General features: G+C 31.9%; 6 protein-coding genes across 9 annotated transcripts; all 6 read left to right on the plus strand.

Annotated features, from left to right (window-relative positions):
- Window positions 1-10,684: 10,684 nt before the first annotated feature.
- LOC115707631 (receptor-like serine/threonine-protein kinase SD1-8) lies at window positions 10,685-17,433 on the plus strand. Its single transcript, XM_030635647.2, has 7 exons — window positions 10,685-12,291; window positions 15,434-15,562; window positions 15,652-15,848; window positions 15,941-16,151; window positions 16,270-16,507; window positions 16,588-16,738; window positions 16,830-17,433. Exons 1-7 carry the CDS (start codon window positions 11,007-11,009, stop codon window positions 17,142-17,144), a joined length of 2,526 nt encoding a protein of 841 aa, XP_030491507.2. The 5' UTR covers window positions 10,685-11,006; the 3' UTR covers window positions 17,145-17,433.
- A 4,093-nt stretch (window positions 17,434-21,526) lies between these two features.
- LOC115707632 (G-type lectin S-receptor-like serine/threonine-protein kinase At4g27290) lies at window positions 21,527-26,068 on the plus strand. Of its 2 annotated transcripts, XM_030635648.2 has the most exons (8): window positions 21,527-21,701; window positions 21,857-23,113; window positions 23,281-23,409; window positions 24,196-24,356; window positions 24,457-24,667; window positions 24,798-25,035; window positions 25,117-25,267; window positions 25,362-26,068. In XM_030635648.2, exons 2-8 carry the CDS (start codon window positions 21,865-21,867, stop codon window positions 25,665-25,667), a joined length of 2,445 nt encoding a protein of 814 aa, XP_030491508.2. In that variant the 5' UTR covers window positions 21,527-21,701; window positions 21,857-21,864; the 3' UTR covers window positions 25,668-26,068. The 2 variants fall into 2 exon arrangements, with proteins under 2 accessions (XP_030491508.2, XP_060970903.1); XM_061114920.1 differs by having other exon boundaries at window positions 21,568-23,113.
- Window positions 26,069-31,330: 5,262 nt separating this feature from the next.
- Window positions 31,331-35,629, plus strand: LOC115707417 (G-type lectin S-receptor-like serine/threonine-protein kinase RKS1). 2 transcript variants are annotated; one of them, XM_061114951.1, is made up of 7 exons: window positions 31,331-32,984; window positions 33,184-33,309; window positions 33,783-33,982; window positions 34,076-34,286; window positions 34,391-34,628; window positions 34,784-34,931; window positions 35,028-35,629. In XM_061114951.1, exons 1-7 carry the CDS (start codon window positions 31,697-31,699, stop codon window positions 35,319-35,321), a joined length of 2,505 nt encoding a protein of 834 aa, XP_060970934.1. In that variant the 5' UTR covers window positions 31,331-31,696; the 3' UTR covers window positions 35,322-35,629. The 2 variants fall into 2 exon arrangements, with proteins under 2 accessions (XP_060970934.1, XP_030491235.1); XM_030635375.2 differs by having other exon boundaries at window positions 31,332-32,984; window positions 33,786-33,982.
- A 1,542-nt stretch (window positions 35,630-37,171) lies between these two features.
- Window positions 37,172-38,014, plus strand: LOC133034579 (uncharacterized). The gene has a single exon (XM_061109691.1). It carries the CDS (start codon window positions 37,172-37,174, stop codon window positions 38,012-38,014), a length of 843 nt encoding a protein of 280 aa, XP_060965674.1.
- A 1,646-nt stretch (window positions 38,015-39,660) lies between these two features.
- LOC115707416 (G-type lectin S-receptor-like serine/threonine-protein kinase At1g11410) lies at window positions 39,661-48,894 on the plus strand. Its single transcript, XM_061115012.1, is given in 16 exon segments — window positions 39,661-40,625; window positions 40,627-41,045; window positions 41,142-41,276; window positions 41,812-42,011; window positions 42,298-42,508; window positions 42,620-42,857; window positions 43,047-43,140; window positions 43,227-43,293; window positions 43,399-43,515; window positions 45,341-46,585; window positions 46,693-46,824; window positions 47,161-47,345; window positions 47,485-47,695; window positions 47,785-48,022; window positions 48,135-48,285; window positions 48,371-48,894. Coding segments are annotated over 16 exon segments (4,803 nt in total). The 5' UTR covers window positions 39,661-39,771; the 3' UTR covers window positions 48,677-48,894.
- A 2,640-nt stretch (window positions 48,895-51,534) lies between these two features.
- LOC115707420 (U-box domain-containing protein 8) lies at window positions 51,535-56,644 on the plus strand. Of its 2 annotated transcripts, none has more exons than XM_061115017.1 (2): window positions 51,535-52,937; window positions 55,774-56,644. In XM_061115017.1, the coding sequence occupies exon 1, from the start codon at window positions 51,735-51,737 to the stop codon at window positions 52,842-52,844; it is 1,110 nt and encodes a 369-aa protein (XP_060971000.1). In that variant the 5' UTR covers window positions 51,535-51,734; the 3' UTR covers window positions 52,845-52,937; window positions 55,774-56,644. The 2 variants fall into 2 exon arrangements, with proteins under 2 accessions (XP_060971000.1, XP_030491239.2); XM_030635379.2 differs by lacking the exon at window positions 55,774-56,644 and adding an exon at window positions 54,263-55,376.
- Window positions 56,645-58,414: the final 1,770 nt, after the last annotated feature.

Consider the following 58,414-nt stretch of genomic DNA (forward strand, 5'->3'; position numbering starts at 1 on the left):
TTTTTTGTATGTTTAACACGCTATCTCCAACTGTTTAAAATTGTTGGGGATACTGTTTAAACTCATTTTTTTTAATTTTAAAATTGTGATTATTTTGCACAGTTTGGGATTCTAAACTGACCGTTTAAAATTGCTGGAAATAGTGGAGTACTACTGACAATTTTAAACAATTTCTTAACTTTATTAGTGACGGTCACCAAAAGAATATGATTTAAAAACTAACAAGAATAAGCATTTTTGTAATAGTGTTAGGTTTTTTTTTTCTTTTTTTTTTTTAAAGAGAAAATCAGTTCATTCAACTCAAAAAAAGAAATTAAGATTGACAGGCGGTAATCCTTCTCCTACACAACAAAAGTCAACAACGTTACATTTTAGCTTAGACAGCTAAATCATTCACTCGAGTAATAAACTCACATTTAACAAAGTAGAAATAGTGTTGGTTGGTGATTTAGCTTCAGCAATTTTAGCGGCTGTAGTTTATTATATTTGGTGTAATTATAATAACAATTTTATTTTTGATAATGTTTGTTACTCGGCTAAAACTATTAGCAATTAGGTTAAGCTTAGTCTTAAAGCTATAATTGTTTGTAATGTTTCTAAATTCAAAGCTAGAGAGAAAGATATAGTTCACATGATAAATAATTTTTGAGTTGTTTGTTAGGGCTGCATTTTTTTTTTAATCTTATTTGGTGGTTATTTGAATAAAATCTTCCTTCTTAAAAAAAAAAAAATGTAATTGTATTCTATCAACACCACCTTTTTCTTTTTTGAAAGACCGCCATCTCAATAGTCAATATATTATAACGTCATATTTTTCCATATAAATGTAAGTGTAATTATTCATTTCTCTCTCACAAATAGGGGTGTTCACAAAGTATCCGATCCAATCCAATCCGCACGATCCAATCCAATCCAATCCGCAAAATGCGGATATCCGCACTTGTGCGGATTGGATTGGATTGAAAAATCTAAAATCCGCACTTGTGCGGATTGGATGTTGTTTGACCTCAAAAAGTAACCGATCCAATCCAATCCGCACTTAATTATATATATTTTTAAAAAATTATAATATGTAATATATATTAATTAAAAAAAGACACAAACTTCTAATTTCTTAATCTTTTTTAGTAATATATTAAGTTGGTGCATTTATTTATTTTGTAATAAAAAACACAAGAAAAATAATTCTTATTCACATAGACACGTACACATAAAGTTTAAATATATATATACTAGCTTATTTATTTTAGTAATTAGATACATATATATTTTAGTGTAAATCTAAAGATAAGTATATATATTGATATATATGTATATTGGTTTAATTTGTATATAAATAGAGATGGAAATAGATTAGTATTGGAGATTAAGAAACAACAGTCTTTTTTTAATTTTTTTTTCTATGAAATATTAAATAATTTATTATTAAAAAAGTAACCGATCCAAAATAACCGATCCAATCCGCACTATTGCGGATTGGATTGGATTGGATTCAAACTCTTATGCGGATCGGATTGGATCCAAAATATGAAATCCGCACTTAGTGCGGATTGGATGTTGTTTGACCAAAAAAGTGCGGATTGGATCGGATGAACACCCCTACTCACAAAAAATAAAAATAGAAAGATAATTATGTGTAAGTCTTAAAAATTAAAAATTTAAAAGGGATCAATTTTAATTACAAAATGGCTCCTTCTCAAAAAAAAAAAAATAAATAAATTACAAAATGGTTATATATATAGTAATTTTAAAATTTGAGTGGCACATGCCTCCACTGTTCTTTACAACTCCCTTGCTCCCTGAATTTGTACACATTAAATTAAGCTAGTTAGATATAATTGTAGATAATTGATCATTTATAAATTAATGAAAAGAGTCATATCAAACCTTTTTAAATTGTTATAGTTGTAATTTGCATGTACAACAAGTCCTGATGGTGGGGAGCTTTCATATATTTAATTCGCCAAAATAAATAAAAAAGAAAAGGTTTAGAAAGCTGGTCAATGACGTTCCCTAAAAAATATTCTTCAGCTAAATAAAAGTATCGAGTATTGACTAATACATAATATAAGGCCATCAAAAATGATCATCTCTCTCCCACTGTTAGTAACTTAGTTATACTTAATGATCGATGCCTTAGACTTACTATAAAAAATTACGAAAAATGAGAAGTTAGACCATTTCAATTCTCCAGTTTTCCTTTTTTTTTTGGATTCAAAAGTGAAGTTGATGCCACTTCTTAATCTTATAATTTTAGTAACTAGTTTATCCCAAAAAAAAAAAAGTGCTGCCATATCCATGAAGTCACTCCACAACTTCTCATAGAAACCCAATTTTAGGATTGCAACAAGCATTGTGCTTTCAAGAATTTGTAAAAAGTTTGTATTTCTAAAAGAATATAGATAATTTATATATAAATAATTGGGAAAAAAACAAAAAAATACAAAAAAGGAAAAAAAATTACAAAAATACTTTGGGCCGGCCCATTAAACATTTATACAGTCCACATACAAATATTTACAAAAATACCACATGCACTAAGCCTTCAGCTGTACAGAGCGAACCATGAAGATGAAAATACGCGCTCGTTTCAAAACCGCAAAACAACCAAAATGAAACCAAAACGAGAAAAATACAACTATTAATTCTGGCAAAATCAACTGGAAAAGAATACCTGCAATGATCTAAACTGAAAATGACGAAAAAAAAAAATCAGAAAAACTGTGAAGAAACTGAAATTACACATTTGTTTTCTATTTTATTCGATCAAAATAACTCCCCCTAATATCGAAATCTATATTCATGAAATGTAGATCTGTAACAAACAGATCTGGAGCTCCCACTAAATCCAAAACAATGTATGATGTGAAAAATTTAAAAAAAAAAACCCCATGAATAATACATCTACGTTATATACAGTTGCATTTTGATTTATTTTTTGTTTTGGTTGTTTTATAGTTGCATTATCGTTTTATGATAGTTTATATATTATGCAAGAATTTAATTTGATGGGGACTAAGAAATAGTAGTTATACATAGTAAGTTTTGTGCAAATAGTTGCATATTAATTTTATAGTGAAATAACATATGCAAGTAGCAAAACTATAACAAAACTACAAAACAACTGTATGCAAGTGCAAATAGTTGCCTTATAGTTGCATTATCGTTTTATGATAGTTTATATATTATGCAAGAATTTAATTTGATGGGGACTAAGAAATAGTAGTTATACATAGTAAGTTTTGTGCAAATAGTTGCATATTAATTTTATAGTGAAATAACATATGCAAGTAGCAAAACTATAATAAAACTACAAAACAATTGTATGCAAGTGCAAATAGTTGCCTTATAGTTGCATTATCGTTTTATGATAGTTTATATATTATGCAAGAATTTAATTTGATGGGGACTAAGAAATAGTAGTTATACATAGTAAGTTTTGTGCAAATAGTTGCATATGAATTTTATAGTGAAATAACATATGCAAGTAGCAAAACTATAATAAAACTACAAAACAACTGTATACAAACTAAAATACAGGAAAAACTCTTTGAACATCAACATCCATGATAAATCTCATTGTTACCCATTGATGATATAAAAATGGGACTGACCAGGTTAATCTAATCTATTAGCTTTGTCACCTTCACTCATAAATCTTAATCATGTTTGTCCTAATACTTTTCTAATATTAATTTTATAACTCTACTCACGTCAATACTACTATAAGCATGAATTAGATCGTTTTCTTTTCAAGTATAGAATATCATCGGTAATTGTTTCTTATTATTTTATTTTGTTATCTAATTATTTCGACGTGGCTTTGAGCTAGTCCAGCGAGAATGAAAATGACATTAAAATTGTACGAATTTATTTGTACATGCTTATATCAGTTGAATGGCCTAGTCAAAGTCTTCTCTTTTGTCATGAAAGTATTTCAGAAGTTGTAAAGTTAAACTAATAAGTTAAAAAGATTTAATTAAAAATTGAAATAAAATTAAAAATAAAAAGGAAAGAAGAAAAAAAGAGAGTGAAATGATGGATTGATTGATAGAAGTCAATCCTAGACCTAAGCAACAATATATAAGAAACTAGCTTTACAATTAAAAATTAAAAATAAAAATAAAAGAAGAATTGTTATGGAAAAAAAAATTAAAAATTAAAAACTGAAAATAAAATTAAAAATAAAAAATTAAAAACTGAAATCAAATTAAAAATAAAAAATTAAAAACTGAAATAAAATTAAAAATAAAAAGAAAAGAAGAAGAAAAGAGAGTGAAATGATGGATTGATTGATAGAAAATGAAAAAAGAGAGGGAAGAGAGTAGGATTTGATTGATGATGGATGTAATGATGACTAAGTGGTATATGTGTAATAAAACAAACTTTGTAAGTAAAAAAGTAGGTATAAGCGTGTATGAGTAATTTTGTAATAAATTGTGTAAAATGGATTTTTCATGTAAAAATTTCTAAATAATTTATAAATTTTAAAAAAATATTTATTAGAATTATTTATCATTCTTATCGTATTATGTAATATTAAGATCAAATTTTATACATAAATATAGATGTAAATATACACATATTATTATAAATATATAAATATAGACTTGAAACTTCAGAGTGGAGATTGGGATGAGGACTTCATTCGACACATTTTCAACCAAGAAGATGCTGAGATTATCCTTCAACTTCCTCTAGCTAATCTTAGTTTGGAGGATAAGATTCTATGGCATTATAGTAACAATGGTCAGTACTCGGTTCGAAGCGGTTATAAAATGGCACTTGAGTTACAAAAAGAGGTTGGGCAAGCGGATGATAGCTATCTTCGAGAATGGTGGAAAATGTTGTGGAAGCTGAAGATTCCTCCAAAAGTTAAACACTTTGTTTGGAAAATGGCTCACTCTTGGCTGCCCACGAATGTAGCATTGGCCTTTAGGGGGACGGCCGTGGACCACTGCTGTAGCAGATGCAGTAGTTGGGAGAGGGAGTCCGAGTTTCATGCTATATGGGGTTGCAAATCCAACAAGGAGGTCTGGAGGTTGAGTGGCTTCAAGAATAAATTACATTGGAGTGGTACAGAGGATGTGATGGCATTTTTGATGAGGTTGGCTAAGGGGTGGACTATGAGTTGTTTCTGGTGCTATGCTGGCAGCTGTGGTTTATTAGAAATAATACGAAACATGGTGGAAGAGAGCCACGAGCGGCTGATGTGGTGGAGTGGTGTGCCAAGTTCCTAAGCGATTATCAAGGCCAAACTCGATGCATACTCAACTGAGGTCAGCTGCTTGCTGGGCTCCTCCGGTGCAAGGTATGATGAAAATTAATGTTGATAGGCGGTAAAAAAGGGTGTGCAATGTATGGGTACTGGCTGTGTGGTGCGTGATGGGGAGGGCCGGGTACTGGTTGCTACTGCAACATCTCGGCAGCAGAAGGTGGCTCCACTTCAGGCTGAGTTGTATGCGATCAAGGAAGGGCTTCTCTTGGGAATTCAAAGGAAATATCGACAATTTTGTATTGAATCTGATTGTCTACATGCTATCCAATTGATCCAAAAAAAGGAGGGTGGGTGTAGGGATGTGGATGGAATATTAGATTGTATTAGGAGCTTAATGTTACATGATGTTGTTATGGGTATTTCCTTTGTTTATAGGGAAGCGAATGGGGTCGCTCATGGTTTAGTCAATTATGTTTTGGTGAACAAAGTTAGTGCTATGTGGATTGGGGTTAATCCCTCTTGTGTAAGTCTTGCTCTTGAGCGAGACATGCATAATCCTATGTAATTTGTTTCTGTGTTCAAAAAAAAAATATAGATGTAAATTTTTTTATACTTCAAAAAGAAGAATAACTTAAACAGTAAAAATATACCTTAATTTATTATTAGTGATGATTTTAATTCATTTTAATGAAGACAATTTTTTAGTGATAATCTTTCAAGAAAACAAAAAGTGCAAGAGTAGCAAGATAATTAAACGACTAAAAAGGATCATACAGCTAAATTTGTTATCAAAAGGTAAATCAATTTTTATTTTGTAGAGTTATTTGCAGCAAAACTTTTACAATTCTCATTTCACTTTCAAATAACCATCCAATCTCAAATTTTTATGGAAAAACTCTCCAAAATATTGTTCTATTTGTATTTTTAAGGTGTTGTCTCCCTATCTCCGTTAAATCCTTATTTTACCTACGTGGCAACGATAAATCATCCAAAAATTATTCTATGTGGTCATATTTCTCAAAACTAAAAATTATAAATAAATAATTAAAATCAAAATAAAAATAAAAAAATTTAAAACATAAATATTTTTTTTCTTCCTGTCTCTCCTCTCTCAATCCTCCTCTCTCTCTCCTTTTCATTCATCAGGCTCTCTCAATTACCAACTCTCATGTTACCACCACCACCTAAACCATTAAAACCTCCGCCATGACCTATATTTCAAATCATTAATAATAATAATTAAAAAAAAAAACACTACTTCTGATCTAAAATAAAAATACAAAACATACAAATTTCTTAAGCAGATTCATAATTCAAATCCATATTTGCGTATATTCCCCTTATAAGTTAAAACTAATTAAGTTACTAATTTGCCTAAAATCTTTCTTCTCCCGACTTAATTGAAATGTTTTTGTATTGTAGGTAAGGTTTGATTTATTAAGTGTTTTCACTTACGTAGTTGCTTCATGTTGTAAGTAAGTTGAAAATGCAAGATGGATCACTGAGGATTGGAGTCTACCTACCAGAATGTAAATGTGACCCAACTATAGAGTTGTTAGAGTATTTTGGAAAAAATTGTGTTTTGTTTAAAGTTCAATAAGTTAGATTTTTTGGTTCACTCTGAATAATTATTTTTGGGATGTGCAAAATTTTAATATTAATATTTTAAGTATAGACATACTTTCAATTTTTTTTTTCTAATTTATATCGATTTTTAGAAACTTTATTTAAAGGAATTTATTTCAAAAAGAGTATAATGTCAGTGGAAGATGATAATAGAGTGTTCTAATTTAGTCACTTAATAAAATAGAAATACTACTTAATAAATACTTAATAATCAACAATTACTAAAATTGGATCAAACTTCATAGCAATATACACTAATACATTTTGATCCAACTACATGGATTATCTAGTAGCATAGTTAGTGATTATTGACGTTGCATCAAATATTTTGATTAGGGGTGTTCACAAAGTATCCGATCCAATCCAATCCGCACGATCCAATCCAATCCAATCCGCAAAATGCGGATATCCGCACTTGTGCGGATTGGATTGGATTGAAAAATCTAAAATCCGCACTTGTGCGGATTGGATGTTGTTTGACCTCAAAAAGTAACCGATCCAATCCAATCCGCACTTAATTATATATATTTTTAAAAAATTATAATATGTAATATATATTAATTAAAAAAAGACACAAACTTCTAATTTCTTAATCTTTTTTAGTAATATATTAAGTTGGTGCATTTATTTATTTTGTAATAAAAAACACAAGAAAAATAATTCTTATTCACATAGACACGTACACATAAAGTTTAAATATATATATACTAGCTTATTTATTTTAGTAATTAGATACATATATATTTTAGTGTAAATCTAAAGATAAGTATATATATTGATATATATGTATATTGGTTTAATTTGTATATAAATAGAGATGGAAATAGATTAGTATTGGAGATTAAGAAACAACAGTCTTTTTTTAATTTTTTTTTCTATGAAATATTAAATAATTTATTATTAAAAAAGTAACCGATCCAAAATAACCGATCCAATCCGCACTATTGCGGATTGGATTGGATTGGATTCAAACTCTTATGCGGATCGGATTGGATCCAAAATATGAAATCCGCACTTAGTGCGGATTGGATGTTGTTTGACCAAAAAAGTGCGGATTGGATCGGATGAACACCCCTAATTTTGATTGGAATGACATTTGTAAATTTTAAAAAAGAATAAAACGGGAAAAATTGCCAATCTTAAAAATTATCATCTGCCTTTTATCTCAAGATACAAGCTATTATTAAGATATAGAAAATTCAATTTCAAAAATCAAAAGTAATTAGTAATATAAGTAGTAGAAAGATTTATACTTTAATGAATATATTAATATATTCTCACTTCTTAATATAAATAAAAATAAGATTTTAAGATAGTGGTTTGATTAAGATTAAAATTTTGGTTATAGGTGTAAATAAGGAGTTTGATCTATTGAGCTCCAGAATGAGTAGAAACTAGAAATTCTTTACAACATATGGACCCTCCAACACCTAAAAAGCTATATAGATCATCATACCAAACTTGAAAATCAATATCCAAAAACAAAAGTATGAGATCATCAAACAAGCCGCATGGATTCAACAACCTTATTGTAACCATTTTTTTCAACTGCACGTGTCGTCTTTTATATACGTGGTCTAAATGTTAAAATTTAGGTGTCGTTTGGTAACACTTTTGTTTTTTAATTTTTTAATCACAAAATGAAAGTAAAATTTTTGTTTTTAAAACTTTTGTTTTTAAAAAACAAAAATACGTTCTGTAACCACTTTATTTTTCAAATTTAAAAACAAAAAAGAAAAGTGTATCTGTAATGTTCATTTTTATTTTTATTTTTTAATTTTATTTACAATCGGGTCTAGATCCAGGGTTAGATTCGGATTCAGTTCAGAGGCTGGATTCAGCGCCAGGGTTGTAGGGGGATTTAGGTCCGGGTCTAATCGAAGTCCAAACTATTGATTAAGAAAAAAAAATTGTTTAAAAAAATATTGAAAATGACTTTTTTTTTTTTTTGTTTTTAAAATTTTGATTCTCAATTAAAATATTGATAGGTAAAAACAGTTTTATAGAACATGTTTTTGAAAAATATTTTCACTTTTTTAATTTTAAAAACAAAAAAGTGATTAAAAGAGTGTAACCAAACGCCACCTTAATTAATTGATATTCTCTACTTCTAATTTTAGCTTTTTAGAAATTCTTTCTCAGTAAACGGTTAAAAGTAAGATTGGGTATCCAAAATAGATCTTAAAATTCAATTCAATTCAAGATTAATTTTTTAAGAAAAAATTTAATTACACACTTAAATTTTAATATATTAACTTAAAAATATGAAGAAAAATACTTAAAAATTAAATATTACTTTCTATTTAAATTTAATACTAGAAAATACAATTAAATGAAATTAAAAGCTTAAAATAACTAAAACAACAACATTGCTAAATAATAAAATAGAACAAAAATTCATGAAAATAAATATACAAAGTAACCATTGCAAATTCAACAAAAAAAGATCTACTAAAAATATAATTAATATATATTTATTTATAATATTTTAATAAATATAAATAATTTTTTAATATATATATAATTAGATTAAATCCGTTTTTAATTGAATTTTAATCAATTTAATTATAATTAGATTGAAGGATGTCTATTGTCTACCTCTAGTTAAAGTATTTTTTTTTTAAATGTATATCAGAATTAAAAGCTGAAAATCATTATAAACACAAATAATAGTTAATTGCTTTAATTTCGAAGCTTCAGCAGCCGAAAATACAACGACATCAATTGTTGTGGTTTTTGACAGATTAATACTTTATTGCAAGAATAAGGATGCATGTTACCATGGGGTACGTCTTGGAGTTTTTGAGGACCAACCTCGTTTTCTATACTAGTAATTAAAGCAATTAAAATAGTATAGAAAACCAGCAGCATCCTGCAGCATCAAATTTTGGTCTCAAAATCAAGTTGTGAAAGTACATATGGTTGGTGGTGTGATACTACTTAGTACTTAGCTGCATTGTATTGTATTTCTAGTAGATTTTTTTTCATAGTTAAATAGAATATAGATTAAAAACTGATAGATAATCAAAGAGTTTATCTAAATTTGTCCAAACATGCCTAAACTAAAACTCTGCATATCAATATTATTTATTATTATGAAAGATTAACTGACATAGTAGTATAAAAATCTTATATAATCATATTACACCTAATTTTGTATTTTAAGATATTCAATGATTTTATATGTATATTCAACAATGACTTTAGTAAATTTATATTCAACAATGACCAGTTCAATAGTTCAATGTCAATTAAGAATCTTATTGTAGATTACCCAACATTTTCTCTAAGATTTATATTTTATATTCCTCAGCAAAAAAAAAAAAAAGATTTATATTTTATCGAAAATTGAACATTAAAAAAAAACGAGCTTATCCAATTTTAGTACCATTTTAAATTTAGTGTCAAACATTGTTCGTAAATGGAGTGTGCCACCTAACTGAGAAGACATTTGATCATTTCATGCGTAAGTGATTTTTCTGAGAAAAAAAAAAGTCTTGTCATTTTGTGGATACGTTTTTTTTTCTAATTTTGTAATTCTAATTTCCAATTGGGATAAAAGAGGAAGTAGTGATTTTATTTATTTATTTTTGAGTAGAGGTAGTAATCTAATCTTAGCTTATCAAACATACTTTATTATGTCCATTTAAAAAAAAACATAATTTATTATGTGGTCGTAGTTATAGACTTATAGTACTGGTATTATATTAGTTTCTCTTTACAAAGAAGCATGTAGCTAACCCGGCTCAAAAAAAAAAAATAAATAAATAAATAGAAAACAACTCTCCAAAATAATTAAATGCGTTAAAAAAAGGAAGACATTGATCACATTTTTTGAGTCAATGTCGTATATATGAATGGATATTTGTTCTATTTTTATTTTCTTTTTTATTTAAATGCGTATTTCGGTGTTTGGCATGACCAATCCATATAGGATATGTTGCTCTCAATATTTAAGTTTATAAATGAAAAAATAAGAACAAAAAAAAAAAGTTGATACTAGAAAGCTATAGTCTTTCTGCTTTCTTTTGTTTGTTTTTTTTCTTCTTTTCTTGGTCTTAGGCTTTCACTGTCAAACACCAACAAATGTCTTAAATACAAGCACACCAAACACCTACTGCATTTTCTCAAAGGAAAGAGCTTTGTAGAGACCAGTGAGTCGATGGAACCTTTACCAAAGCACCGTTGTCCTTTTCTTTTCGCCATTTTTGGCGTTGCTTTCTTAACTCTCTTCCAACATACTACTGCTTTAGATTCTCTATCTTCAACTGATTCTCTCTCAAATGACCAAACCCTTGTCTCAGCCGGCCAGGTCTTTGAACTTGGTTTCTTCAAACCCGGTACTTCAGGATGGTACTTGGGCATTTGCTACAAGAAAATTCAAGTCAAAACCTGGGTTTGGGTCGCAAACAGAGACGCCCCACTTTCCAATTCTTCCGCAACTCTAAAGTTCGGTGATCAAGGAACCCTTACTCTCCTCGACTCAACAGGAAACCTCACATGGTCATCAAATCAAACCAGAGCCGTTAAGCCAGTTCTACAGCTTTTAGATTCAGGTAATCTTGTCGTTAGAGACGAAAACAACAACGACCCAAAACATTTCTTGTGGCAGAGCTTCGATTTTCCCACTGATACTTTGTTACCGGGTATGAAGCTAGGATGGGACTTAAGAACCGGTGTGAATAGATACATAACCTCGTGGAGGAGCTCGACAGACCCTTCCACCGGAGATTACTCTTTCAATTTGGATTACCAAGGATTCCCAGAAATTTTCTTGCGAAACCAACAGAAGATAGTGTATCGCAGTGGGCCTTGGAATGGAGAAAGATTCAGTGGGGTACCGGAGATGAATCCGGCAAACGGTCTTGAATTCGACTTTGTCACGACTCAACAACAGGTGTACTACTCGTTTTTGACCACGGAAGGAAGCTCAATAATCTCTCGTTTGTCTGTGAACTCAACTGGGTATCTCGAGCGATACACGTGGATCGAAAGTAGTCAAAGCTGGAGTCGGTTCTGGTACGCCCCAAAAGATCAATGCGACAGTTACAAAGAGTGTGGTGTTTACGGAATCTGTGACTCGAACGCCTCCCCTGTTTGTCAGTGCCCGAAGGGATTTGGTCCCAGGAATCCACAGGCCTGGAATCTAAGAGATGGGTCCGACGGTTGCTTTAGGAAGACGAATTTAGAATGTGAGAAAGACAAGTTTTTGACTATGAAGATGATGAAGTTGCCGGAGAGTTCGACTGTGTTTGTTGACCGGAGTATGAACATTGTGGAGTGTCGAAAAAAGTGTTTGGCTAACTGTTCTTGCACGGCTTATGCAAACGCCGTCGTTACTAATGGTGGGTCTGGTTGTGTCATGTGGAATAGCGATCTAATTGATTTAAGGGACTACGCTGAAGGTGGACAAGTTCTGTTTTTGAGGTTGGCTGCTTCTGATCTAGGTAACCTTCTTAATCTTACTAATTACATCATTAGTATTTACTATTAATCATTATTAGTTTGTTTAATATATAGGTCTTATCAAATCATTATCTTGTTGGGTTAGAGATTTTACTTGTCCTAGCATTTACTATTTAATATGCCAGTTAAGTTCTTCTGAGCTAGTTCTTCATCATCAAAAACAACCACCATAACTGACCATAAAAATTAAAAATAGACCAGGAACGTTTGGTTAATTATAAAGAAAAAAATTAAAAAACATGTTACATATGTGTAGTGGGCCAGTGGCTATTTAATTTCTAATTCATTATAAGCATGTGCCACGTGTAATAGATAGTAATAGTAATATTACCTAATTTTATTGTTATTATGACTAGAAATAGCTTTAAAGGGGTGGTGTCAGGTCCCGTATGTGATTGAAAAACATCTAGAATAGAAGTTTGGTTAGTTTCATACAAAATCTAATGGTAAAGGCGTCTGCTTCTTTTTGCCAGTAGAGTATATTTATTGGTTGGTTAGTGGTGGGTGACGAGGATGGTTACTATGAAATTGTTATATGAGCCTTGATTGATGAGGTAAAATACAAAAACACTCCCCAAATTCTTAATTGTATTATTACTGGAGTCTGGATCAACAAAAAGTTGGTCTGAATTACCTTTTATAGTACGCCTAAGCGGATCCTGAGTCTGAGTGTAAACCAAAAAACAGATAATATATATAAGACAGCTTGGGCCTGGGGTTGTGGGGTCTACTCTACACTACATCCCAACGTTCTCGGCGGGGCCGTCGTTTTTGACTTGGGTTGGGTTAACTTAACACTTCCTCCGCCACACCCAACTCAACTCAACTCAGGTGTTCATATTATTCTAGACTAGTATGCATAGTCTTTCTGTGCTTAATTAAAATATTATGGTGGGGCAATAATTCTGTGGGCACCACGGATGACTATGTTGATTTACTTTTTGGTTTTGTTGTTTTAATTAATTACAAAACTCTTTTATTAAATTTCATTTTAAACTACATTATTATAAAAAAAGATTAATGTTTTTACTACAAACTTAAAATTAATTTACCTTACCAAATAAAAAAACATTTTGTTTTTGAAAGCAATGTAAATTTAATTTAAAATAAAATCTAATTGGAATTATTAAATTATTAAATATGCTTTGTGGGATCAGACAAAAGAAAGTTATTATGTCTCATTCATCATAAAAAAATAAATTATCTCATGTTTTATAGTTTTTCCTGAAAAGCTCTAATTTTATGTTTGAGACTACAGTATTTCATCTCATTAGAAATAGAAATTTCACCTTGTTTTTTTTACTAAAAGAAAGATTTACTTAAAATTAAGTTTAAATTTGGTAATTTATATATATAAAAATTGGTTACGCTCAAATGTAGTTTTTTCAGATTGTCCATTTATTTATTTCCATAGGTAGATTAAAAATCTAATCAAATTTTTTAGTGACTACACATACTGTACCCAAAAAACAAAAAAAACTACACATATGAGCTAGATATTTTCTAATATATATGATTTAAGGTAAGGTGGATGTGGGACCTCCCCATCCCTATTGAAGAAAAAAGTCGTAAATATTTCCTTCTTTTCCTCTCTACTTTTCTCTCTTTCAATTTTGCTTTTGGTTTCTTTTCTTCTTTATTTTATTTTCAAATAACAAAAATCATAAAAATAAAAATTGAATCTTTTCAACTTAAAGTGGAATTGGAAAGGTGGTTGAGAAAATTTCATGTTTTGGGTGTACTTTGTATTTAAGAATTTTGGATGTATATTTAAGAGAAGATTTTTGCAGAAAAAACTGTTAATAATGGGGTTTGGTTGCTTAGAAAGCTGTATCTGAATTTCTTAATTCTTGACATTTAATGCATATGGCTCCATTTGTATAGTTTAGAGCAGATGTGGAGGGTTTATCTTATATATTTATATTAAAAAAGTAAGCTATCAATTCATTAAAATCATCACAACTTAGCTGGTCACCTACAAACTACAATAAATATAAATTGGATTAATTGGATTCATTCCATGTCAAAAGAATATGATAGGTGGACCCTTTGTCGATAAGTTAGGTGTACATCTATTGTTCCTTAAGGAGTTTCAATTGTCATGAAATCACGGGATCAATTTCATTATTTCCTTCATATTCTTACCTTAAATACGGACTAGGATTATAACTTATTGAGCTATACAATTAGTTAAGGATTTTCTACAATTAATAGTCATGAATCCGATTACACTAATAATAATTGTATGACACCTCACGTGTATGTATCATTGTTGCCTTTTTGCCAAAAGAAAAATACATGGTGGATTTGTCTCTAGTATTGCTGTTTCATTGTCTTATTACAAGTATCTAAGTTTATTTCTTGTTTTAAGCGCAAAATGAAACCTTATGAAAATAGACAATCTTTTTGTGTGCTTAAGAGATCTTTCACACTTTCTCCTCTGTTTTTAATTCCTCTCTCTTGAGCTTTTAAGTTCTTAGGTACTTTTCCCTTTGAATTCTATCTTCCATGTTTTATGAAAACTTCTTTTATTATTATTATTATTATTATTATTATTATTATTATTATTATTATTAGAGTAAATAGCGACATAAGTATCTAAAGTTTTAAGTTTGTAAGTGACATAATCCCAATGTTTATTTTTAGCGGCATAAGTACCTAATGTTTGTAAAACTGTAATTTTCCTCTAATTTCGTCAATACAAACTCTGTATTTTCTTAAACAGACCACATATAAGATTCAGATTCTTAATCATTGGGTCTAGACAGAAATATGTAGTATTAGTTATTTTTAAATGTTCATTTAATAAATTCAAAATGGAGTCTATACTGACATAACTAGAAGAAAAATACAATTTTACAAATATTGGGTACTTATGTCGTTAAAAATAAACATTAGGTTTATGCCGCTTAGAAACTTAAAACTTTAGGTACTTATGCCGCTATTTACCTTTATTATTATTATTATTATTATTATTATTGTTATTATTATTATTATTATTATTTGTGTGTATTATAGACTAGCTTATTTTTACATTTTCTAAAAACAAGTTTGAGGCATGAGCTTTTTCTTTATATTTGACTTTGAAATTCACAATTAATTATATGAATTTGCTCATTTCAGACAATGATTGGACAACAAAACGAATAATTATAATCGTAGCAGTTGCAGTTGGTGGCTGCATCCTGTTATTAGGATTGTTTTTCCTATGGAAGAGAAAAGGTTTATGCAAAGGAAAATCAGAAAATAGAGGTATATAAACCAAGATATTTCTCAGACCATTACAGAAATGCATTAAATTTGGTGTTTTCTAACTTGTTCATTTGTTGGTTTGAAAATAGTTATGCGTGAAAGAAGCCAGGATTTTTTGTTGAATGAGGTGGTTATCTCAAACTCAAAGAAGGAGTTCCATTCAGGTGAAAGAGATAAAGATGAGCTAGAGTTGCCATTGTTCGATTATACTACCATGGCAGTGGCTACAAACAACTTTTCTGAAGAGAATAAACTGGGACAAGGTGGTTTTGGCATCGTTTACAAGGTAATAAAACATGTTATTTTAGACACTCATAATGTCATAAAAGTGCACCAACAAAAGCTAGAACTTGACATATTTCATGATTTTCCAAGCAGGGTAACTTAGAAGAAGAACACATTGTTGCCGTGAAGAGGCTCTCAAAGAACTCAGGGCAAGGCGTTGAAGAATTCAAAAATGAAGTTTGCTTGATTGCGAAGCTGCAACACATAAATCTTGTTGGTCTGCTTGGTTGCTGCATTGAGATGGATGAAAAGATGCTGATATATGAATACATGGAAAACAGAAGCTTGGACTCTATTTTGTTCAGTTAGTCTTTGAGTTTCATCTTTAATTGCATTAGTTACTGTGTACTATTTATTTTGTAGTCCTTACAAATTTGATGCATTACCCCTTTATGCTAAGTATGAAAATTTAACTAATGCAGGTAAAGTGAAAAGATCTCTGCTCGATTGGCCTAAGCGTTTCAACATTATTTGTGGAATTGCAAGAGGGCTTCTTTACCTTCACCAGGATTCCAGGTTTAGAATTATTCATAGGGATCTCAAAGCAAGCAACATCCTACTCGATGCAGAATTAGAGCCAAAGATATCAGATTTTGGAATGGCAAGAATTTTTGGTAGGGATCAGACTGAAGCAAACACATTAAGAGTAGTGGGAACATAGTAAGTACCATTGTGCTCTTCCAAATCTTACTCCATTCAATTAAAAAAAGTACTTATTCCATTAATTTATGATATAACAGTGGATATATGGCACCTGAATATGCAATGGATGGACTGTTCTCAGTAAAATCTGATGCTTTTAGTTTTGGTGTTCTGGTGCTGGAGATCATTAGTGGTAAAAAGAACAGAGGATTTTATTATGCAAACAACGAATTAAACCTGCTGGGATATGTAAGTAAAAGAATACAACCATTAGATTTTATTTACTCTAAATATGTGCAATTCTGTATTCATATCGGTCTCATTATGGAAACTGGTTCAGGCTTGGAACCTGTGGAAGGAAGGAAAGGCATTAGAACTAGTAGATTCGTCGGTAGGCGATTCATATTCAGCATCAGAGGTAATGAGGTGCATACAAGTCGGCCTCTTATGCGTCCAAGAGCGTGCAGAAGACAGGCCTACAATGAGCACAGTGGTTTTGATGCTTAGTAGTGAAACTGCAACTATGCCTCAGCCTAAAAATCCTGGATTTTGCCTTGACAGGAGTCCCATAGAGACTGATTCATCAACCAGCAAGCAAGAAGATCAATCTTGCACAGTGAACCGCTTGACAGTCACAGTGCTAGATGGCAGGTAGTTCATCGAGGAACTTATCACTTCTAGCATCTTGGAAACAATGTCATTTTTGTGCATATATATAGAGAAAAAAATCAGATGATCATCGCTCAGATTTTGAGTATCATTGGATGATAGCTTCATTCCCATTGTTAAAGTTCATATTTTTTGTGGCAATTGTTAAATTTCATATTGAATACAAGCTAACTAATTGATACTGGCAAGAGAACTGCATAATTTCTTTTTTGTTTCTTAACCCTCTTTTGGGGTTGAGTTATAACAATCAAAAGACAAAGGCAGCTAATTTTTCAGATTGACGATGAAGTAACATATAACTTATGAGCTTATTTAACACAGGTTTCCATTGAACTGCCACTGAATTTCTGTTTCGGGAAAATTAAGATGAATAAGAATAAGGACAAAGTTTCTTATTTTATTTGTAAAATTAAAACTATATAAATTTATTTTTTAAGAGTTAGTGAATTAAAAATTTGAGAATTCATTATAGAATATTTAAATTTATTTATTTATTTATTTATTTTTATAATTTGTAAAAGGATAAATACCATTTAGGTGTGCATATATCATTACTTATAATAATAACACAATTTAGTAATTACAAAGCGGTAATCATATGATTTCTTTTTGACAAAAATTTAATAATTATAAAAGAAAATAATATATTTTAAGGAGAAATCATAAATTTATGTACATTATAGTATTTAATTATATTATATGTGCATAAAAAATTATTTACAATTTATCATACATTTTATTAACTATGAAAAATATATTCTTAATTTTTATGTACAAACTATGTATGGTAAAAATAAATAATAAACATACATGTTTTATTTATAAATTTGTATTTAAATTTTAATAAACACATTATATCAATATATCATTACACACTTGGTCAAAAAAAGTATATCATCACAAACATTATCATAACATATATATTAGATCAATAATTAATAAACATTATCAATATTAATATAAACATAGTGTTTATACATAAGGCCACATTTAATTACAATTTCGTTTATTTTTTAAAACACATTTTTTAATAACTAAACACCATAAGTGTTATTTATAAAGTATTTATTTAAATAGATAAACTTAACTGTTGTATTTTTAAAATTATTATAATATTTTAATAAACAAATTATATTTATTATCATAATAAACATACTAGATTAATAATACCAATATAATTATTAATAATACTAATTAAATGTTTAATAAACATAATATATATGCATTGTTTATAATATATATAAATAAAATTTATAAATATATTTATATATTTTTTTTTAAATTTTAGTAAATTTTAGTAAACATATTATTTTATTAGTAATATATCAAAATATAAATAATAACTTTTATATTTACATATTTAATTTTATAGGTTTTTCTAAAAAATCAATTGAAAGTAATTATCAACAAGTTAAAATTGTAAACATATATGTTTATTTGTAAATATTTATAAAATTGTATAAAATTATGTAATTATGTTTTTTTGTAATATTGTACATTTATTTGTATATAAATTATATTAGTTTGTTTATAAAATATCTTAAATAGCTATAACTTACAAAAATATGAAAAAAAAAAAATTAAACTAAAAAATTATTTTAAATGTCGAAACAAATAAAAGGTACATCGATATATCTATTTTAAGGGATTCATGTAAAATCAGCTAAAGATTTATGGTTTGTTAGCTTATCATTATATATTTATTGTTTGACTATGAGGACTATTTGGTAGAAGAAAATCAAAATAGGAAACAACGTTAAAACAAAAGAAATAAGGCTAACTCATTTTTTAAGAAGGAAAGATATTATATTAAAGTTAAAACAATTTTTTTATGTGATTTAGGTGTGCATCATTACTTATAATAATAACACAATTTAGTAATTACAATATGAAGCGGTAATCATATGATTTTTTTTTTGACAAAAAATTAATAATTATAAAAGAAAATAACATTTATTTAATAAAATTTTGTAGATAGACTTTTTTTTTTAATAAAGTAGAGAGTGTATAACTAAGAGGCGGAGGCCTATACATATTCTGTTTTTTTAAAAGAAAATGTGGTGATATCAGGTAGGGCTGTACAAAAAAATTTGTAAACCGCCTAAACCGAATAACCCGCCCAAACCGAACCGAAAAAACCGATAAAAACTACAAACCGAAATAACCCGAAAAAATTACAAACCGCCCAATCTGTTAATTGGGCGGGTTGAAAATAGGTCCAACCCGCCCAATTAAACCGACCAACCCGACCAACCCGATTTTGCACTTTTATTTTTTTTTTAAACTTTTTAGTTTTTATTATATATAATATAAATGATTAAATATATAATAATATAAAGTTATATACTTAATTATTAGTTTTAAAGTCATATATATAGTATTGTACTTTGGTGGAATGTGATATTTTTAATTTATTTTTAAAATTTTTGTTAATTTTGACTTTAAAACTAAAAAAAAAAAAAAAAAAAAAAATTTGGCCGGTTTGGGCGGGTTAACCCGACCAAACCGCCCAAACCGTTGGTCGGTTTATAGAATTTTTTTTTTAAATTGGGCGGGTTGCACTTAAATTTTAGCAACCCGAACTTTAGATTGGGTTAGAAAATATATAGGATAAACCGCCCAAACCGACCGATGTACAGCCCTAATATCAGGGGCGGACCCACATTGTAGCGAGGGGGGCAGTCGCCCCCCTGAAAAAAAAAATCGAGAAAAAAATGTATATGTATTTTAATTAGTTACAACATATATTTGTATTAAAAGATGATACTTATAGACATGATAGTAACCTTAGTGTAATGGTTAAGGTAGTTGATAAATAGGTTAGAGGGTTAAGGTTCAAATCTCACTAACTACGTTTTATATTTTCTTTTTAAATTTATTTACGTCCCCTCACTTTAAATTCTGGATCCGCCACTGGGTGATATATTAAATTAAATTAAGTGGACCACTTAAATTTTTTAGACAAATATTAGTTTAAACATAATTCTTAACGAACTAGTAACAGATTTAGTAAGTACATGAGTTACACTATTCGCAACACGAGAAATGAACAACAAGTACCACCACCAAATGTAGAGAAATAATCTCCTCAATAATAGGTTTGAACTCAAAATTAGAATCTAGATTATTAACTCAATTACAAACAGTTGAAACATTCATCTCCGCCCTCCTCACTATGAAATCAAAATTAGAAGCCCATAGAAAACCCATACAAAGAGCCAACAATTCCGCCACCACTACTTGAAACTCACCAGCACAACCACTTATTTATACGCATGTATACATAATTAACATGACATGACATTGTACAAGATGACATTTTCAAAAAGTATAGCATTGATATTTAGTACGACCATAATTCTATCAATATGGTGTCTTATAATTAATTAATAATTTTTTTTTATCTTTTGAATTAAATTATGTAGAACCAAAAATTGGATTTATCACGTCATGTGATGGTTAAGGTGTCTCTTAGCATTTGTTAATAATGTGTAGCTGTTTGAGTTGAGTCTCTTATTTTTAAGACATATCACAACCTCGTGCAGGTGGTTGTTGACCCCCAAAAGCCACCACAAGAAGAAATCTCATTTTTCTATCCAAACATTAACCAAAATTTAGAGAAAGATTACATAAACGTCCACAACACCATTAAGTTAAATTTAAATGCCGCGCCCACCACCTATTTGAGTTGACAGAGTCAGTATAAGACACAAAAATGTTTGTGTATGTTTGACATCATAACTAAAAAATTGTTTTTTGTTTTTAAAAACAGAAAATTATTTTTTAAAAATAATTTGGCTTGTTTGGGCTTGTTTTTTAAAACAATTTTCAGAAAATAAAGTTACAAAAAACAAGGTGCATGTTTGGCATCATAACTAAAAAATTATTTTTTGAAAACAATTTGGCTTGTTTGGCATTGTTTTTTTAAAACAGTTTTCAGAAAACAAAGTTACAAAAAATAAGAATTTTGAAAATAATATAATGTTGTTTTCTGTTTTAAAAACCAATTCACTTTTAGTCAATATTATTTTTAAAAAAGACTAACCAAACATGACTTATTTTTAAAAACTTCAAAAACTATTTTTTGTTCTCTAAAAATAATTTTTTGAAAACAAAAAACAGAAAATAATACCAAACATGCTCAAGAATTTCGAAAACAACAAAATGTTATTTTTTATTTTAAAAACCAATTCACTTTTAGTCAATATTGTAACTTCAAAAACTATGTTTTGTTATCATTTTTAAAAACAATTTTTTAAAAACAAAAAACAGAAAACAATACCAATTGTACTAAGTCTTTTGTCTTTTTAGGTTGAATTGCACGATCATAATTATATTTTCTACTCGCACCAAAAAGGAGGGCATCGTTATTCATTCACATTAAAGTGAGTAATAGACCAAAAAAAAGAAAAAAAACATGACGTGAAAATTTCAAGAAAGAGAAATACGTAATGATCAAATTAAAAACAACTGTCACTTTTTTTCCCAAACTCACACGATTTCTTATAGTTTCCAAGTTGCTGTTGCAATGAGTTCAAAACAGGTATAGTATTAGTCTTAGTAGTCTTCCTTCCACAAATATTTTTTATTTTTTATTTTTCTATATGAATTCCCATGGAGAGAGTTCTCCACGAGAAACAAAGCAGAAGACAAGAGGAAAAGACCATAATTGCTTAAACGCTTTGCTCTGTTTCTCAGGCACAGCAATGACAGCAGTAAAGCTGTTTGTCGTTTTGTTCATCTTCTTTCCCAACTATTCATCAGCAACTGACACCATAACGCCAAGCAAGCCTCTCTTAGACGATGGCCAAACACTCATCTCTGCCGGTGAAGTCTTCGAACTGGGATTTTTTAGCCCAACAAATTCTGTGAACCGCTACGTTGGATTATGGTACAAGAAAGCTCCCCAAGGCATGATTCTTTGGGTCGCGAACAGAGATAAGCCGCTTAAGGACTCATCTGGGAGACTATCAATAACTCAAACTGGAAAAGTAGTCATTCTCAATAACCATTCAAGCACTCCCATATGGGCTTCCGATTCTTCAGCCAAAAACCCCACTTTACAGCTCTTAAGCACGGGAAATCTCGTGGTTAAAGATGGCGGAAGTGGGAAATTAGTATGGCAGAGTTTTGATCATCCACGTGATACGCTTATAGCAGGAATGAAACTGGGATGGAACCTTGAAACACGTCAAAACTGGATCCTTAGCTCCTGGAACAGCCCCAATGATCCATCTACAGGAAATTATACGTACGAGGTCGACCCTCGTGGGCTTCCTCAAATAATTCAGCGAAAAGGGTCGGAGGTACAATACCGAAGCGGGTCTTGGGACGGTGTCCGGTTCGGTGGAGAACCCCCTGTGGGACCAAACCCCCTAATTACGCCTATTTTTGTTTTCAATACTAGTCATGTCTACTATACCTATGAAAACAATGAAGCTTCTAGCTTAACAGCGTTCAGATTGAACCCATCGAGCACAATTGAACAGTTCAGTTGGAACTATCAACGTCAGGAGTGGGTTTCGGTCTACACTCTGCAGAAAGATCAATGTGATTCTTTTGAGCATTGTGGTCCAAACGGTGTCTGCAATGTTAATTTGGATCTTATTTGCCATTGCCCAACTGGGTTTGTGCCAAAAATGCCTAGAGACTGGGAAAGATTCGACTGGGGTAGTGGATGTGTACCTAAGACTAAATTGAATTGTAGCTCAGAGAAGGGTTTCAAGAAGTTTTCTCACTATAAATTGCCGTACGGGCTAAAGTTTTTGGCTCAAAGAACTGTGGTGAGTATTGAAGATTGTAAAGACATTTGTTTGAGGAACTGTTCGTGTTCGGCTTATGCTCTAAGTGGTGTTAGTGGCTGCATGTTGTGGTTTGATGAAGACTTGGTTGATATGACGGAATACAATGTTGGGGGACAAGATCTGTATATTAAGATGGCTGCTTCTGAACTTGGTACACTTCAGATTAAACTACTTGACAAAATATTATTATGTTTATTTCTTACTTGAGTAAATTTGAACAAGAATCTTCATCAAAACTTCATTCAAATGGCTCAATCTGTTTATTTTTTATTTTTCATTTATATGATGTCTCCTTAATAATATCGTGTTTGGTTGCAGCACAAGAAAATGATAGCAGACGGACTGTAATAATTATCTCAGTATCAATAGTCTCGATTCTTGTATTATTGATTTGTATTGGAGGCTATATTTTGTGGAACATGAAGACCAGCTCCCACAAAAGCCAAGGTAAAAACTTTCACTAATACACAAAAAGAGGTATGATAGAGGATATGGTGTAATTTTTTTTTTTTTGTTAAATTTTCGTAAACAAAACATAAATATGTTGTCAAGCTATTCTTTTCGTAAACAGAGGATAATGTGTTTGTCTTTAGTACTTAAATAACCCAATACTGGTAAAATATAGGATAACGATTTTTAATTATAATGTGATTATTCGTTTGGTAGCTTTGATAACACTATTAGTTTCTTAGAAGAGTCGGCACGACATTTGATTAGAAATTATTGTATTGATAACACATTACACTTGCATACCAGTTTTCTGCTACTAATTTTTGTTAAAATACTGTAAATTTGAATTTAGCCTTAATTAATTAATGAGAATGAAACAATAAATTAGAGATTAGTAGAAGTGTACTAGAGTCCATAAAATCAAACTTTGAATGGTATGGTTTTCTAATTTATTGCATTAAAATTTTCTCTAGAACTTAAGTTTGTTATTAAGGGGTTTCAAGAATGAAAAGATACGATAAGATGCAAAATTAAGGACTATTATCCGCCAAAAAAGTTAGTAATATTTATTAACTATTTTTAATTTGGCACCTCAAATCATAAATTTTCTAATTAGTATCCACATATTAAAATTATAACAATCATGCTTTTAAGTCACAATCTTTATTCCAAAATAATTCACATAAATTTGACTTATTTATTTGATGATGCAACACACATCTTATATATACAATTGTGATCCTAATAAATTTCTAACAATTTCTTGCTGTGAATTTTGTGTAGCTGAGAGAATGTTACCTAATCAAGAAGAAGAGCAACATTCTGATGCCTTGACAGAGGATGTAGAGCTTCCTTTATTTGATCTAAATACTATTATGAGTGCCACTGACAATTTTTCTACTGGAAATAAGATTGGAGAGGGTGGTTTTGGCCCTGTTTACATGGTACTCTTCTTCTAGTAACATTTTGAACTTAACCAGAGCTTTGCATGAATGGATTAACTCCTCTTCTTATCCTATGCATAATTTTATCATGCAATAACAGGCTGTGCTCCCAACTGGGCAAGAAGTAGCAGTGAAGAGGCTATCCAAAGATTCAGGACAAGGAGTCATAGAGTTCAAGAATGAGGTTATTTTGATTGCTAAACTTCAACACCGGAATCTTGTTAGGCTGTTGGGGTGTTGTATTCATAGAGAAGAGAGGATGTTGATCTATGAGTACATGCCTAACAAAAGTTTGGACTTGTATTTATTCAGTAAGCCATATCTTCTGTATTCTCAGTTTTATTTTTCTTATCTGTGCCTTTTGATTGGCAAAATAAAGTTTAGCTTTAACACTCTAAGCAAAACCAAAAGAAAAGGATTAACTAAATGCAAATGGGACAGATCAAACAAAAGGGACTGCGCTCAATTGGCAGATGCGGTTTGATATTATAGTTGGTATTGCTCGAGGGCTTCTCTATCTTCACCGAGATTCAAGGTTGAGAATCATTCATCGAGATCTTAAAGCAAGTAACATCCTCTTAGATAACGAAATGAATCCCAAAATATCAGACTTTGGCTTGGCAAGAATATTTGGAGGTGACCAGAATGAAGTAACTACTAAAAGAGTAGTTGGAACTTAGTAAGTACAATAACTTTTGTCTAATGTTTTCACTTGGTTTTTATACTCCAATCCTAATCTGAGTTCAAAAATCACTCGTAGTGGTTATATGTCTCCTGAGTACGCAATAGATGGACTTTTCTCCGTGAAATCTGATGTATTTAGTTTCGGAGTTATGATTTTGGAGATACTAAGTGGGAAGAGAAACAGGGGATTTCAACATTCGGATCATGACCTCAATCTTTTAGGACATGTGAGTGGAGAGTACTTGTCAGTTCATGTTTTCTGTTATGCTTTATTAAGTTAACATCCAGTCTTTCTAAAATTTAAGTTTTGGATTATTTTAGGCTTGGAAATTATGGAATGAGAAGAGACCGTTGGAGGTGGTTGATGTTTTGGTGAAAGATGTCAATGAATCAGAAGCAATGCGATGTATCCAAGTGGGGCTGTTGTGTGTCCAAAAACGCCCTGAAGATAGGCCCTTAATGTCAGCCGTTCTTTTCATGTTGGATAGTGAAAATCCCTCGTTGCCTCAACCTAAGCAACCTGGATTTTATGTTGGAAGGGTCTCTTCAGAGGTTGATTCTTCATCATCTTGCAATCAACCATTTACTTCTACTGAACTAACTGTGACAAGGCTACAAGGAAGATGAGAGAAAAAAAAAACTCTAAGTTGGTCTGTACAGTCCACAAAACCAAATGCTTAATTTATTTGATGTTCCATCTAGGAAAGTAGTGCCACTAATGGAAAATAGTTTATTGGTGTAAATTTCTCTTCAAACATTAGATTTTTGTAAATTGTTTGGATCATTTTATGCTGTACTGTACAAAGGCGAATGTTGCAACTCAGAAAGATGCAGAGAAGAATGCTTGACTAGACTAGAACATCTATATTAGAGTGCATAGGAAGGAAGGGAAGTTCTAAATAATAAAATTTTAGATAAATGGTTTATTTTAGCTTTTAAATATTTTGAAATGAGAAGCACACTAGTAATGTATTATTATTTTTGCCAGAAGTCATACTTTTAATATATTTTATTGAATACTTTTATCAGATCTCAGTAAGCTTTGGTTGCCATTTAAGTCAAATGATCAGTCGACAGTCTTAATTCATCATCACGATTTATTTAATTAAATAAGTCAAAATATCAAGCAAAACTACAGTAGATTTCAAAGGTAATTAAGCCTCTCCTAGATGACGACATGAACCCAAAATTTTCAGATTTTGGCATGGTTACAAATATTGAATGGAGAACAAATTCAAGATAATGCAGTGGTTACACGTGGTCTGAACGCGCAATGTTTGGAAAATTCTCTGCAGAGTCTGATGTTTTTAGCTTTGGGGTCCTATTGTTGGAGACTGTAAGCGGTATCAACTTAGTAGACGTGAAATCATGATCTAAACAAGCACGGGTTTTGGAACTATGGAAAGAAGAGAGAGTGTTACAATGGATCCATTGGTGGGATCTTACTTCTTAGGATTGTGATGAAGTTTTGGAATGATTAATAGTAGTTTATAATTTGTTTCTTTGTGTCCAAGATAATGTAAACCATCGACTGACGATAGTACTAGTTCTCATGTTGAGCAGTGAAATCAAGTGAGAAGGTTGGCCGATTTTATGCGTAGTTGCATTAGAATTTGAAGAACAAGCACCTTATTTTTCAAATAAGGTGACAATTAGAAGTCATAGCTCGCTAATTAATCATTGATGTCCTCCTTAAGGATTTAATATAATTAGGTTTGGAAGTGTCCATACGTTATAATAATTGCGGTTTTTGATCCTTGATTGTAACTTTCTTCAACTTCATTGTCAAACCCTCTGGCATTTCAACGTTGCTGACTCCAATACGAGCCGCACGAGGTTTTAGAAAATTTCATTCTAGAAAATTAAACAACTGACCACATCGTAATTATGCATAATCTAATCTACTCTATATTTTACAGATTGAGGTTTTATAACCTACTTTATAAAAGTCAATAAGGTCAACATTCTTATTCTTCTTTTTTTTTTTTTTTAAGAAGCAACATTCTTATTCTTCATAAAAAAAAAAAAAAACCCACTTTCAATATTTGCCAGAACTAGTACATCACAAATATTGAGTAGGGGCAACTCCATTGCAAGTAACTAGTAGCTTCGAATCTACTGACACACTTAATATTATTTATATAGTTTAATAATAATTTGCCTAATAAAATTAAAAAAAATAAATAAATAAAAAACATCGGTACTATTTAGTAACAACCATACTTATATTTTTTTTTAAAAAAATAAATATTTTGTTGAGTAAAAGACCTATTTTCTGATAAACCACCACAGTAAAACTAGTATTAGAGATGACCTAAAATGAGTAAGTTAAGATGTAATAATACGTAACCATTTTTTTTTTCACATATTATTATTGCAGAATTGTGTCTTTGAATAATTTATTAATTGGAGAGTTGTTCCCTCAATGTATTGTTACCACTATAAAGTCTCTAAATTTTGGAGACAGGGGCAATAATTAGTAATTATAATAGTTTAGCTTGAAAATTTTAAAAAGGAAATCGCAATTATTATAATTCAGAGACAAAAATTATATGTATTCTTTCCTTCTGTATTATTTCAATAATATAAAACACTAACAAAATATTATAACATTCTCTAAAATATATCATATGGTGTAGCATAATTTTTACACTTTTTCTACACTTTTTATTTTAAAGAGTAAGAAAAAAAAAAAAAAAAAAAAAAAAAAAAACTCTTGTCCTCTAAGTTTATTACCACTTTTGGGCCTTTTTTTTTTCTTCTGAGAACACTACTCAATGAAACTTAGATCAAAATAAAGTTGTTAGTTGATCAAAATAACTCAGTAATTTAAGTATTCAAATGTTGAAACCTCTTTTACGAGCTCAAAGAAATTGTTGTAGCGTGATCAATCATGAAGGTCAATGATAATTTCTATTAATCACATAGATAAAAATTATTGAATTTGGATTTTATTATCCCAAAAATTACTCAATATGGCATGAGATAAATTGACACGTAACAAAAAAATAGACAGCTAGTCAGTAAATAATAAGGAAGATTGAGAGTCGGATGCACTAGCTGGAAGATAATAAAATATAACACACTATTAAAATTGTTGAATCAGGTAGGAAAGGTCCTAGAGTGTTCAACTGGCCAATCACCCAACCAATTGTGTAAATTGTCTGACTAGTGGTGCCTAACTGACATGGAGCAGCATAATTCTTCTCAAGAGTTTCATATGAAGATAATCTAATCAGTTCAACCGACCAGTATGTTTGACTTATTCTAAATCTACGAAAATAGCTCCTAAATTCCTAAAAAAGTAGGTTATTGTTAAAATTAGACCTCTCTGTAATATTTATTATTACAGTTTTACAAGATAAAGAGAAAATACAAATAAATACAACAGAATACCAGAACAGATCCTATGTGGCTTCGCCTCTAGTGGATCAAGATCTGGTTGTTAGTTACAACCGAAATTGTAACTAACTTCCAGATCTTTGATCAACCCTAATCTACAAGTATATAAAGGGACTAGAGCATTACCAAATCTCTAAGTTAAGAGATACCAGAAACCAGAGCCCTAGTTTACCAGATCTGGAAGTTGTTCAGCTCCAAATCGAAGTTCCAAGTTCATACAAAGAAACAACAGAGAGTTAGTGAGTGAGAACAGAAAAATAGAGAGATAAACACAGAAAATCAAAAGAGAGAAAATCTGAAATACCAGTCAAAAGTTTGTGACTTAGATTTCTCACCTGATGTAACTTTTCTTCATTATAGTGCAAGATCTGAGGTCGATCTTCAAGGCGAGCTCATCAGAGGACGTACCCCTAATTTTTAGGGCGAACCTCTATATTTCTGGTGTTTGTTTTCTCTCTAACTCTACTATTTTGTGGCTTTAACTTTGTGTGTGTGTTGTGTGGTGTTTCTGGGAAAGTTTCTGGGTAAGATCGATCAATAGATCGAGCTAGATCTCTGGTTCTAGGGTTTGAGAACCAGAGAGAAAGGAGAGAACGAGAGAGAGAGAGAGTCTGAGAACTCTCGAAGGTTCGAAAGAGGAAATGAGATAGGGTTTGCTCTGATTCCTCTTGGTTTTATTCAAAGGAGAACGACAAATCGTTTATGATCAAACGATTTGTCGTGCAGGTAAGGAACGACAAGTTCCATTGTCGTGTGAAAGAAACGACCAAGACTTCTTTGTCGTATGAGTCTATTGTTTAAATTGATGATTTTTCTGGGACAATATTGTCCCTGTCGTTTTTGACTAAAAGCTTGAGTGGTGTAGGGCATTCTTGGAATTTCACCAAGAAAATCCTACAGTTATTATAGATGCCTAAAATCGTAGAATTGAGAGAATAATCATTTAGGGTGCGTTTGGAAAGCCACAATGTAATTGAATTTGTGTGTAATTGGAGGTAATTACACAATTTGACATGTTTGTCTAACCATGTAATTACACTGTAACTGTGTAATTGGAAGTAATTGAGGGGTTCCAATTACACTCTCCAATTCTCATGGCCCCCCATGAGAATTGGATGTAATTACACTGTGTAATTACTAAAAACTTTCCATATTAAACATTAGCTACTAAAAAATATTATTTTTCCATGTAATTACTAACTATTTTGCCAAACAAGATATTAAGAATTCATATGTAATTACTACCTCATATCCAAACACACCTTGCATTTTAAAATATAGTGTAATTACTAAACTGTGTAATTACCACCCTGGTAGTTACCATACCTAATAATTACATAGTTACTTCCAAACACACCCTTAATGAATATATATTTTGTAATGAATGTCATTTATTTAATTATAACCTTATAAATAGTGGCTCATTTCATTGTTTTGAAGATCTTAATTCATATTTTCTAAAAGAACACCTAAAATATCTTATTATAATTCTTAAGGGATATTCAAGAAACTCTATTTGACTCTGATTCAATTGATTTTTATTCCACAAGTAATACTAAAAAAAGAAAGTTATTACCAAATAATTTGGATTAAATTTATGATGTCGTCTCTTGCCTTTTGTCTTATTTATTAACTCATAATATATTGTCGTATTTTTTATTTTGTGTCGTTGATAAAAAATTAAGTTAACAAATATCTATTTTAGTTCTCTGGTCAGCTAATGAGACACACTTGATTCTCAATTTAATTAATTTTGTAGATGTATACAAGGAAAATGAGATAAGGAGGGAATGCATTACAACATAAAAAATTATTCCAAAGTGGCTTTCACTTAGTGACATTATTTCCATCTCTTTCCATGTATGTAATATTTTTGAGTCAAAAGCTACAAAACCGACCATTAAACAAAATTCACAATTAATAATCTATGTAACTCAGCTACCACCACCAGCTTTCGTTAAAGTTGAAATCCACCATGACCCTATGATCAGACGAAGAGTTTGATATTAAATAATTACAAATATTAATTAAACAATGAAAACCCCACCACCTTGATGATTAATATTATTAAAAGGATTAGGTGGTTACTGGTTACTTAGTCTTATATTTTAGTGCTTTAGTAGATATATGACCTTTTGACGTCTATAGACTGGTTAATTTAGAAATTTCATGTAACCTTCATCTCTGTTCACATTTGTGACACTAAATAAATACCTCCGCCCATTTAATAAATAAACTTGCTTTTTTCTCTTTTTAATTTTCTATCCTTTATTTCAGTAATATGTACCATAAATCATTCCACAATGGCCACTTTATGCCTTGTTTTTTTGACCAATAAATGCATCTAATACTTTACTATAGAAGCCTTTGTTGAACATTTTCTTAGTAACACATAATATCTATCTGCTCCATAATCTTCATCTTAATTAGTAGTGGAAAAATCTGTCTAGAAAACTTTTAAGAAATTTCAAATCATTTGGAGGTTGCTTTGGGATCAAAGAAAGATGCTAAGATCAACCTTAACCATTTTTTTTTATATATATTTTTAGATTATCAAAATTTATTTTTTAATTTATATCAAATTTTTAGATTATATCATCATCAATTTTTTTAAAATATTTTATTTATTTTAAATATATAATATTAAACTATAAATACATACACATTTCAAAAAAAAAATATATATATATATAAAGAAATTAAGAATAATGAATAGTAGTCTGTCTCTATTTACATTAATTAGTGATGAGAAACTTGTACACTCATGACCAGTAGGAGAAAGTGGACAATAGCATGTTGACAAAGACCGGTTTCAAAATCTTCCAAAGAAAAAAAACAACGCTATTCTAACCCCTTAAAAAAAAAAAATACTTAAGTAGCAAAATTTTTGTCTTTAAAATAACTGATACTTATAATTCTTAAAGTTCCTCGTATGTTTTTTTTTTATTTATTTTATATAAAGCCAAGTCTTTGATTAAGGGAAAATTTTTATTAAAGGATTCTCCGAGTCTTTCCATTGGAAAATTTTTATTTAACTAACTCCACTGCCCACTAGCTGCAATGAAGCAATTTTTTTTTAACTTTGGTTTTGAATTTATTTAAAATTAAATCTTTGCTTCTGTACAAGTTTTCTTCTCCAGTGGTTCATCAATGTTTCGAAGCACGTATTTCACAAACTTAAAGGGAAAGACTAACTGACTCCAAGCTTAGATTTTTGCATATAAGTTCTTCCCAAGAAATCTCATTTTTGCAATATGAACTATGCCAAAATTTTCCTGAAATCAGTGTTCACAGTCCTTCTTCTCCATTATTGTTCTGCTTCAGATTCGATAACCGTTGACCAGCCCATCAAAGACGACGGCACAGTTTTAGTCTCCAACGGAGGTACTTTCGCTTTGGGGTTCTTTAGTCCTGGAAAATCTAGTTCTCGATACCTGGGAATTTGGTTTAACTTTTCAAACGCAACCATTGTTTGGGTAGCGAACAGGGACAGCCCAATAAACGACACGACAGGAGTTCTTTCCATTGATGAAGCTCAACGAAATCTTGTTTTAAACGACGGTCAAAATGTTCTTCACTGGTCAACAAATATTTCCAGCTCCTCCACTAACAAGATTTCAGCCCAAATCCTGGACTCGGGTAACTTAATTTTGCTTCAAGAAGACAACAAGAAGGTCATTTGGCAAAGCTTCGATCACCCAACTCATGCTCTGCTTTCGGGTTTGAAATTAGGCCTAAATTTAAAAACAGGTCTAAACCGGTTCATCACGTCATGGAAATCCAAAGACGACCCGGGAACCGGAAATTGCTCATTGAGAATGGTGCCGAATGGTTCGCCGCAGCTTATACTGTACAAAGACCGGACCAAATGGTGGCGAGCAGGACATTGGAACGGCCTCCAGTGGAGTGGCATACCAGCTTTGAGCGCTCTCCCACGGAGTAGCTTCTTCAACATTTCATTCGTCAACGATCAGGATGAAATCACAGTGATGTGGAGCGTACTGGACCCTTCGATCTTCACCTACATCACCGTGGATGGCTCAGGATCCATTCTACAATTCGCTTGGCAACAGCAGCAGCACAGATGGGTCCAAATTTACAACGCCCCTGTCGACACCTGCGATAACTACGCCAAGTGCGGTCCGTACGGGAAGTGCGACTTGTACAACACTAGCGGGTTCGACTGCGGGTGTCTACCGGGATACGACCCCGTCTTGCCACAAGACTGGGCGTTGAGGGACAACGCCGGCGGCTGCGGCAAGAAGCAGGGAGCCTTGTCCATGTGCGGAAACGGTGAAGGGTTTGTGAAATTGGCAAGTGTTAAAGTTCCGGATGCGGCCACTGCGGTCGTTGAGCAAAGCTTGAGCTTGAATGAGTGTCGAGAGAAGTGTCTTAGGAACTGTTCGTGCATGGCGTACGGGCTTGCTGACGTGAGGAATGGGGGCAGTGGCTGCATGACATGGGATGGGCCTTTAATGGATATGAAACAGTTCTTGGAAGGGGGTCAAGATTTGTTCGTTCGTGTGGATGCAATTGAATTAGGTACCTCTCAAAATTTTAACTCTAGGACTAAAAATCCTTGATGAATTCATGTGATTATTCTTTGTGGTTTGTTTTGTTACCGCGTGAGGTAGGAGTTTGTACTTTGTTCTCTTACTCATCCTTTCACTCTTTTCACTTTTATTAATGATTTTTGTTATGAGAGTCATGCAATGAATGAGGTTACCTTTTCTCTTTTCAGCTAAATATTCCAAGTCAGACGCGCTGTCCCCGAAATGGATTTTGTCTATTGTTGGATTGTCAGTCACTGCTGCTGTACTACTCATTGCCTCTGTTTTGTACTGTTTAAAGCAAAGGAAGAGAAAAGGTATGCGTTTTTACCTTTTTACTTTTGTTTTTTGTTAACTAGTCTTTTCAACTTTTTGTAGTACCTAAAATGTTCAAGTACAACTAATGACTGTCTGAAAATGTTTCTAGAAGTTTATTCTTTTGTAGGTGAAAATTGTCCAAAATGCTAGTTATAACAATGGGAATACATTTCTAGAAATTTGCTGGTAAAATTAAGTCCAATTGTAAATATTACGACGTACAGAGCATCAGTTATAGTTAACTAGTTAAGCACTACCAAAACGGCTATAAATGACAGCATTTAGTGAAAATAAATGGAATAAGTACTGAGAAAAAATGCATTCAAATTGTATATCGTAGAGCCCCACATACATATTGTTATATTATTGTCTGTGATTCATCTGTGTTTTACTTGAAAAGTTGTAAAAGTAGAATAGATAATTATATGAGAAATTAACAACAAACTTGTGTTACATTTGCTGTTGGGGCCAGCAGATGTTGTTCTTGGACAGCCATCGACAATGCTGAATGATATTTCAGGTAGCTTAATGAGATTTGAAAATTCTCCAAGCAAAACTAGTAGAGAGAAAACAGATGTGCTTTTCTTCGATTTTTCCACAGTGGCTGCTGCCACAGACAATTTTTCTCCTGTTAACATGCTTGGATATGGGGGATTTGGCTCTGTTTACAAGGTACATTCCCTTCAATATTGCAGAAATTATTCATAATGTCATCAGTAATCTTTGTAACAATTTCTGTATTTTTTTTTATTTTTATTTTTCCAGGGGGTTCTAGCTGACGGGCAAGAACTGGCTGTAAAAAGATTATCACAATTTTCAGGGCAAGGTGTAGAAGAGTTTAAGAATGAAGTTTTGCTGATAGCCAAACTTCAGCACAGAAATCTTGTAAGGCTTCTAGGTTGCTGTATTCACAAAGAAGAGAAGATGTTGATGTATGAATACATGTCAAACAAAAGCTTGGACTTGGTATTGTTTGGTATGCTTTCTCTTTTGTCTACATAAGAAAATCCTTTATCCATAGTAATCAACAACTCTGACCTCATTTCTTACCAGAAATAACATTCATAAATTGATCAACAGATAAAAACAAAAAATCATTGTTGGATTGGAGAAAACGTTCTCATGTTATCATAGGAATTGCTCGAGGCCTTTTATATCTACATCATGATTCAAGACTCAAAATCATCCATAGAGACTTGAAAGCAAGCAATGTTCTACTTGATACTACAATGAACCCCAAAATTTCAGATTTTGGTATGGCTAGGATGTTTGGAGATGATCAAATAGAAGCAAATACTACTAAAGTGGTTGGAACATAGTAAGTTCTGTTGTTCCATTTCATGTTCCATACAAATAAATAATGTTTTTGGAATTTATTCATAAAAGAGAAAAAATAAGAAGTGATTGAACATAGTAAAAATATATGATTACGGGTATGTTAATTCTGTACTGTTTCTCATTCTGTCATGGCAGTGGTTATATGTCACCAGAGTATGCAATGGAAGGCCTGTACTCAATAAAATCTGATGTCTTCAGTTTTGGGGTTCTGACATTAGAGATCATTACTGGCAAGAAGAACAGCCATTTCAATGAAGTTTCCTCCCTTAATTTGGTTGGCCAAGTAAGTATATATCTAAATGAATCACTTGATGATGCATATTCCATTAGCTCTGGTAATTCTCACAATTATGCATGCAAAACTGTACCTTTCTTTCAGATATGGGACTTATGGATAGAAGGAAAAGTTTTGGAGATTATTGACGAATCATTGGCTGAGCCATATCCAAGTGAGCAAGTCTTGAGATGCATCCAAATCGGGCTGTTATGCGTTCAGGAGCTTGCTGTAGATCGACCAACCATGTTAGAGGTTGTGTTCATGCTGGGACATGAGACCCCTCTTCAATCTCCTAAAAGACCTGCATTTATTTTCAAAAATACAGGTAGCGATACCTCAACATCGAAAGGAGTTTCTGTAAATGACATAACTGTTACAGTGTTAGAAGCTCGCTAAAGTTTCAAGCTTTATTCTTGCAAAGTTTTGACTTGATCTAATAAGCGTTCAGAATCTTCATCCTTACATGCAGCATTGAATTTTGTTTTTTATTTGTTGCCTTGTGCTGCTTTCTCTGAATTAGAAATGTGTAATAGAAAGTTTTTTTTTTTTTTAGTATTACTAGTTGAATTTGCGAGATGAGTTTAAATCATTATCTAATTGTCGAATAATTTTTTTGTGCTAGATTTGTAAATACATGTTACACTTATTAAATTCTTCTTGATTATAATGTTCTTATGCTCAAGTTAAAATAAAGCAATTTATAATAATTAATTATTTAGCTTTTACATTTTTTTTGAAACACTAAGTACAAAATTGAGTTTTAGTAATATTATTTAGTGACTCACGGGTCACTAGGGTGAGCTTTAGTGACATGCACATAATGACTTTAAAAATTTAGTGTTAGTGTTCTCTAATTTGGGTCATTAAAAATATGAGGGGTCACTAAAAAATAACCCTCATAATTTCTATTATTTTTTATTAAAAAATATTGACTTATAGTGACACGCCAAGCGTGACTGTATACACGTGTTTCGACTCACTTGACGCGTCACTATATCATAACTTTTTAAAAAAATAATCAATTATTTTTATATATACCTGTCTTTAAAATAATAATTTATTAATATATATATATACTGATATATTAATTAATTAATTATTACTAAAGTGACAGACATGGAATTCTGTTTTTTTTTTTTTTGAGAGAGAAAAACTATTAATAATAGTGAACAAATTCATTTACAACAATAGCTTCAATAGGGGCTGGACAAACCGTCCTCCAAACAATATTAGTATCCACCTGTAAAGCGTATGATAAGATATGATTTAATTTTTTAATGGCACGACACAACATAACTCATATTTTTTTTAGGGGAATTACCTTTTTTAATTTTTTTTTTTTTCAAATTTACGGTTTGAGTTTCTAAAGTAGTTGCAGCGCTAGTTGCAATAGAAGTTTCTATACGATTTTTTATTACAATTTAAGTTGCAGCGCTAATTGCAATAAAAATTTCTATGTAAAATTCCGTAAAAAGTACAAAAAATATATATATATATATAGTGTAAAAATAAAAAATAAAAAAAAAACATTTTTTTTTATTGTTCTACACTATTAATAGGAAAATTCTTTAATTGACCCCCTTATAATAGACACATCAATACTTATTCTATAATCCATTTTAATTGGTGATGGTAGAAAACTTCTTCAAAAATATTATTGGGCTTAGTGTATTGAATCAAAATTTAGTTTGATTTGGTCAAAGTGGATGTACTCATGCATACCTTAAATTACTATTCAATTGGTCCACCTAGATAAATACAAATGAGAAAAAAAAATTGTTTCATTTTTTATTCTTAGTTTTTTTTTTTCTAAGAAAAAAGAAACTGGAATTGATGGCATTAGATTTTTACCAGATTAAACGTTTTCACTAAAATCTTCCCCATCACAAATCTTTTCATTTTGTTTTTCAATTTAATCTCGTATGAAGCAGTTTGTTTTTTTTTCTTTTCTTTTTCTTTAGATTCTTCTTCATTTTGTTATTTCATAGTGACCTTAATAAGAACTCATACAAAAGTAATAAAAAAAAAATGAAATTTGTTTCTCCTTATGTATAATTATTTATAAGATATATTGATTGATTATAAAAGTTTTGTAAATCCAAATCCACATAAATCCAAAAAATATAAAAACAACATTATGTTTATGAACCAGATAAAAAAAAAAACTTGCAATAAGAGATAACAAACAAAAGCCTTCACGTCTCCCAACAAAAACTCAGTTGCACTTGAAGCATGTTGTGGTAAATATGCTCTGCCCTTTCTGCAATATTAATGCAGAAACTGTTTATCACATTCTCGTGCAATGCTCTGTTGCACACTCTTGCTGGAATCGTTCAAGTGTGCACTTGAATGCTGTCTCCGAAGTGGTTTTTGAGGACTGGTTTTGGCATCTTTTTGAAGTAAACTTGACATCTAATGTGGAGGAAGCTTTAATGATTTGTTGGGCGATTTGGAATGCCCGAAATGATTTGCTATGGAACCAAAAAAGTTCGGCTGCTGCTACAATTGTTCTTTCAGCACGTTCTAACCTTAATCAATGGAAATGCGCTCAACAAAGGCGAATGGAACCTCTAACTCATGTTGCTCATGGAGTAGAGGATGAGCGTTGGACTAAACCGGATATTAACACGATTAAGGTAAATGTTGATGGAGCAATTTTTCAAGCTTCGAATTCTCATGGTTTTGGCTTCATAGCTAGAGATTGTGATGGTATCATGATTGAAGCCCGTACTTCTATTACTCTCGGAAGTGCCTCCCCTGAAGTGGCTGAAGTTATTGGTATCAAAGAAGTTTTGAGTTGGCTCAAGACTAAGACTTGGCCTTCGGTGATTGTTGAGACGGATTGCCTTGTTGCTGTTCAAGCAATACATAGCTCGGTGTGCCTCCCTTCTTACTTCGGATTTCTGGTTTCGGATTGTAAGAATTTGCTTGATGAATTATCTAATGTCTCTTTGATTTTTGTTAAACGCACTGCTAATAAGGCCGCGCATTTCCTTGCTCGGAGCTCTTGTTACTCGTCAGTACGTATCTTTGATGTAACCAACTCACCTTCTGAGTTGACGAACATTGTAATGGCTGATTCTATTTAATAAAATTGCCATATTTCCATTCAAAAAAAACAAAAGCCTTCACATGAAAAGAGATCCAATCAAATCACTCAATCTCTTCCCTCACTTTATTAATTTTATTTAAATTTAATTTTTTTTAAGTAAAATAGAATTAAAGATTCAATGTGATGAGGCACACAAAATATAGTGGACATACATATTACAACCAATTACCCTTTAATATTTAGGGTGTCTATTGATAGACCCAATTTAAGAGTGTCTATTGTAGAATTACCCCTATTAATATAATATTTTAAAAAGCACACAAAAATATAACTCGGAATAGTAAGACTAACTACGTCACTCTCGTTCCCAGGAAAAACAAAAAAAAAAAGAAGCTACGTCACTCGTGACATTGTGGTGATTTTGACATCAATGATCATGCAATATGTCATGTCCTATGTGTTTTTTTTTTTTTTAAAAAAAAGTGTCATGTCCTATGTTGCTCTTTTATTTTTGATAAACCTATTTTGGGGGCCTAAATTCGCTCCTTTGACCTCTTTTAGATAAATTATTATTATTATTATTATTATTATTATTATTATTATTATTATTATTATTATTATTATTATTATTATTTTGTATGAAATTGTTTATTAAAATTAAAACAAAAATATTTTTGAAAATTATTTCACAAATACATAAAAATAATAAAAAATTATAAAAATACAGTTTCACAAAATTTTAAATATTTTTACGATTTTTTTAATTTTATTTATAGAATATACAATTTTTTATATTGTATCTTGTTAATTTGTTGTTGATTTTTTGTTATCTATATACTAGTTTTTATTGTTTTGATTATATTTAAATATTATTTTTATATTACTTTTATGTAATTTTCTTGTTGTTTTCGTGTTATTTTCATGAAAAATATAAAAAAAATTCTTTAAACGTAAAAATATAATTTTTTTTTACAAGAAATATAATTTACGTCGGGTCTAAGTCCAGAGTCGAATTCAGGTTAAGGTCAGAGGACGTGTTCAGCGCTAGGGTCGTGAAAGAATTTGGATCCGAGTCTGATCAAAGTCTAAAATATTAATTGAGAAAAAAAAAATGTTTAAAAAAATATTGAAAGTGATTTTCTTTTGTTTTTAAAATTTTGATTCTCAATCAAAAAATTAAAAAGTAAAAACAGTTTTATAGAACATGTTTTTGAAAAATATTTTAATTTTTAATTTTAATAATAAAAAACTGATTAAAAAAATATAACCAAACACCACTTTAATTTTGAAGAAATTTTACCCCAAAATCCCCTTTATTTTATATAAAACAAATTTTCTAAATTTATGATAATATTCAAAATATTAATATTATATATATGATGGGTAACAATTGCGGTTTTTAATATTTGTTTAGTTTAACTATACCGCCTAATGATAGTAAGAATTTTAATCATAACTGCATCACTAATAATATTAACCAGACGTACGGTGCAGTACAAATAATGCTAGTTTTGTGCTCACCCTATTTTTAACAATTCTCTAAAATAATTATGATTAAATCAGTGTTAATTTTGATTTTTTATAAATTTGATCAAAATATAGAAATTAAGCAGCACTGAATGTAATTAATTCTTTGCTACTTTTAAGAACTTTACCCCAAACTAACGCAATTAAAGCCTCAACTACCAGCTAGGTCGATCTCGAGAGAGTTCATTATCAAACTCCCAACACCGTATTCTGTCAATATTAACATGAACTCATCATTATCCTTATCCTACACAGTCCACAAGCGCCATGGTTTCTTCAGAACCGTTATGGCTAATTACATTGCTTTTACTAGCTCTGCTGCCTTCCTCTTCTTGCTTTTCTCTCACTGCCATTACACCCAAACAACCCCTCAAAGACGGTGACATTTTGATTTCAGCCAATAAGACTTTTGCTCTCGGGTTTTTCAGCCCGGCAAACACCCGAAACCGCTACATCGGAGTATGGTACTACAAGATCCCTGAAAAAACCGTCGTTTGGGTCGCTAACAGGGACAGTCCTCTCAGTGATACATCGGGAGTTTTGTCCATCGACAGCCACGGAGGCCTTGTTATCCATGCTAACAAAAGCAGAAGCTCTGTTTTTTGGACAGCCAACGCTTCGGTCCACCACGAAGATAGTTTCATGGCTAAACTTTTAGATGTGGGAAATCTGGTTTTACTTCGAAATAACACTGATGGGACTCCTTTATGGCAGAGCTTCGATTATCCAACAGATACTATGCTTCCTTACATGAAAATCGGACTGAACCGGGTCACCGGGTTAGATCGGTTCCTTACTTCTTGGAAGTCCGCGGAAGACCCGGGAACCGGGAGCGTCACGTACCGGTTCGACCCGAATGGGAATCCCCAATTGATCTTATACAAGGGTCGGGCTCCATGTTGGCGAACCGGTTCTTGGACCGGCCGTGAGTTCTGCGGTATACCCGAAATGACGCCTTTCTTCATTTTCAATGGCAGTTTCGTGAACAATGAAGATGAAGTCGGGACTGTGTACTGGCTAACTAACGACTCAATTTTGTCGAGAATGATGATCGATGAGTCAGGAATGGTTCGTAGGTACACGTGGCACGATCGGACCAGACAATGGCAGGAGTTTTTATCGTTACAGCCATTGTGGCTCGAACGGGATCTGTGACCGGTCAAATCCGGAGAGGTTCGAGTGCACTTGCTTACCTGGTTTCGAACCCAGGTCGCCTGGAGATTGGTTCTTGAGGGACGGATCGGGTGGTTGTGTTAGGAAGCCAGGGCTAGCTCCCACGTGCGGGAAGGGAGAAGGGTTTGTGAAGCTGGCTCGTGTGAAGATACCGGACACGTCGAAGGCACGTGTGAATATGAGTTTAAGTTTGGAAGGTTGTGAGAAAGAGTGCCTAGCCAATTGCCCATGTACGGCTTATGCGAATGCGGAAGTGAGTGGTGGTGGTGGGATTGGGTGCTTGACATGGCACGGTGATCTGGTGGACTCAAGGACATATCCAATGTCGGGCCAAGATTTTTACGTTCGAGTTGATTCAATAACATTAGGTACGTACTATTCTGATCAGTCTTTATCAATTTTATTAATAATGTGGTTTGCATCAAATCTATGTATAATTTACTTTTGATTATAAATATATGCAGCCAAATATAAAAAGGACTCTAATAGTTCTATCAACAAGAGAGGGAAACTGGAAATTGCGCTGGGTTCTTTTGCTGTACTACTATTAATGATCATGTTTACTATCTTGTATGGCCGGACACATAGTATAAGAAAAGGTGCGTGTGTATATATATGTCCTATCATTTTATTCTTCGATTAATGTTTTGTGTATAATTAATCCCAAGATATATATTTATACATACATATAATATAGGAGATATAAAATATATCATGTCTCATCATCACTTCACCATTTACTTAAAAATATATAAATTCTTCCTAAATACAAGTTCAGTATAAGTAATTAAAAGTGATATATCACAAATTTAATAAAAAAATGGATAAATATGTAATATAATATATATTTCTATACACACTCTTTGTGACATTGTTACAATATGGGGCATGAGTATGCATTTTCTTGCTGACACATAGATAGTTATATTTATTTCTTGTGACATTGTTAGTTTTTTTTTTTTTTTTGAAAAAGTGGAGTTAGCCTAATTTAAGAATAAGAATTCTCACTTTTTAATGATCACTTATTAAGAATTCCCACTTTTTGTTTCTTCTGTAAGAAATAAATGTAAATTTAGTGTACGAGATATTTAAATGCCACTGATATGTTATTGTGTTTGTGTTAATATATAACAGTGAATGAAGAACAGAGAAAATATCTTCACAATGTTTCCGAAAGCTTAAGTACCTATCTTGACGACTTTTCCGGTCAAAAAGAGCTAGACGAAAGTGGTTCAGAGTTGCCAGCATTTGATTTGAAAATCATAGCTGCAGCTACAAATAATTTCTCAATCGACAACAAACTTGGAGAAGGTGGATTTGGCTCAGTTTATAAGGTAATTATACAAAGCTCCTCATTTTTTTTTTCTTAGATATATATACATGTGTGTGTGTGATGCATTGACAAACTAATTCTCTACCTTTCATATATCACACTTTCACAGAGAAAAATGTGGATGCAGATAAGTTAAAAACAATATTAGTATACTATTATATCTATGGAAAGCATGCATCAGCTATTTTTATTACAATTCCGGAGCTTTTTGTCCACTATAAATAATAAATTAAGTGATGATGAGTACTGAAACATTGGTCATTGGGTGTGAAATGATATATATTCAGGGTGTTTTGTATGGAAGAAAGGAGATAGCAGTGAAAAGACTATCGAAGCAGTCGAGCCAAGGAAGTGAGGAGTTCAAGAATGAAGCTTTGTTGATTACAAAACTTCAACACAGGAACCTTGTCAGGGTTCTTGGCTATTGTGTTCAACGAGAAGAGAAAATGTTAATCTATGAGTACTTGCCAAACAAGAGCCTGGACTTTTTTATATTTGGTATATATGCATATTTCTCACCATTTGTCTACTCAAATTAACATATTTAATTAATTACCCGGAAATTATACAAATATAATCATTAACAAACATCCTAAACTATGTTCTCAGATGAGGAGAAAAGGAAATTGTTAGACTGGGGAAAACGTTTCGATATTATTTGTGGAATTATCAGAGGGATGTTGTATCTTCATGAAGATTCAAGATTGAGAATCATCCATAGAGATTTAAAAGCTAGCAACATTCTTCTAGATGCCGACTTAAAACCCAAGATTTCAGATTTTGGCATGGCCAGAATATTTGGAGGAGAAGAACTTGAAGTAAATACAAATCGAGTGGTTGGAACATAGTAAGCCTCCATGAACTGAATATCAATCGAAGACATTACACTTTTATTCACTCTACATCACAGGTCTTAGTTTTAATAAGAAAATCACAGAAACCAAACTTACTCACGTGAAAAGTGCTATTGCAGTGGTTATATGTCACCAGAATATGCAATGGAAGGGAGATTCTCATTCAAGTCAGATGTGTATAGCCTTGGGGTTTTGATTCTTGAGATTGTTACCGGCAGAAAGAACATTGGCTATCGTCGTGTGAATCCGGCTGGTTCATCAAATTTGATTGGACAAGTAAGCCTAGCTAGCTTGATTAATTAATTTGTTTAAATTACCTCAATGACATATCTATAATGCCTTAAACTTTTGTTTTAAGCTAGGTTTGGGATTTGTGGAATGAAGGCAGAGCCTTGGAAATAATGGACTCATCATTGGATGAATTATATGGTGATAAAGCTTTGAGATGCATGACAATAGGGCTATTATGCGTGCAAGACAGTGCCAGTGATCGACCCACCATGTTAGAAGTTGCTATCATGTTGGGTAATGAAGCAGTTATTCCTACCCCAAAACAGCCTGCCTTTGTATTTAAAAGAGGTTACACTGCAAATGAAGACCCATCAACTAGTGAAGGACTTGACTCTGTAAATGATGTCACATGTACCATGGTCCAACCTCGTTGATAGCCTCTACCTATATATTATCTTATATATAAGCCTTTACTAGCGGATGATATCTTATAAAGTTTTTACTGGATCAATTCATTTATTTATTTATTTTGTGAGTGAGGAAGGAGATAAAAAAAAAAAAACAGAGATACCATTAGAAAGTCAACAAAGTCCCTATTTTTGTGCTGGTTGAAATTTCCAAAATTTTGTTTCCACGAGTGAAAAGTGCAAAACCTCTGCCAAAAAACACTGTAAATTAAAATCCATATTTTGTAAACAGATATATTATCAACCATGTAGGCATGTACAAAAAATATAATCCCTATGACTATGAGTTATTTTTTAGTTTTATGTAAATAGGGCATCACATATGTTAACATGTTAAATAAACAAAGATAAAAGTTAATTTAGTAGGTGGAAAATTCTACTCATAATAAAAATGTAGAAGAGATAATAAAATGATGTGACCGGAATAATATTAAACACACCTTTCACTTAAAGGAAAGGGCAGAAGAAGTAAGACAGAGCTCGATCAGCTTAAAAAGCAGAGCAGAGCTTGAAGGAATTAAAAGCAGAATAGAGCTGGAAGGAAGGAATTAAAGGTGGAGCGTACGGAGTTCGAAGAGCAGAAGCAGATGGAAGAACGCGCGAGGACATAAAGAGAAATGAGTTCAAAAAGGGAATAAGTTCTTGATCACGCCAGACTAGTCGAAATACATCCTCAAAACATTTCAAGCTGAAATAGAAAGTCCAGAGAGATTACCAAAAGTTAGAGAAAATTGTGTAAACTGGCATAGCACTGTAATTCGACTAAATTATACCTTGGTGTAAAAAATTTTAACGTCATAATACAATTTTGTTGTTGCTTGAACTACGTTTTTCTTTATTTCCAATTCTCTTAATGGAAGAAAACAGTAAGAAAATAAAATTATTATATTTCTTTTTTTTTTTTTGGTATTTAATTAGAGAGAAAACAATTATAATTCTACTTGTCAATAGCTTAAGAGAACACAGTTACGGTAACTAAATATAGATCAATGGTTCAAGAATAGAATGAAGTTATATGCATGTAGAAACAGAGCACTAGAAAATGAAAGTTTCAGTTTCAAAATAAATAAATAAATAAAAGTTTCAGATTCTTGTCAACCAATTAATAAATAACATAACACATCGATTAACTAATACTAATGAAAGATAAAATTAAGAATAGAATGAAATGAAATTTAAAATATATATATAAAAAAAATTAATAATAAAATTATTAAATTTTTTCTTTTTGCAAGAATAATTTTTTTTTATTTTAAAATAATATAATCATTCTATTGAAATAATAAAATATTTTAATACTTTAAAATGTAACCAACATTTTGATTGATTTTATTAAATGTAGTATGGAAATGGTTCACGAAATCCTAAAACTCAGAGTCTGTAGTAGCAACCTAAGTTAAAAACTCAGCCTAATTAATTATATCCTTCCATTTCATACCACAGTAGCTCTTCCAACAGAACAAGTATCCTCTTGATTTTTTTTTTCTTCATTTAAAGGTTAGAGCATTAAATGACATCAATATCATAACTTATTTACGACGACTTTTGATCAATGTATTGTCCAACAGAGCATTTAAAGCCACAACTGCCTCCTATACGTATGTGTACTTGTTATAATCTCCACCCTCTGACTAAAATCTATGTGAAAGATCAATATCTGCTTAATATGAACTCCTCTTCATTAACCTGAGCTCCACACTCACTGGCTAATTCACCAGAGTAGTAGCCAATACGTACCATGAATTTCTCTGAAACTCTATGCATCTGTTCCTTTCTATTTCTCCTACCCTTCTCTTCCTGCCTTTCCCTCAATACCATTACCTCAAATCAACCACTCAAGGACGGGGACCTTCTCATCTCAACCCCGGATAAATTCGCACTTGGGTTTTTTAGTCCGGCCAATTCCCGAAACCGGTACGTCGGAATATGGTACCACAAAATTCATGAACAAACCATCGTTTGGGTAGCTAATAGGGACAGTCCTTTAAATGATACCTCGGGAGTTCTTGCCATTGACAGTCATGGAGGCCTTGTTATCTATGGTAATAAAAGCAGGGGCTCTCCTCATTGGTCAGCCAATGTTTCGGTCCCTGCAGAAAATAACTGCATGGCTAAGCTTTTAGACATTGGGAATCTCGTTTTATTTCGAAATAACTCTGCACAGACTCTTTTATGGCAGAGTTTTGATCACCCAACAAACACCATGCTCCCTTTCATGAAACTTGGGCTGAACCGTGTCACTGGAGTGGACAGGTTCCTGACCTCTTGGAAGTCAGCAGAAGATCCGGGAACGGGGAACAACTCATTCGGCTTCGACCCGACAGGGTATCCACAATGGTTCTTAAATCAGGGCGGGGCTCCACGTTGGCGGCTCGGGTCCTGGACTGGCCGTGGATGGAGCGGTGTACCCCAAATGACTCCGAATTTCATTTTCAATTTCAGTTTCGTGAACAATCAGGATGAGCTCTCCATAACATACGGTATTCGCAACATGTCGATTCTGTCGAGGATGGTGCTTGATGAATCAGGAACCGTTTATAGATCCACGTGGCAAGAACAGAATGAACGGTGGTTGAAGTTTTGGTCCGCACCGACGGAGACGTGCGATACTTATAAGCTGTGTGGCCCGAACGGGATCTGCGACCCAACCAACACAGACAGGTTCGAGTGCACGTGCCTACCCGGGTTTGACCCGAAGTCGCCCCAAGACTGGTACCTGAGAGATGGATCAGGCGGTTGTGTGAAGAAACAAGTGCTGGGGCGCACGTGTGGAAATGGGGAAGGGTTCTTGAAGCTGGAACATGTGAAAGTGCCAGATACATCTAAGACATTTGTGAATATGAGTAGGAGTTTGGTATCGTGCGAACAAGAGTGTCTGAAGAATTGTAATTGCACGGCTTATGCGAGTGCTGATTTGATTGGTGGGATTGGGTGCATAACATGGCATGGGAATTTGGTCGACGCGAGGACTTATCCTAATGCGGGTCAAGATTTTTACTTGAGAGTTGATTCGATCACTTTAGGTGCTATCATTTACTTTTTTTTTTTTTTTCTGACAACTATTCGATAAAAATGGCAAACTGCAAGTACTAATTACATGATATTTGTTTGTTTATGTGAATATATGCAGCTCAATATTCAAAGTCAAAGTCAAAGAATTCTTCCTCCATTAGTAATATTGGGAAGGTGGGAATTGCGCTGGGCTCTGTAGCTTTGCTCTTTCTTATTTTTCTTGCTGTATATTGGTGGCCAAAAAAGAAAGGTACATTACTCTTCTTCTTTTGATCTCCAATTTATACTTCACCTGACCAAGATCATAATTTTTATTAAAATCACTAAACTTGGTATGAATTATATGATGAAATAGTTTAGTATGTTTCTTCTTTTCTATTTAATTTAAAAGCTTTAAATATAATATTTTTTGTGGATTTTGTGTAGACGAAATTTGAAAAAGATAATACTCTTCTACATAACTGGGTAGAAGAAGTATATATATGTTTTTAATATTTGTGTGCTTGTAGACATGAAACTCTGTGCTTGTCTATTCTTTGGTAATGCTATTGCTGAGCATCACTCATGTTTACATGTATAATGACAGAAAAAGAAGAACAGAGCAAATATCTTTTTGATCAAAGTCCAAGTCATATTTCTGGAAAAAATGATCTTGTTGATGCTACAAATTCAGAGTTACCATTGTTTGATATAAAAACTATAGCCGCAGCTACAGACAATTTCTCAATTGATAATAAGCTGGGAGAAGGTGGTTTTGGCTCAGTTTATAAGGTAATTAACTATCAAATGCACACGTTATTTTCTCAAATTGTATAAAAAGCACAAAAAGCTTTTCACTTTGACAATGACAACTTAAAATTAAGTATATTTTTTCCACTGTACATAAATTAGTATTGGTTGTGGGTTTCAGGGTGTGTTTGATGGAGGAAAGCAAATTGCGGTGAAAAGACTATCAAAGCATTCGGGTCAAGGAAGTGAAGAGTTCAAGAATGAAGTGTTGTTAATTGCAAAACTCCAACACAGAAACCTTGTAAGGATTCTAGGTTGCTGTGTTCAAGGAGATGAGAAGATGTTAATTTATGAATACTTGCCAAACAAAAGTTTGGATTTTTTCATTTTCGGTATATGCTTTGTTTTCTTGTCATGTTTGTTAAGTTCTACTAAAATAGATTTATTTCTTTATTTTTAATGAATACTACTTATAATTCAGATGAGGAGAAAAAAACATTGTTAGATTGGAAGAAACGCTTTCACATAATTTGTGGAATTGCTCGAGGGATGTTGTATCTTCATCAAGATTCAAGATTAAGCATCATCCATAGAGATTTAAAAAGTGGCAATGTTCTTTTAGATGCGGACTTAAATCCTAAAATTGCAGATTTTGGCATGGCTAGAATATTTGGAGGAGGCGAAATTGAAACAAACACAAATCGAGTTGTTGGGACATAGTAAGTGTCCCTTGAATAAAAAGTTATTTTATTATCTCATTAATTATATTTAAACTTTTATGATTAAAAAAAATAACAATAAAATACTCATCATGTATAAGTACTATTGCAGTGGTTATATGTCACCAGAATATGCTATGCATGGGCGATTTTCAATCAAGTCCGATGTATATAGTTTTGGAGTTTTAATGCTAGAAATCATTACCGGAAAAAAGAACACCAGCTACTATCATGAAAATCCAGATTCCAATTTGATTGGACATGTAAGTTCGGAATAGTTTTGTATAATATAGTTAAACTTGGTTACCATCACACAATTGTATAAGATGTACAACATTATTATGACAGGTATGGGATTTATGGAAAGAAGGCAGAGCATTGGAAAGTATAGACTCAACCATCGATGAGTCATTTGGTGGCTTAGCATTGAGATGCATTACAATTGGATTATTGTGCGTGCAAGAGTACGCTGTGGATCGACCAACTATGTCAGAAGTTATTTTTATGTTGGGTAATGAAACAACCCTTGCTGATCCAAAACAACCTGCATTTGTATTTAAAAAAGGTTATGCTAATTCAAATGGAGACCCATCAACTACTGGAGGAATTATCTCCGTAAACGATATCACATGTACAGTAATAGAAGCTCGGTGAATCTTTAGGTAAACTTATTTATAGTTGTTTATATAGGTTGTTACGTGCACGACTTGGTTTATTTATTTATTTTTTTTAATTAAGTAATAGATTTAAATTGTTATATTAAATAAATATGTAATTTATTTAAATAAATAATATTATTATATTAAAAAATTAAATGTTTGATATAAATTAAAGTTTTAATAAAAACATATATTAGCAACAAACTTTTTCTATTCTACTTGTTTGTTGAATAAAATTAGATGAACTCTATAATTAATTGTTTTATTATCACTCTTTGTGTATTATTTTCAAACATTGTTCTAAAGATGTAGTGAATTTTGACTTTTGTGTAATATGAACTTAAATTTTTACATGATATAAAATTCACTTAGAAATATAGACTTTATTATTGATTCATTATTCTGTATATATAAACTAGTACTGCATATGCATTCTATAGAAACTAACTGCTACGAATTCTGAGTATTATTGACAGGAACAAATTCTTGTTTTATGTGGTTAATAATTAAATATTTAAAATAGAATTAGATTAAAATACTTTTATAAAAATATTTTTATAATTTTTACTTTTATATATAATAATATATAAAATTAATTAAAAATATTTTATTAAATAATAGTAAACTAATAAAGAAAACTAAAAGACATTTGTTAACCAATTTTTTTTTTTTATATATAACCGCACTTTATATATGTATATTTATTTATGTGATAAATAAATGTACATATAATTGGTTTTATATATCACATACTATTGGACTATATATTATATATTATATATAAGTCAAGATTTAATATATAAGTCAAGATTAAGTGATATATATACTATTGGATTATTGAATTTTTCATTAGTATAATTGTAATGTTAAATCCTATTTTTCATTAGTACTAACGGAATAAGGACTGGCAAATAACATAAAGCAACTTAATTTCACTAATCTGCGGGAACTTGCATCACCACCTTTGGAGTATCATTGACCATTTATATGTACATACAAAGGTTTAGCTTAGGTTCAGTTCGATTACTGTCACCTGAGTTGCAAACCCAAGTATATTAATATTTGGCTATTGGTGAGTCGTGGCATCATGAGTCATGACTTATACTCCAGTCCGATGCATGACTCTAGTTTAATTTACAAGAAAATGAGAAATGTTGTGCAGTATGCAACTACAAGATTACACGTCAATCAACCAAAACGACATAATAAATATTAAAAAACAAAAACGAATATAGTACTAGAGGACACGTAGTAAGTTATGATTCCTCAAACTTATATAACTGTTGAAACGGCTGCATATAAAGTCCATTTTGAGAAGACAACAACGCGCTCGTGTATCACGTTCCACACTATGATTTTTATATATATTTTATATGATGAGATAAGAATTACCTTACAAAGCAATTCTATACTATTTCTAATCCGCCACATCAGCTACGAGTACGACATTTTGGATATTTCTTTGTTTCTGATCATACTCAAATATTTCTAAAAAATTTACTATCTAACAATCTCATTTCAAAATTATAGTTTTGAAAATGTGAATTGAGAATGAGAAATTTACAAAAATACTGAAATTTAGGTTAATTTTTATAAAAATATTGTCACTCGGAAATTTTTTCAAAAATACTGTGTTTTTATAAAACATCAGTAAAACACAAAGCAGAACAACTCAAAACAACACTAGAACACTAGTAAAATACCAGTAGAACACCAGTGAAAACTTAACACAGTATACTGCAGTATGAAACTTATAAAAAAATATAGTAAAAAAATAAAAAATACCGTCTAACAGTATTTTTGTAAAAAAATGACAAAAATTAGTATACCATGTAAATTTCACTTAAGAATTTGGAACCAGTTCCATCCACCTATCAATGATCTAGTCCGGGCATCCTTCTCACTAGTCACTTCATCGTTTTTCTTATCCTTCGACTCTAAAGTTATATCTACTAGAGTAATTATCATTATTTTTTAAAATTAATGTTGGTTGTTGTAGCTATCATCTTTTCCGTAATTTTTTTGAAAATATTGTAAAATAAATAAATAAATAGATATATTATTGTATTCTCATTATTTACTACTGATTTTTCTTTTTATTAAAATAATCAAATTTATATTTAATATTATAAATTATTCTAAATTTATTAAAAATTTTACTACATTGCAATCTCCTTCACGCTCCTATGTTACGACAATATATACTGACGGTTAGGGGTGTGTAGAAAGTTATCCAATCCAATTCTAACCGACCGATCCAATTCCAACCGATCCAATAGAATCGGATATCCAATCATAATGGGATTGGATCGGATGTTGGATGAGACATTCGATCCAATGGCCGAACCGATTCAATGCAATATCATCCAATATCCATCCAATCATATTTAATATTTATAATTTTATATATTTAATTATTTTATTTAATATTTTATATATTATTTTATTATTTATATTGGATTATTAAGTTTTAAATTATGTTTTTTCATATATATATATATTTTTTAAATGAAATCAGCCTAAATAGTATCTAAAATGGATTGGATTCATTCATCAATAAAAAGCTAATTAAAACATTCAATGGATGGAATTAATCCAATCCAATACATCAATTGGATCAGATCGGATGACTCAATTAAATTAGATTGGATCGGAAAGAAAAATTTAATATTCAATAAATAATTAAATTAGATCGAATAAGTCCAAATTAAATGTGATCCAATAAACACATATAATGTGGGTGTTAAATTTCGTTTCATCAGTCATTCAAAAGTAAAAGTAATGCATTCCCAAGTCGAAGACTCGGAGAGTCGGAGGTATATATTAAGCCAGAAATTTGAGTGGATTCGGAGGGCATTATTGTAATTTCAATTGCTAATGTTTACAAAATGAGATGCCCCTTGACTTGGCGAGCTTTAGAGGTTCCTCAAAGTTCAAAGCTTAAAAAAAAGCTTCGTCCATAATCTAAGGTTAAACCTCATAAACCTTTGTTTATTTCCCCTTCTTTTCTCGACCGAGGTTAAGAATTCGTGAACAACTAACGAGTCAACCTAATGGAGGCTCAGTTTCCGGAAGATTTCAGATGCCCGATTTCGCTGGAGATTATGTCTGACCCGGTTATACTATGTTCGGGTCACACATTTGAACGTGCTTCAATCCAACGGTGGTTAGACGCCGGCCACCGGACTTGTCCAATTACCAAACTGCCTCTCCCTGAATACCCTTCTCTCATCCCCAACCATGCTCTCAGGAGCTTGATTTCCAACTATGCCCTTGTCTCCCCTCCGAAATTACATCATCAGCCCCTCGGGGAGCCTCAAGCCTTAATAACCACGCTTTCGTCGCCCTCTTCCACGCTCGATTCCAAGCTTGACTCGGTAGATCAACTCATCCGGCTCTCAAAGCGGGACGCGGCGTTTCGGTCTAAGCTGACTGATTCGGGTGTCGTGACCGCCGTGCTAAGGTGTGTTGGCTCGAATGATCTGATCCTCCAAGAGAAAGCTCTATCTTTACTGATTAACCTTAGTCTGGACGACGATAACAAGCTGGGCTTGGTGGCTGAAGGCGCAATTGGTCAAATTGTGACGGCTTTGCTAGGTGGTGGGTCGTCGAATTGTCGAGCCTTGGCGGCCACCGTGCTGACGAGCTTGGCAGTAGTGGACGTGAACAAAGCTACGATTGGAGCATACCCATATGCGATTTGGGCTTTGGTTTCGCTTCTCAAGGACGGTAAAGGCCGAGAGAAGAGGGAAGCTGCGACAGCGCTCTACGCTATCTGTTTATTCCCTGATAATCGGAGGCGAGCTGTGCAATGCGGGGCCGTTCCGATTTTGATGAGGATTGCAGATTCTGGACTTGATAGGTCTGTAGAAGTTCTGGGTCTACTGGGTAAGTGCAAAGAAGGGAGAGAAGAGATGGTGAACTTTAATGGGTGTGTGAGGGTTTTGGTTAGAGTTTTAAAGAATGGCAGCTCCAGGGGTATTCAATATGCACTCCTAACGTTGAACTCCTTATGTTGTTATAATGAAGCAACGTGTCTAGAAGCCATAAAACAAGGAGTTTTGGAGATTTGTATAGGATTATTGGATGATGATAATGAGAAGATTAGAAGAAATGCTTCTAATTTGATTCAGGTTCTTAGTGGGAACTACTCCATGAGGTGAAAGCAAAGGAATTAATAGCTGTGGTAGATTCTATTTGAATATTGAAGTTGGATGCATTTTGATTTTGCAGGGTTGGTTTTGTGCCCAGTGGAGGTGAGTTTGGTTTTTGTTTTATGATTTTGTTACCTTTGTTGTAGTATTTTTTTTTAAAATTTTTTGTACAAAAAAGAAAAAGATTAGATTTTGATTTGGATAGGTTCTTTTATGTTGTACATTCTAAATAAATATTGCGAAAATTGGGCTAGCTGTTTGTTCTTAACTATTTTAATTGTTGAACAACATGACTTAAATGGCAATCTGGCTGGCGCAATTCATTGAGATTTCTCGCACATATTGTTTCTCAATTCTAGTATTAGCAGTTTTCATAATTTATTTTTGCAGCTATTGCTTGATTTTGAATAATATTAACTATGAGATGATCACTAGCTTGAATAAGAAGACTTTATTGGACTGTTTGACTTATGGATCAATTTTGACAAGGTCAATACAGTATTTGAGGTTAGAAAATAAGGTATTTGCTTCTTTCTATCTCCGTAAATTATACATGACTATAAGGATAATGTATCTGTTATATTAGAAACTTTATTGAATAACTAATGTCTGAGATATACTTGATTCAGTCATAGTGGACATTGGAAGTTTAATAATGATAAGTTAGAATTCTTCTTTCTGGATAGTCAATTTAGTTACCTGGGTATGGCCATAAGATCACTTAATCAGTTGGTGAGCAATTTTTAAGCCAACGTGGATGTTGCTATTCTGATTCAATAACAATTGGCATCAACATCTCTGTACTATGTTATGAAATTTGGATTGCTCAATCTACAAACTAAGAATATTGTATCTTAGTAGAAATTCTTAAAGGTTGCATACACCTTGATGCCCATAAGGTAGACGCCAATAAATTTGGATTGTTCTTGATGTCTATTTTTTTTCATGTCTTTTTTGTTCGTCCTTTCTTGTTTGTGTGCTTTCTGATTCTGTATATAAATATAGGATATATTATGAAATTCAACAAATCCATTTTATCTTAAGCAGTAATTTAACCTCCTAAAAAGGAGAGGGAAGAAGGGGAAAATAATTTCATGATGATGGGTAAACTGCTTCTCTCTTGTAATGCTCACCTTCTTGATTCATTCGCTTGCTTGATTCCTAATCTGATGTGGTTCTTTGTTACTATTCAGCGTTTTTTTTCGGTTTATCATATTTGTTTTGTTTTGTGCTTGAATTTCAACATGCATATAAACTATTTAACAAACTCTGATACTTGGAAGATTGCACACCACAGATTTACCATTTCGTATATTTCAAGCAATTTACTTAACAAGAAATTGTCCTACTTTTCTATGCCACATTTGGCATTGTATAATAAGCCATAAATGAGCATTGAGCTTAACTGTTGTGTTTATTGTTTTTAGCTCAATTATTCAAGTAGGTGGGGCTTTCTGTCTGAAGAGAATGAGATACTTGATCAGTGTTGGTTTGATATGAATATGTTTCTCATTCTGGTCAAGTTGTAAGATGGTGGTTTGGCTTGGTTGGCTGAAACTTGTTTTTAAGGATGTTTTGATTCTAATGCTGCGGAAAAGAAGCATTGATGGCATTTTCAATAATTTTGCAAAGGACGAACCTGCCAAAATCGTCTTGTCTTTATCTATTCTCTTCCTAATTAAAGGCCCCTAGTACTTCCATAAGCTGATTGCTTCTCTCCTAGGCTTATCCCTTTCCAGTTTCCACCAACCTATTATTTTCATCTTTCTTTTCTTTTTTCTTTTTTTCCATTGTAGTTTTTTCTTTGCTGACTTGTTAAAAGGACAAGTTGATATATGATATTCCAATCGAAAGAAAAATTGGGTTTAGAATTATAAGACTTTGGAGTGAACCCTTTTTCTCTTTTGACAAAAGACCAATATCACGTTGTCGAATCTCATATGTTACCCCAACAAAGAAGAAAATTTTAAAAAGAGAGCCAATAATATGAAGAATTTCAACGTCCACTTCCACTTATCCATTGCACCATCCAATGGTGGTATTGTTTGGTGAACTTTCCAGTAAACCCCACAGCCCCTAATAATTATCATTGCCTTTTGAGAATTCATTAACGATGGACGTGAAATGGGTATGGCAGTTCAAATTTCATAATGGGCTTTATAGAGATAGTCTATGAAATGGCCCATTGAGCTATAACTGAGAACTGGTGTTAGACCTCACTGTAAATTTTTGTTAGCGTTGGTATGTAATGGCCTACATTCATACAAGTCTTTAGTGTCACTGGCTACTTATCATTTGTAAATGTTGAGAATCAAGCCAACTCAGCGTTGATCGTCAGCGAGACAAGTAAGCCCAAATGCTCTACGGTCTTAACAATGCCCTGCTAGGAATCCAATGGTGATGCTCTAAAAGATTTGGGAATTATGGTGTAATGATTTGGGAATTATGGTTAGAATATTCTCCTTGTAATTTGTGTATTGTATGACAGTTGTATTGAGTCTAACAACTACTTTTCTCATTGAGTAAATTTTTTTTTATAAATGATTGAGTTCAACTTCTTAGCAAAATGAGGTGAGAATTATTTTTCATCATTTCCTTTCTTATTCTTCATTATATCTTGGTATTAGAGCCAAACAAAGCCTAAGCTCATGACTACTCCTTGAAATGACCTTGCTGCCACTGGTTCCCAAACAACAAGCTCTCCTGCAAATTGCTTTGTTGTTACGGGCAATGTCAATAACCGCAATAACAATCAATCTCAACTCAAAATTCCTTACAATAATATTTCAGCATACTTAACCAACCATTATCGCTCTCAAGTTAGACCGCAATAATTACACCTTGTGAAAAATAATGGTTTCAACCGTTGTTAGAACTCATAGACTTGATGGTTTTCTTAATGGTACACAATTATGTCTTGATGAATTCATTACTGCAGGTGATGCTACTGGAGAAACTAGACCTGAATTAATCCTGAATTTGAGCACTAGACTGGTCATGAGTTGGTTATACAGCTCCATGACTGAATTCATTGTCACTGAAGTCATGGGAGCAAAAACAACAGATGGACTATGTCAAGCCCTTGAAAGATTGTATGGTGAAATTTCATACTCCCAAGCCAAGATGGATGATCTTAGAACACAGATATAATGAGAAAAAGATCTTCAATAATGGCAAAGTACTTGAGGCAAAAGAAAAATTGGTTACACATTCTAGCTCTAGTTGGTGACCCTTATCTAGAAGCACATCTAGTTGCAAATGTGCTCTCTGGTCTTGATACAAAATATGTTCCCATTGTGGTTAGATTGAGGCAAGACCCAAAATCACTTGTCAAGAACTTCAAGACATTTTGCTAAGCTTTGATAGCAAAATAGAGAAGTTTCAAACTCTCACCAACACTGACAAAGTATTGGGTTCAGTTGTTACGCCACAAGTAAACATGGCAAGCAAAACTCCCACATCAAGTGGTCGAGGTAGAGGTTCTTACAACAACTCTCACTCTTCAAACAATAGAGATGGCAGATTCAACTCAAACCGTGGTGAATTTGCAGGTAGAGGAAGAGGTCAAAGAAATTTCAATGGTGATTCCTGTTAAAAGAGTTTTAGTTCTCTTTAACTTCACCATCAATAACATGATGTGATCATAATATAAAGTAATGTATCAATCTTTTTCATTAGAAATTTCAATGGGGATTCCTGTTAAGAGTTTGCCCTACAACGTTACAAAATTTTATTTTAGCCAATGATTCTATTAAAGGACTAATTGGAATTAATGTATCAATCTTTTTCATTAGAAATGAATTTCAAGAGTTTGCTAATTCTAGGTGATCAATGTCACTATTTTTTTGATCTCATTATTCCTTATTTTAGCAAAATACAAACTTCTGATAATTAAAAAATGGTTTTTTTTATTTTTGACTTTTATAAATTTATCAACAAATAATTAAATTAGTATGGGCTCATCAACAATGTTTCACAACTTGAAACTACTAAAATCTCTTGTGGGCTGTTTTCATTCCCCAGGCCTGTTCTCTCTTATTTTCTCTCGTATCAATAATGTCTCATCGAGATATTCGAGTATATTTGCTAGTCTTGCTCTATACAATGACAATTTAATAATAAAATGATAAAAATTAATTTAATTCTCCTAAAATTGGCTATAGGTTGAACAAATCTAGAGTATCATGCATTAATCATTATGTTATGAGATTTTAGCTATCATAGACTACGTCTTATTATTATATAAGTATAATAAGTAACTTCTCTTTTCTGGCCTATGGATCTAAACGACTTAGAATACTAATATTATTCTATGGTTTATGTTACTAACCAGTACTGAGTCAGTGACCACTACTATAGTCTATATCTATGTATGAATGAAATCGTAGTAACAATTAATGGTAGTCAAAGCAAGTTTATATGTATTAACAATTATAAAATACACATATATGAAGTGTCATGAAGTGGTAGCTAGGTAGGTCTATTCGTGGAGAGTAGAGTAGTGGGGACAGGGTTGGTTCTTGGTGCACCAAGAAAGCAACACACACACACACATATATACATATATATAAGTATTGAGAGAGAAAGAGATGGAATAGTCAATACTAGTGTTAGCAGCATGAGTGTGTGTGAGAGACAGTGGAGTAATAGTGAACCAAAATAAAAGGGAAGGAAGCCAAGTAAACTGAACACCTCTTCTTTTCATCATGTGGTCTCTGTAAAGCCCAACAACAAACCACTTTAATCTATACACAAATGGAATGGAAGAATTCAACTTCACCCTTTATGTGTACGTACTCACACATCACCTCCCTTCCCTACATCCCATTATTTTCTATCCTCATGAATTGAACCAAACAAATGTTATTGTAACCCAAAAAGTTAATATAGAATTCAAGAAAATATATATTCTTCTTTGTCTCACAGTATTTAATTACCATTTTTTATACAAAAAGAAAAATAAAAATATGGTCGTGGGTGGGGTCATGGTGGCTAATCGGTAGAAGACAATTAATCATCAACCTTATAGAGTCTTCCTCTCCTGCATCAAATAAAATTTTATTTTATTTCTAATTAATATATTAATTTTTTTTAATTATTAATAACCAGTTTTGATAGGCCATATGCCACCTTACTTACTCTACACAATTGCTCTCCTTCACCAACTCTCAAGTCTCATCATCATTTTATTGCTCTCACTTTTCTTTTGTTGAGATAATATTTTTATTTGCTGTAAAAGTTATAGTGAGAAGACCTTATTATATTATATTAATTAATACTACTGTAGCTTATCTGATTTTTATGTGGTTGAGTATTAGCACTGCCAGCCCATAGGCCTGCAAAGTAACTACATAAATTGTTGTTGTTACTAGCTAGTCTTTCACTTTTTGTCAAATAATATTTTGATGAAATGTAAAAATAACAATTAAATATGAACTGAAAAATAATGTAATTATGGTAATGGAAAATGGAGAGGACAAAAATTAAATACAAAAAAGTGTATACATATTTTGAATTTAATTTAAAATGTTTGCTATGGGGCCAACAAAATTAAGAGAGTCCTGGCCTGTGTACGAAGC

This window comes from Cannabis sativa, chromosome 1 (assembly GCF_029168945.1).
Source record: "Cannabis sativa cultivar Pink pepper isolate KNU-18-1 chromosome 1, ASM2916894v1, whole genome shotgun sequence".
Lineage (NCBI taxonomy): Eukaryota > Viridiplantae > Streptophyta > Magnoliopsida > Rosales > Cannabaceae > Cannabis > Cannabis sativa.

Bases quoted from the DNA above. Each gene is read 5' to 3' on its own strand.
- LOC115707631 (XM_030635647.2), top strand. From the start codon at position 11,007: ATGGAACCTTTACCAAAGCACCGTTGTCCTTTTCTTTTCGCCATTTTT. The intron at 12,292-15,433 runs GTAACCTTCTTA...TGCTCATTTCAG, and splicing joins GTTGGCTGCTTCTGATCTAG to ACAATGATTGGACAACAAAA. The intron at 15,849-15,940 runs GTAATAAAACAT...TTTTCCAAGCAG, and splicing joins GTTTTGGCATCGTTTACAAG to GGTAACTTAGAAGAAGAACA.
- LOC115707632 (XM_061114920.1), top strand. From the start codon at position 21,763: ATGAATTCCCATGGAGAGAGTTCTCCACGAGAAACAAAGCAGAAGACA. The intron at 24,668-24,797 runs GTAAGCCATATC...CAAATGGGACAG, and splicing joins TTTGGACTTGTATTTATTCA to ATCAAACAAAAGGGACTGCG. The intron at 25,268-25,361 runs GTGAGTGGAGAG...GGATTATTTTAG, and splicing joins ACCTCAATCTTTTAGGACAT to GCTTGGAAATTATGGAATGA.
- LOC115707417 (XM_061114951.1), top strand. From the start codon at position 31,697: ATGAACTATGCCAAAATTTTCCTGAAATCAGTGTTCACAGTCCTTCTT. The intron at 32,985-33,183 runs GTACCTCTCAAA...TTCTCTTTTCAG, and splicing joins TGTGGATGCAATTGAATTAG to CTAAATATTCCAAGTCAGAC. The intron at 33,310-33,782 runs GTATGCGTTTTT...TGTTGGGGCCAG, and splicing joins AAAGCAAAGGAAGAGAAAAG to CAGATGTTGTTCTTGGACAG.
- LOC133034579 (XM_061109691.1), top strand. From the start codon at position 37,172: ATGCTCTGCCCTTTCTGCAATATTAATGCAGAAACTGTTTATCACATT.
- LOC115707420 (XM_061115017.1), top strand. From the start codon at position 51,735: ATGGAGGCTCAGTTTCCGGAAGATTTCAGATGCCCGATTTCGCTGGAG.